This window comes from Ixodes scapularis, unplaced genomic scaffold (assembly GCF_016920785.2).
Source record: "Ixodes scapularis isolate PalLabHiFi unplaced genomic scaffold, ASM1692078v2 PGA_scaffold0__279_contigs__length_252992795, whole genome shotgun sequence".
Lineage (NCBI taxonomy): Eukaryota > Metazoa > Arthropoda > Arachnida > Ixodida > Ixodidae > Ixodes > Ixodes scapularis.
The window spans coordinates 26273107-26331722 of NW_024609835.1; the positions used below are offsets into that span (position 1 = coordinate 26273107).

The 58616-nt window shown below is 47.1% G+C and overlaps 1 protein-coding gene and 1 non-coding gene across 2 annotated transcripts; one reads left to right on the forward strand and one right to left on the reverse strand.

Annotated features, from left to right (window-relative positions):
* Positions 1-1502: 1502 nt before the first annotated feature.
* On the reverse strand, positions 1503-49942 carry LOC8029363 (adenylate cyclase type 10). Its single transcript, XM_042291548.1, has 31 exons — positions 49840-49942; positions 44988-45248; positions 43066-43164; positions 41796-41834; positions 41582-41728; positions 38648-38865; positions 36819-36870; positions 36670-36758; positions 34657-34804; positions 33712-33743; positions 33508-33620; positions 33376-33452; positions 32353-32548; positions 32081-32284; positions 31829-32018; positions 31665-31772; positions 26561-26847; positions 26316-26502; positions 25230-25293; positions 25042-25172; positions 22650-22972; positions 20660-20831; positions 20481-20594; positions 19785-19915; positions 17278-17425; positions 15661-15755; positions 15461-15588; positions 14538-14634; positions 13053-13168; positions 5862-6003; positions 1503-1749 (listed from the first exon to the last, which is right to left on the reverse strand). The coding sequence occupies exons 1-31, from the start codon at positions 49940-49942 to the stop codon at positions 1611-1613; spliced, it is 4350 nt and encodes a 1449-aa protein (XP_042147482.1). The 3' UTR covers positions 1503-1610.
* A 6303-nt stretch (positions 49943-56245) lies between these two features.
* Trnav-cac lies at positions 56246-56318 on the forward strand. The gene has a single exon. It is a non-coding gene; the product is annotated as a tRNA-Val (tRNA).
* Positions 56319-58616: the final 2298 nt, after the last annotated feature.

A 58616-nucleotide genomic window follows, 5' to 3' on the forward strand; every position in this document is an offset into this window, starting at 1 on the left:
CGCTTGGCCGTACGATGATTATTCAGATTAAAACAGACAGAGGTGGGGACTTAACCCAGGATCCCTAGAATCTACGAGCGTTACGATGATCGGTGATTGAGATTCACTAGCAGCACTGCAGTATTTAGATTTGGGCTACTCAGTGGTTAGAAATTGTTAACCGTTTTATCACTTAACTTTACTCGATTTACTAATCAATTAATGTCTCTAATGCTTGAGTTGAAACACTTGTTAGATCATGAGGGAGTTATGTTTGGTACGGTTTCATTTGGATTCAGAGACTGCGAAGTACTATTGTGAGCAATATGAAAGGGAACAGCGGAGCGCGTGCCAAATAGCCTCGAACCCTACCCGTGGCGATACGCTGCGGTAGCTCTTGGAAAAAAGCTGGAGAGAGTGGTGCGCTTTCGTCTGCTCCCGCCATGCTGGCTTTCCTCTCGCGCGGCACCTGATAACGATGAGCAGTGCGGGGAGCTTTTATACGTCTGGGAATGATTACAACGCTCCCCAATCACTCTCTATTTTTACTGGTTGTGTGTGAGAAATAGAACAAATAAGTGATCCAAACGTCAATAGTTATCATTGTCGCCAACCGCACTTTTGATCACGGTGGTATCAAGTGGTATCAACATGTTATCGCCGTTAGTAGTCGGCGATGAACTATACCGCGTGAAAAATAAGCTGCCAGTGGCGGGGGTGGCGGCAGCAGACGAAAGCGCACCGCTCTCTCCACCTTCTTTCCAAGAGCTACCGCAGCGTATCGCCACGGGTAGGGTTCGAGGCTATTTGGCACGCGCTCCGCTGTTCCCTCTCATATTGCTCACGACAGTACCTACCGTTTTTATTTATTTTTTTCTGATTTCCTTATATGTTGTCACGCACGCCACCATCAGACAGCCCTTTATATAAAAAGTTGGGACATGTTTAGTTAAAAAAAATAGAAAATTACGGCAGGGTTTTGAGGATTCTCGTTTGTGACTTCTCTGAATAACGGTCGATCACAAGGTCTGGGTGCAAATTCTGGATAATTTTCCAGTGTAAGATACGTATATTCTAGCCTGAGTGCCTTTTAAACTCGGTCCTGTATTTAGAGACTTGGCAACGTCTGTACCAATTGCCCGATTTTATTTCAAGTAGAGTACCCTATGCCAGGTAAGAGTCTGTTGCTGCTGAGTACGTGCCTCGGCACGTGCTCAGCAGTGGGTTCCCATGACGATTTCACCAGTTGCATTTCACGTCAAAACTGTTGTTTTTTTTTGCAAAAGACAAGTGCCCGTTTTGAGCATGTGTCGCTGATAACGCACTCAGGTATGCGTCCAGGTAATTAGTTTCCACAACGTGGGGTATTCTGCCATGCTGGTGGCTTAACCTGCCACTGGCATTGTTTTTAGCTTGGCGCTTTTACACTATAGAAGTACTTCGCAGCGAGCAAAAAGTAGGATAACGGCGGATGTGGCGCATAGCAAAAGAATCAAGCGGGAGTCGTTCAGCGATCAGTCACAATCCGAACTTTATTATATGAAATTATGCGTTGTTTCGTCTAGACGCTTGTAGCGTAGCGATTGTGGTTCTCAAGAACCATCGAACAGCGAGACCCCGACAGCCGTCCTTCATTTCCACTTGATCTCCGAAAGGTGGCGCTGTGCCCGGCGGCCCCAGTAAGACGACCGCCAGTAGAAGGACCGCTTGAGCATCTTAGCCCGATACAGCCATTCCTTGCAGCTCTGGTCCAGTCCGCAGGAAGACGTCCTGCAAGAGTGAAGGTCCCCGTCGACTCCGAGACACCTCCTTCCTCACCTGTCTCTGACTCTTGCTTTCTCACAGGAAGAATAGAGCTAGGGTCTTGGACGTGCTGGGTTAATACGTGGCTTGCACTGACGTCACATCCGCAGTCACTGTAATGACGTTGTTGCTGAACGCGTACATTCTGCCGCGAGTATTTCGCACCGCGGATATTGTTCTTTCTCGGCAAGAACAAGTAAGGGTGGCGCCACCGCAGTACGATGACGCAACGTGCAAGGCTAGTATACGCCGTTCTTATCTTTACAAAATCACGGCCCAGCGTTTGAAGATAACTGCCCAGCGCGTGCGTATTCATCGCTTCGGAAAGCGAGCAAATCACGCGTCATACGCAGGAATGCTGGAATGGCAGCGGCTAAAGTTATGGGATCCTGGGAAAGTAGCGCCAAGCTCCCCGTATGGCCACCATTTTGGTGGACGGAATTAGCAGTTTCTCCTTGACTTGACCCCCCCCCCCCCCCCCCCCCCCCCCTTCTTGGTAGGGCGATCCGGGCTTGCTTTATGGAGACATTTCTTGCGTACCAAGATAATGTTCTCCACACACCTGCGAAACAAGAACGCGCCTTCACACCGCCAACAGATGAGGTGTCGGTGCTTAACATCATTGCGAAATAATTTTCCTTTGTTGAAATACGCAACAAAAACAAAGTCATTATAAAAAAAATTTGTGGAGATTAACATGACTAACAAGTCGATTGACTACACAGTACCAATGACGCTGGTATTGGCGGTGAACATTTCAGGACGAGGACGCTCCATAGCAGGCTCGGCGCGGCTGGTTAAGAGCCTTTTGATGCTTCAAGATTTCGAAAGGACCGAAATGCTGATTGCCGTGGCAACAAATGCCGATCAGCGAAATTGCCTTGCGAAGTTTAGCGGTTTTTATTTTAGTTTACGTTTGTGTTCCGCTAGCAGACAGGGGAGGCAATGGTGCTACTTTTCAGGGGTCCGGTGACTTTAGCTTCGGCCAAAATCCCTTTTCAACTTTTTGTGGATTGTACGCCGCAAACTGCGGGCCAAACCGTGCCGCCGGCCCTGCGGGAATGTGCTCAATGCACGCTTAAAGTGGCAGCACAAGCTGCCACTTGCATCGTAAAGGGACCATGAAATGAAATTTGGGCTGGGATAAGTGATTTTAGATTGGGATCTTAGTAATCGCATATCATCTAGTGAACCAAAGGAAAGAGGGCAGCAAGCCAAAAGGTTGCTTTCCGGTACAAAAATTTGATAATACGGGACTATCTCTTACTTTCTTTCCTTCAAAAGCTCTCCGCCTTTTCACTGTGACGTATGAGCGGTGCCTAAGCATGTCAGCCGGTCCCAGCACACGCATTAGACACGAACAGTGTGTCACTCGGATGTATGCGCTCGCCAACAACCAACCCGTCGACGAATATTTGAATTCGCGTTCGTGGCCAATAATTGCCGCGACGGCACTTATCCTCTCTTGCGAATGACAAGTTCAATGGTGTGCTTGAGAAGCCCGTTGGAAGGTAAAAGTCATTGCTTCCGGTGCCCAAGGACGTCACGGCCACGTGATTTCTCATTTCGCTTTTGAGTTAAGGATTAAAGCTAAGGAAAAAGAAGACGAAAAATCATTTCATGGCCCCTTTAACACACTTGCTTCGGATCTACGAAAAGCCTTTATCTACGGAAAGTACCGGGAAATATCTCAACTCAGAGATGCTCAGCGCGTGCTGACGGCAAGCTGGCACAGTACATTTTTTACAATGTAGCGCAAAGACAAGACAGGAACACTGTTTCGCAATGAAAAAACAGTTTGATACAGTTTCTACCACAGTATACCTTTGGGACGTGGATTCCAGACCATCAAAATTGGCCGGTCTTGGAAGACCATAGATGTTATATCGTTCTGGGCATGCCCAATGAATAGCGCTTTCAAATATGACGTTTAGTGAATATTCCCTGTTATGGACGAGGTACAGAGTTTGCCGTAATTTCGGATAGACAAGCGCTGTGCACTTTTCCCTCACTCGGTTTTATCTCCGTGATTATCCGCAGCAATGAAGCCCCCGCGAAATCTTCAAGCGAGCAGTGCAAGTGTAAAGACACTGAACGCACGCAGCACCTCCGCTGAACCTGTCAATGGGCTCGACCGGGGTTCACAGTCGTGCTAGAGCTACTGTGTATGTGCCTCCCATATACAGAGTCGTGCCGGTGGTCCTCAAGCGGTATGAACGCCTGTGGCCGGTTGAGCCTACGTGACGAAAAACTGAGGAAGAGGAGGAGCCACGAGAGCGCTCAGAGACGTCAGAACGCAGAGCTCTGGTGGGAACGATTAGGGGGTAGACGGAAAGCTAGCTACGCTTTTTCCCCACTTACACGTCGAACGCGTTCGATTGCCAAACGCCAGCGTCCAGTGTTTCGCGTTCGCGTTCAAACGCGTTCGAAGAGGGAGTAGAGACAAGGACAGCTGGCTTTACGTCTACCCATTAATCATTCCACTCGGAGCTCGGCGTTCCGACGTCCCCACGAGCCAACGTTACTAAAACACTCAGTTGGGAAACTCCCATAGAGACAGCCCTAAAAATATGGCCCCAATCTGTCTCCGAGCACCGAGCTAATGACGAACACAACGCCACCATTTCTCCCGCAGCGGCCACTCGAGAAACTGCACGTGACTTCTATTTTTGGCTTCGACAGGGGTGAACCCCCGTCTCCCCGGCGGACGCGCCGCGTTGAACTTCTGAAGTTAAAATGCACCTAGGTCGGGACGCGCTACCTGAAAGGCCCGCTGAGGCATGGTTTTATAAAAACAATATTAATTGTTCCGCAAAACCTTGCGAACTAAAGATGATAAAAAACATCACGCGCCCATCATTTGGTACTCAACTCCAATACATTTCATACAAAAAGAGTCTTTTCCGTTTGTTTTTACGCAAAAAACAGGCTTTCAAAAAGCTCGAGGTGACCATAGTACAGACAAACGAAAAAGAGTGGCGCTGTTGTCGCATTTAGCTCGGTCTCGGTGGACGCCAGCGGCCCAGGTTTCGACGGCGAGTTTCCCAACTGAGTGTTTTAGTAACGTTGCCACGAGCTCTCGTCTCCTCCTCCCGCTCAGTTTGTCGGCGCAAAGGCAGTTACCAAGTTCGATTTACCTGAACCCCCGGCACTGGTGCAGAAAAGTGTAGAGCAGTGTGCTCGTGACATGCGTATTGAAATAGGACCGGAAGTGCACAGCACAACACTTTTCTGCACCAGTGCGGGACGTGCAGGTAAATCGAACGAGCCTAATGACAACGTGAGAGCGGCCGGGAGTCTCTTTTGAACACCCGGCCTCCAGCACGCGCTCGGTGCATGTCGCCATAGCCTCCTCTATATTCACAAAGCGTGGCAGTTCGACGACGGAGCCAAAGAATGCCCGGGCGCAGATTTGGAGCGCGAGGATCTGGTACAACAGAGGAGCAAGGAGCCATTTCTTGGGGAACCTGGACGTCAGCGCACAGCTTTTGCAGCGGCGAGGACCCGAAACACACTTGTTCGCTCGAGAGAACTGTGTTTCGGCGTCTCGCCGCAGCGGGGCGCTAGTCACGTGGCTCCTCTCATCCGTTGTCTGCCGCTTCACCTTTTCCATTTTGGCGGCCGCTTCTCGTGGCGATCTGCCAGGCTTTGTCAGTATATAGGAGGCTATGATTTCACCTTGGTTTGGCTACGCACGCGCGCTCGAGGCTCACGAAACACCGAAGCGTTGTCGAAGGTAGGAAGCTCGCGCTGGTGGCGAGAAATCTGAAGCTTCTCCCCGCCGTTTTCACCTGGTCAGTGAGTATATAGATGTTCCTATACACGTATGAAGGATGCAGACTTTGTTAAGGTGCCGACTGGGGTTAGGGAACAGCGGCGGCAGCGACGTCAGCAACCAGACAACCGGCTAGCTGGTTGTCTGGTTCCCGTCGTCACTCGTAGATGGCGGTAGCTGTCCGAAGTTTTGTCGACATTTGCTTGCCCGCGGACGCGATACTGGGGAAACTAGTCCTTAACAGCTCCGCTGTAAAAAAACTTTGTCTCGAGTCTCGTTCGTACATTATAAAAGCAACACCCACCACATGGCCATGGCCGCCGTAAGGTAGAATTCAATCTCGTTGTTGCGAGTGTAGGGAACTTTGCTGCTTTGGTTGATGGCGAATTCCAGGCAGGTCTTGTACAGCTCCTGAACGTTGTCCAGGGCCGGCACGTCGATGCCGACTGCGGAGATTTTTTAAAGTCTGGTTCAGACGTCTGCAACGAGCGCGTCAGCTACGACAGCCTCCGTTGTGACCGGAGCGAACGGAACGACCGCGATCAACCGCGCACACACAGCACTGCAGCCACCGCAACAAGCGCAGCAGGTAGTCTGCAAGGCGGCCGCTTCTCCGCCGCAGTCAGCTGTTTACGCGATGTCTCTAAAAATAAGGGGGCCGCGCTGGCACTCGCTGGTGTAACAGAAAATGGACAGACAGTTTTCTATATCCTTAAAGGAGCTGTGCAACGATATTCAATTGGAATGTTTTTCTCTCTACGCGAGCTTACTGGTACACCTGGGACTCAAGGATACTCACACGCAACGCCATTGGCCAAAAAACTCCTTTGTTGCGGTGTAATTTCAAGGACAAAAGCGATCATTTTCATTCAATCTCTCCTTTGCAAAATTTGATGACGTAACTCGGGGATCGCAGTACACCCAAGTGATGATATTTGAATGCCGTTCATAGATTGGACCCGAGCATTGCGTGGGCACTCGACTTGGACTCGTGACAATTGCTAGCTCGAGAAGCATTCGGGTTGTGACCCGTGTCCAATCGCTGCAACGACGACAACAGCCGAGCCATAACAATGACTGGAACTCAGCGCGTGTCCTGCGCTTTGCCAACCCCAGCGCGTGGCTATGATCAACACTGGCGGCATATAATCGGCTCCAGATCACGTGGCCGCTTGTTCTGGCTGTGAGTTGAGAGGGTGAACGCTGTTCGTTTTTCTTCAATTTTTTTCTGGGACTTCTGGGTCCCTATCATTTCGTCGAAACTCGTTTCGTGGAATTACGTTTCGTGGACAACTTTTCGTGGACACACGTTTCATGGACACACGTTTCGTCGACAGTGTGACGTTTCATCGACAATCGTTTCGTCGACAGCACCACCGTAAAACGTTTCGTCGACAAACTTTTTTTTTTTTTTTCGGTTCCGAAAGGAATGCCGGAAACTTAAGGTACATGTAAAATAATTTAATTAAGACTTTGTTCTTGAGTGAGAGCGATGAAAAGGGCATGCTGGATCGCGAAAGGAACGGGGCAGCAGAACAAAGAGAACGAAGTGCGCAACGATACAGCCTCAACGAATACCGAACGACGCAATACATACTGAGCGCCTCAACGGATCAGAACGTTTCTCAACAATGTAAATATTGTACATAAACCCTGTTATTCCTTCTCTTAACGCTATTTAACAGTACATGCACTTGTAACAGATGAAAAAGACGATGCCTAGCGCAGCTGCTCTCCAAGGTGAGCAACTGCGCTATCCTATCGCTCTCATCCGTGTCAAATGGAAAAGCAAGAGCGCGCAGGACTTCGCGCGCGGCCTATTCGGATATTTGCAAGTTCCGATGGCCGTTTATGGAACCGAAAGTTACTGGAAGAAGAAAAGCGGTGGAGAAAAATATGCGTAGGCACAAAGCAACACTTCGATCCAAAGGTGGGTTGCGGAAAAGGGCGTAAACACTGTTTTTTTCTTCTTCATATTGGTTATTTTAAAACAAAACTACAGCTTGCAGCCTTTTATTGCAACATTACAACGCTAGTACTTCAATTGAAATTAAGCGTGTTCATTACCCTAAATTATTCAAAACGAAAAGTGATGCAGTGTTTTACTGGCTACTGCGGCTTATACGCGAAAAAACTGTTTAGTCGCACTAGTTTCATCGTCATGCATCCTTGAGGCGGTAGTACCACTAGATGAAATCTGTCGGTAAGAGCCACACGCGACATTAAATTATTATTTTATCGATTCCAGCAGACAGATACCTGGGGCAAGTTCGTAACTCTTTTCATAAAAGAGCGGCTTCCAAATCTAATGTTCTTTGGTCACATATTGGCTTATCTGCATGCAAAATTCCAGTATAGGCATAACAAATGAAGAACTATTGTGTTATTCATTATCCAGAAGCTAAACATGCTAAAGACTAAATATCGTATACGGTCTGGTAAGTATACAGTAGGTTGAATACCGGTGTTTGGAGGAGAAAACAACCGTGTTCTATCACCGTAAAAGTAAACCACGCGTAGGAAAATGCTCAGTCTCCTTTAAAGTTTATTGCTAGCGGCTAAGACCAGATGCCAATTAGCTTGAAAACCGATTTTATGCCATTTTCAGCGGTAGGAAGGCTGTGTGCACCGCAAACAGGCCTCGTTTATTCTTTCAAATTTTCGTTAAGAGCTTCAGTGTTTTGACGTGTGGACTATCTATGCTATGTTCAGTTGGCTCTTGAGTGTTCTGCCTAAAGACGCGACGCGCGGAAAGATACGCTTGCTCTGGAAATGACCCAGCCACTTTTTCAAAACAGTCGGAGTGCCGGCGGCCAGCCCGCGAAGGGTTGCATTCGATGACGTCCAGGCACCTCGATCACGCATATTGCCGAAAACGTAGCCCTCAAGAGCTGCGCATATTGTTGAATGTTTTAAAAATCTAATTTGAGAAAGGACACTGGTCGATAACAAAACTTCCCGGCTTTGACAACGCTTCCCCAAAGGTTCGGGCAAAGACACGAGCGAAACCATTCAAATCGTAAGTTCCGAAATCAGTGCAATCGGCGAGCTCCCCCCCCCCCCCCCCCCCCCAAAAAAAAAAAAAAAAAAAAAAATAAATAATAAGCAAAAAAAAATTTTGATAGTTTAAAGTGGTGAGGCAAGATGGCTGCGCACTGGTTCGCCATACTTGGCCCAGTCGGCCATCTTTCATACATACATACATACATACATCCAACACAAGGCCGCGCGAGGAGGCACAGCTGGCGGAGCTTGCAGAGCGAGCTGTCGACGAAACGTCGCAACGTCTGTCGATGAAACGAGCACCCGCTCGTTTCCACGAAACGATCTGTCGATGAAACATCGCAGTGTCGACGAAACGATTTGTCCATGAAACGTCGTTCGACGAATTGATTGCCACCGATTTGCGCAAAGTACAAAAATTGTTGCATCGCTCCTTTAAATATTATAGATGCTTTCAGGCAGCTGCGCATGGGCGCCGCCATAGCCGACCTTCAGTTTTTGTTTCCTCTTATCCCGTTCGCTTCACTTCATCAGAGCCACGTCAGGAGAGACTTTTACCACTTTAGGTGCCACTGTGTCCTTGTGCCCAGCATAGACCTTTGTGGAGTTTCGCCAACGCCCGCTTCAGTGGCTCGGCATCTCGGTAAGACAAGAGAAGGTCGGCAATGGCGGCTCAATCTGACCCGTGCTGAAAGCGTCTATACATTTTTAGTTATTTCCAGCATAGTCTAGCAGGGTTGAACGGATTAGAAAAAAAAATGCAGCCTTGAATGTAACACACGACTTTGCCAGTAGTACGGATCTCGCCACACGCTTTTTCTACGATTACAGAAGAGCATGCAATTTTAGTAGAGCTACAGCAACGCAGGTATATGATTTCGTGATTACCTAGACGTTGCGAACGTTCAGGAATGCGAACACTATTCGCTTTTCTTGGGTGATGAAAACGCGGGAAAATTCGTGTATTGGCGTCCCTCATACGCGCCTTTAAATACAGTACGCGCCAGTAATACCCTGAACTCGTCACGCCCATGAAGTAGGCAAAATAAGAAGTCCGGCGGTGTTCGAGGACAGAAATAACTAAAAAAGGACCACTTTGGTCGAGATAAACAAACACGACGGCACGAGCGTTTCTGCTGCCTTGACGGTGCCGCCACTACATCGCCGCACGAGCAGATGGATCTTCTCTTCTAGGATGTGGTGGTTCATCATCACGACGCACAACGAGAATTCACAGTCAGGGCAGAGCCGTGTATATGGACTTTGGTCAATGGGAGGAGCGGGCAAAGCCAGGGCGTGCACCAGACGCAGAACGAGGGCTTGACGTACTCTCTTGGCCAACCAAAAGCCGAAAATAATCCCCTAGCGGAGGTAGCGAGAAATAGTTCTTATAAGTGCTGTTCGAGGCGGGGTTTAGGCCGCACGTCCGGAAGCTTCCTGGCTCGAGACGACGTCCATTCCCCGAAGTGAAGAACCCAGGGGTCCAGTGGAGGGGGGAGACTTGGTAACGTAACGAACGGTTTAATTACATGGTTGTGGTTGCGATACAGTCGTCAAATCCGAGAGAACAACGGAGCAGCCTCACGCTCCGCCTTATATAGGGTCCGTTTCTCCCTCACTCCCCGCCAGGGCAGGCAGTGCGATGCAGCAACCCGCCGTCAAGTGCGATGCAGCAAAGTCCGCCGCCCAGTGCGACGTAGCCAAAGTTCTCCGCAGTTAGGCCTTGCCTCTCTCCCTTTCCCGAGCGCACCAACCACCACGCACACACACACGTCCCGCTAACGTCACGGGCGCGTTGAGACTTGTTGCCGCAGGCCCCGTCACGCAGGCGACGGTCCCGGACTCGTCGGGACTCGTTTCGCGCAGGCCCCGACAAGCGGGCGACGGTCCCGGACTCGTCTTGACTCGTTTCCGCAGCGTTGAAACTCGGAAGAAGGTCGCCGAAGGTTCCATTCTTAACAGTGCGTAAGAGTTATATGTAGTAACTCTTCATGGTTGAAAATGGGAGGCACTCACTTGATCGAATGACGTTTTAGCGAACGCCCACGTTTCATCGAATGACACTTTAGCGAATAGTCGGACGCCGCGAAGCGGCGTTTTCGGGTGGGCCAAATGAGTTCATATTTTTGTAATGAGTTGCCGCAGACTGTCGCCGCGAAGCGGCGTAAAGCGCAGCGCGACGGATGGGTTAACGCGCGCCCCCGTTATTCGCTAAAACGACCATTCGCTCAAATGTCGCCGTTCGCTAAAATGTGATTCGCTCTTGTGATATGGACCCGTTGAAAATATGGTGCACGTGATGTTTCGGTTATGATCATGCAAAAAGATGTGAGAAACGAATGTTTTACTCGAACTTTGTTTTGCTCGGACAGGATCTGACCGCTCCGACGGGAAATTTCCGGCCTCGGCGCTTGGCGTATATGGATTACGCCGATCGTTCTGCAAGTCAAGTATGCTTTTTATATCTTCTATATTCTTGTATATCTTCCACCATGATTTTGCATGAACGTGATCGGAATATCAGGTGCACCATATTTTCAGTCATCAAGAGTTACTCCGATGCACTTATTGAGTTTGTTTCTCGCGACAACCGCCAGGGTATTATCCTTGACTTCTGGCTGACCACATTCGAATTTGTGAAGACACCCTGGAAACGCCCAGCCCGCTTTCGGCCAATGACGCTCCCTCCCTTGCATCCTATACTTTTTAATGAAAAACCAAACTCTCTCTATATACGGATCTGAGTTAACGATAACGCTATACGCGGAATGATGAGCTTCCACCACGCCGAGCGACGCCATGTTTTTCAGCAGATAGCAGAAACCACAACCGGCAAGCAACGCGCGCGGCCGAGCTCTCCTCAACTTATGATTTGTTTGTCGTTGTGGTCGCACCATTCGTTCCCCAACGTAGCTAAAAAAGTTCAACACGGCTCAAGCCATTGTTTTGAGAACGAACACAAACGAAACGGCCGTATGGCGCTTCTTTGCCACGACAACTTGTCAGTCCAACTGGTTGCATTCGTTCTCAGTCGCAGCGGTCGCTCTGAACGAGTGTGTGTGAACGGGCCTTTAATTCCTTTCGGGTCAATTTAGCAATAGTCTATCGAGACAACCACAGAAGACAACGGGCTACCTCGCGGTGTGTCGAATTGATATAGCTTGTGAAGTCGTATATGTTATATAAAAAGAGAGAAAAAAAAAAGAACGGTATATGAACCAAAACACTGAGTCTGTTTAACGTATGAAGGGTACAAAGCTGATTTCGTAACCTGTCGTCAAAGTGCGAGTTGAAAGGGCCTAGTTATCTGCGATTGCATATTTGCACAGGATCATAGCGTAAAAAAGTGCGGCTGCAGATACATTGGTCATATGATAAGAATCGGTCATATGTTGAGTACGTTTTTAGGTCTGTACATCTTAGTACTATCGTTTATGCACCTACGTTTATACCGGGAGGCACTCACTTGATCGAATGATGTTTTAGCGAACGCCCACGTTTCATCGAACGACACTTTAGCGAATAGTCGGACGCCGCGAAGCGGCATTTTCGGGTGGGCCAAGTTAGTTCATATTTTTGTAATGAGTTGCCGCAGACTGTCGCCGCGAAGCGGCGTAAAGCGCAGCGCGACGGATGGGTTAACGCGCGCCCCCGTTATTCACTAAAACGACCATTCGCTCAAATGTCGCCATTCGCTAAAATGTCATTCGCTCTTGTGATATGGACCCGTTTATACCGCACCTTCTGACGACACGCCATTGGTTGCCGCTATGGTCCCATTAACGCTTACGCCAGCTAATTGGAACGAGGCGCCACTCGCGAGGGAGCCCCAGCGCACGTTAGATTATTTTGTGGCCGAAATTGACGTTTCGCTCGAAAAAGCACCGGTTGCGAAGCAACCTCTGAGAGCTGCATGCATCCTCCGCGAATATACTTTTATTTCTCGATCACATCGCGCGATGCCATACAAAACGGATTATTTGGGAGTCCGTCTGAGGCACATCTCCAGGAAATAAAAATAAAATATGAGGTTATGAAAGAATATTGATTTATAAAATTTCCGTAATTCCAAAAAAATGCTGCGAAAGAAAAAAAACAAAAAAAAAAACAACAACACCATTAACACGTATTTGTGGGGCAGTGAAACAACCCACATAAGTTTCGGAGTCTAAAGTTACTGTCCTCCACGCCGATTCTCTGGTTTTGGTAGCCTTTACTTTTTTATATCTTTAGGAAATGCACCAACAATGTAATTCGGTAGGTTGTTGACATCATACGCTAGCGCGTTTTACACGCACGCAGGCGCGCACGGGCGCACGCACGCACGCACACTCACAGACACACACACAAGCACGCAGAATCAAAGACTTTCTGTATACATACTCGTCTGACAACAACGCTATTTCGTCATGCATGTTTTTTTGTAACGCTGGACTAAAAATTTAGGCGGCGAAGATGCCGCTCAATTACGAGACTGTCCGTCGCCACTCACACTGATGAACGAGCAGTTCAGCCAGGCCACCGTAGTAGAGCGCCATGCCTACCGTGTCTTCGGCCACCTCGGCCACGTGTCGTAGGTGACTCAGCACTTCTCGACACTTGCTGTGACTGCGAGGACACGGGACAAAAATCAATACGTATATTTCGCTCGCATCTTCGTTGGTATAATAGCCGATTCACACGACAGACCGAATCGCAATTTTCGTCCGCGGACCGTGTACCACGTGACCGTTATGCCACCGATTCCTGCGATCCCTTCCTCGTCCGCGGACGCCCGGACTAATAAAGGCAAGAACCTTTTCCTTTGCGGAATTTTAGCGGGGGATTGACTTGAAAAGCGTTTTGTCTAACAAGAGTATAATGTTTTCGTTTTTCTTCTTTTCGGGCGATAAAAAAAAAAGGCCTACCGTTGTGTTTTGTGCGTCCGCGGGCTCATTTTGTCACGTGATTCTTGGTTCCACGCGTAAACGAAACTGCATAAACTTTGTTCGGCTGCCGCGACGCAGGTTCCGGTACTCCTCCGGGTTCGTGTCAAGAAGCTCCCGTCATAACTCGTCTAGCACGCCCTTCCGCGAGCCCAGAACTTCGTCGCTTCTGCGTCGAAGCCTTCTCATGCAGGACCATGCCTGTGTCACTGATATGCCTTAGGTTAGTAAAGCTATACTCCGTTCACTCTTAAGCTGAGGCTAGAAGCTCCTCCTTCAGCGCGAGCTCACGGGCTTCCGCACTACTTTGTTTTCGCGTACCTGCACGTTCACACTTGTGTTAGTAAGGGCAGAAAGCTCGCGCTGAAGGCAGAGCTTAATTTCAGCTTAAGGGTGAACGGAATATAGTGGCGCTTCGCGCGAAGCCTATCACGGTGCTCTGTCTCAATCTGTACGTAACAGCGGCGTACGATTCTTTATCGTGGTACCAAACATAGACTTCTCTCTTGGACAATGGTGCCACGGTGCGATGTTGGAGTTTCGCGGCACTGGGGCGGCGAACAGGTTCGGTCCGTCCTCGCTGGCGTCTGCTCGTCGTCTGCCCTGTGTGGATATGCTTGGGAGACGGGCGAATCGCGGACATATCGTCACGTGATCAATCCGTTCGCGGATCAGCCCGTCGTGGGAATCGGCCATATAAAGGCCTCACCGCATTTAGAGCTACGAACAACGGATTATTTTTTTTCCCTTTCCGGACGCTGCAGTGCCTAAAGGGAATATGGTTGTGAGCAAACTGTTTCTCAGTGGAAGCTCGGTCTGGAAGTCAAAAGCTGATCTTACATTTTTTGTGGCAAAGAGTAACAGGTATCTGGTTTCTGGTCATTAGGCGTAGAGCATATACATCAAGAATTACTAGAAAATCGACAGTTCATGGCTGTTCTTGGTGTGGACGTGTTGCTGAAATACGGTGAGGCTTTGGTGGAATTGTGGGCTCAGTCACACACCACCCCTCATACACCAATATAATATCCCGTATCCCTCTTCGTACATACTTCTTGCTGTAAAGTAGTGTCTGCGCCAGGTAAGGCAAGATCTTGAGCAGCATCGAAGTGTAGTGAACGTTGAGGGCGATGCGGAAGGCCTCGTAGCCTGCGCAAGACAGACTGCATGTATCATTTTCAGAAATCATTGTTACGGTAGTTTTGGGTATGAGAATTGTGGGCCTTCCTACATGTGGCCTCTAAAGAGGCTACTTGCAGGAAGGCCCGCATCGAAAGAGCGTTCTCGAGATGGAAGCACATATCGCCGTCAATGGCTTTCAGACAGGCGATTCAAAATATTATGAAGCTTTAAAAAAAAATTCGCCGACGCACTTAAAAAAAATTGCTTCTTTTTTTTTTTTTGAAGGGTTCTGTTTTTTTTTATTGTCATGACGGTTCTTTTACTGGCAACTCCAGTGTACTGATTTGATATGTGCCATTACATTTTTTTGTAGATTAATGGGGAAAAATAACAATATTTTAAAAGAGCTGGGGCAACATTGTGAAGACACTGAACCTATCACAGTTTTTAGTACAAACAATCTAAAAACTACAGCTTTTACGGAAAGAAGTAATGCATCTTGAGACATATTTGTACTGTGCCAATTCAGCGGAACTCATTTAATTCCCCAAAATGTTTCAAATCCGATGACGTTTCTCCACAAGTACCACGCACATAGTTTTCTTTCCTATGCTACTTGGACAAACATCTTTGGTAGCTTACCATCAAGGCCGTGATATGTACAAATGTCTGGAAACTTCATCTCAAATACCATAATGCAGGTAATGCTTTTGAAAATAAATTTCTTTTTCGACACAAGCAGTCGCATAATTTAAATAAGCGCACTAATACGATCTGGCTGGTATCTTTTATTGTCGTAACTACAAATATCTTAGAACTTTATCCAATCTGAGATGGACGTGCTGGCGCTCACCGACATCAACAGCTGAGGTGATCTCGGTACGCAGGAAGCGCACTTCGACGATCTTGATGAGCGTGTTGAGCACGGCCACCAGATCGCTGACTCGTGGATGCTTTTCCACCTCGAGTGAGTGAATGCAACTGCGTTGAATGCAGAGAAGAAAGTAGTTTAAGGAAAACGATTTTAGATGCTTACTCGCTCTCTCATCTCACTCTTTGATTGCCGTGTCTTCCAGCTTTCTTTGCTTCTTGTAGGCGATATGCACGTAGTGGCTGCTCTCGATCACCAGGGCAATCGCAGGCATCTTCTGCGAAAAAAAAAAAAAAGAAAAAGACAGGTAGGTGAGACAGTGTTTGGGAAAACATTGCCACGAATGAAACTACACCTTCAGAATTTCAAATTGCGACTCGCACGGAGCACCAATAATTGCTCTTTTTATGGGGAAGGTCGCTAAATCCATTTTGCCAACGGCTGCGTATTACTGCGAAATAAAGAGCCGATCGCTCTCTTCTCGCTGAACCGCTGCCTCAACTGCTTCACCAGCGTAGTTGTAGTGTAAGCATCTGTCTTCGATTTTAAAGGGGCGTTAATTGCGTGAGAAGCGAAAAAACTATGAAATTGTTTCAGATCAGACGTACAATTTCTAACTACACAGTTTAATCGATCCGCCAAAAACACCGCGAGTTTGTAAATGTTCTCAGATGGAAAACTGCCTTTGACGCTTAACCTAACCTAACCTAACCAAAGTTTATTACCAGTTGATTGAAGTGCTAACTTTTTTGCACGTTACGGCTGATTTCTGAACTGCTGTTGAGTGATGAGGGCCGCAGCGTAAAAGAAACGTAGCGCTTCACTCTACAGCACACATGATGAACGTAAGTGAGCTTTCTATTTTTACTTTATGACAACCTTTTGTTGTATTTCAGAAGTAGTGAAGTACGCGTGCAGCTTCGATGAACGCTCGAGCAAGCGCGCGTTGATTCGACCCGTCTTGATTGCCACACAAGGTAAGGAAGGCAAGCACCATATCACGGAGCGGATGGGCAGTTGAGTGGCTTAACAACGAGATGGCGCCAGGGGTCGCACGCACCTCGAACGGTCGATTTATTTGAGATTCAGATCAGCGTGGTGGCGGACTTTAGTGGGGACTAACCTGAAATGCGAGTCGGATAGACTGAACTGAAGATAAACAACATACATAGGCAATAAAGTTGCGGTTGATGGTCACTGTGCTTGCCCAGTTAGTTTATCTATAAAGCGCTGTTTGTCCATCGTGTGGTACCCTTGTTCTCAATAGACAAGACAACAGTTATCGGTTGATTCAGCGCATGTGTTTATTTAAATTCGTGCCTTCATCTGTATTTGTTTCTACGACTAGATAACACGCTAAAGCGTGAATATGCCTTGGAAAATGGCGGCCGTTCATGTAAGCAGGAAGTTTGTTGTGTCCCACTTGGTTCTCTCTGGGAAACGTCAAACGCCGATATTTTACCCTTAGAAGTCTCTTAGCGGATTCTGCAACGGGCTGCTTTCGGAACACTAACCACTGTCGTTCCTTTAATGAACCTAACTAATGAGAATGGCAATAACTACCATACTCCACCGGCAATAAGAGGCCGAAAGGCATCTACCTCTTTTTCTCACTGTCACCGAATGTATTGTTGGATTAGGATACTGAGCGCCCCTTTTCATTGGTTCAAAAAAAAGAAGCTCGATGATTCGTACATTGTCATGCCGTTTGCAGTCGATGACTTCCGAGCCACTGTGGTGCAGTCTGCACTCGATGCGTTCCGAAAGCGTTGGCTCCGGCCTCCACGACCATTGCCTACCTTGTACAACGGTGCATTGCGGCAAGTGACCAGCTCCCAGAAGTGGCTGGACACGTCCAAGGCCACCCGAGGATCACGCCGATTCAGGAACACCCGGGCGGCGGTGCACAGGCAGAATTCCTCTTCTTCGATCTCGTCCACGCGGCAGCTGCAAAGAGAGCTTCTCCGTCAGCGTCGGCTAGCACCTTCTGTAAAACCGCACTGGCAGAAGTTCCTGCATGCACACTAACACTATAGTCTGACAGTTTAGGAGAAGCATGGCGTGGCGAGCCCCGAGGTTCTTGTTAACATCATCATCATCATCATCATCATCATCATCATCGTCACCACCACCAACACCACCACCACCTCCACCATCATCATCATCATGTCTTTATTTGTGTCATTAAACAACCCATGGTCTGTAATGTGCCACAGCTTATCACTCTTCAGCTAATGGGATTGCGGTATTCGCCGATAATTACTTCGAAGAATAGATCACGAAGCAAAGAAGCGTGAGGACAATAAGCGACGCGTTCCGTTTCTTAACTTGACTATAGACATTTTCGAAGCCGCCATCTTGAATTGCGGAACTTCCGGTACGCGGCAGAACATCGTTTGGCTCTCGTCACACCACTGGAAGTAGCTCACGCGTTAATCGCGACTGTCTGTCATTCTTCTTGTGCTTTCTCTATAGTCGGTTTCTGGTTAAGGGCAGAGCCATATATTTAGGGTGACCATATTCCTCAAAGTAGAAAACGGGACATCCCAGCCCACGGGGGGTAGGGGGGGGGGGGGGGGGGGTCGTACTAAAGTTTGAGCTTGGGAAAACATTTAATGAAATTCTACATTCGTGCAATGTCCACATGATTCTACATCCGTATTATATCCAGTAACTAAAAATAAAAGAAAATATATTTCTACACACACGCCTTCGCGAGAGAAAAAGTGTTTGTGGGCACGAACAGTTCTAAATTTTACTCATTAGGTAAATATTTTAAAGCACCTACGGTTATTTTTGTAAAGTATACTTGTAATGAATAGGCATAGTTTCGGTTTGCTTCTACTTGCTTGGTGCCAATTTCGAAACTATATATCGACTCCTGCCAAAACGGGGCATGATTCTATATTGGGGTAAAAAGACGGGACGGCAGAAGTGGACCTCAAAAACGGGGCTGCCCGGCCAAAACGGGACGTGTGGTCACCCTACGTACATTTTGATAGTCTGGCCAGTGGGTGTGGCGACGAAGGCGCTGGAGAGGATAGCGCCGGAGGAGCGAGAGAGAGAGACGGAAGCAAAGAGGAGACGACCGCCATTTTGACGCAACGCTGTCGGCGCCGAGCCCTGTCGAGGCTTTGCGTCGTCTGCTACGGGCTGATTTCTTTTTCGCCTGAATGATAGTTTTGCTTTCAAACGTGGAGAAACTTCATTCGTTAACTTTTTAGGTCACCGAGGAATAACACTATATCATATTCTTGCCAAGGCCTGCCAAATAAAGAGAGAGAACCGAAATTCGGATGTCTACCCCATGCATTCCGCTATGAATCCCGCCGGGCGAATGAATGTAAATGGCGGCCCTCCCCGCTCACCTGGGAGCAGCCGGGAGTTCACGCGCATGCGCTCACGCCTCTCGCTCTGCGCCGCTGGCTGATTGGCTCACTCGGGAGCCCCCCTCCCGAGTTAGGCGGTGAGATCATAGACTGGCCAAACTCTCTCCATATACAGCTATGGTTAAGGAAAAAGGGGAAGCTGCTCGCAACTCTTTCCACTTTACCAGAGCGAACGCTGCAGAAGAGGCGACCTCCTGCCAAGCGTTCGTTCTGCTAAAGTGAAAAGAGAAGGGAGTATTTATTATTTTACTTGTTCCAAATTGTAAGGCCTTGTTTCTTTTTTCATCTCGCATATTGGGCTTGCCTACTGCGCAACTGGGGACGACGGTAAACGAAAAAAAAAGGCATATAATCCGCGATCCACTCAGAACACCAATCATTGACCTTCGTTTTATAAGCTCAGCCAATGAGATGAGTGATCACCGCGACACACATTAAGAACGCATATTTTCCGACAAAGCAATTGGGAGAGCCAATCGCTGAGATCTGCGGAGGCAGCTCGGCGAACGACGATACGTATATATATATAGTGAACAGAGGTTTACACCTCAAAAACAGTGTGCGCGGTGGCAGTGAGCATCACCATGCTCACTGCAGCCACAGCGCAGGTTATTGTTTGACGTCTAAACATATCAGCGGGAGCAATCGTTGAGCCCTCTCCACATATTCCAGCAATCGGCTATACCGAGTGCTTGGACTGAAAATAGACGCTTGAGATTTTTCAGAGTGCAGAGTGCATGCAGTAGTGCAGTTTTAGTGTCAAAACGGCGTCCAGTCCTCTTAGCTGCCGCTGATCTTTCTTTGGAACATCATTAAAGGAAGAACCATGGAATGCTGCGCTGGGTGGATCGTCGTGCTGTATACACTCGGGGACTACTGAGAGTGCATGCCAGAAGTGTTCTTCTTTTCTGACATACCACTGGACGACGCGCACGGCGTAATTTGAGGCGTTCTTGCGGTAGTCCTTGGGGATGTTGCGGCCCAACCACTGGAAGGCCAGCTTGATCTCCTGTAGCGAAGCTTCGATGTTTCCATAGAACATCTGAATCTGCAGTAAGACGGGCACTTCGATGGTGTCAAGAGCGAGTGCGCTTGAACAAAGCGATTCAATTAAGATCTAACTCATGAAATAGCTTAAACTCTTCATAATGCCAAGACATCCAAGAAACCTGGAGCTTCTACTTTCCCCCAAAGCACTCGGGAAAGCCATTCTCTGCAATCAACACATGGGTGTGGCGAACGGCTGGGCTGCAACATTAAATACCCTTCTTAATAAAAATAGTATCCTCTAGCTGAAGCTGAGCATGGCGTAAGCACGTGAAACGTCATGATCATTGTCGCAGCGCAGACTCTTTCCTTAGGCCTGAATGTATTTTCAGCCTCGTTATTATCGAGTTGTAGATTGCAGCGACCCCTAGTGTTTTGGGAGGAAGTAGCCGCACTGGAATATTTATAGTCTACATTGAAAAGGGGAGAAGGATTTTAGGTGTGATGTACTTGGTTAGAGGCAGCGCAACCATTGGACCACAAACGCTATTACAATAAATAATGAAACAAATGTTAATGTCGTGAAACATTATTTTTTTCGTTTTTACTTTGTGCGGTACACTCACATTAGCCCTCATGCGACTGATGGCGATGCGTTTGAGTTTCAAGTAGCGCTCGTCGACGTTCTCCCACGTGGAAGCTTTGAACACCGACTCGCTGCTTTCCAGGTATTCTTCTGCCTGGAACACGAGAGATGGGAAATACAACGTGTAGGGAGGGAACTCTCACGCCTTGAAGTACGCACTTGCTTAATGTCGTCCACTTCGAGGGAGCAGTGGGCAGCAGCGAGGAACGATTCCAGCGCCCTGCCCCTCATGCCGGACTGGAAGTAATGGTTTCCGATTTGCCCGAACGCGTTCGCCTTCATCTTTTGGCACTTGCAGACTCGCAAGTCGGCTTTGTCCGGGGGTGATTGCCTGAAGCGAAAATAAATAATTGAGTATGTGATGCTGCTGATTTAAACAGGCACATGTTTTTTTACTGTCGCTTCCTGGCTCTGACTTGAGCAGTAATCTGTACGCGCTTCACGAGTTCTAACACTTCGCATTCTCTCTAGCTGCTGCCAAAAAAAAAAACAAAAAAAAAACAACATGTAATACAATAGCATTTGATATCCTTTGCACCTCTTCAAACGTCTGTCAAGCTCGATGCTTACTATCTGCGCCAGCGCGCCCCCGTTTTCGCGTTCATTCTTCCTAAACGAATTGATGTATAATTATACGCCAATTCAAGTTTTCCCGCTAAATTTAGCGGGGAAACGATTTCCCTAAACGTGGTGTGGAAATTCAATGTATGTTTAACTGCACGCCAATTTCGCACTTCCCACTAAATTTAGCGAGGGAATTGAGTTGATGCGTTATTATACAGCAATTAGAGTTTTCCCGTTAGATTTAGCTACGAACGGATGCATAAGACCTCTCGGTTCGGTGGCCCTATTAACCCACACCGTATCAACCTGCGCGTCCGGCTCCTGGATAAAAAAAAAAAAAAAAGAAAAAAAAGAAATGCGGTTTAAGGTTTTGCATTGAGTGAAGGGCGACGAGTGAAAGGGACGGAGTTTGAATACAAGCGGAGCCGCTATAGATGCTTTAAACCAGCTGTGCACGGGCGCCGCCATTACCAACCTTCAGTTTTTGTTTCCTCTTATTCCGTTTACTTCACTTCATGATTACCATAGCAGGCCAGGTTATAGCCATTTTAGATCCTACTGCGTCCTTCTCCTCAGCATTGGCCTTTGTGGAGGCTCGTCAACGCCCACTTCACTGGCTCGGTATCTCGGTGAGACAAAAGAACGTGGGCAATGGCGGCTTTAATCGGGCGCGTGTTTAAAGCGTCTATAAAGTGACTCTAGGCTCAGGCAGAAAGGAGGGGTAAATTACTTGGGATCGGTGTCGGAGTTGACCATAATCTTTTACTTTTCGCTCGGTCGACACGTAATCAACGGCAACCATTCCGGCCTCAAGGGGAGAGGGAAGTCACCTCAAGGTGTTAGAGGAGAATGAACGAAGCCGGTTGGGCGTCGTGCTGCCGCCGGGGTGTGGCGCTCTCCGCCGAGTGGGTGAGCCATAAACTTTTAAATCGTCAGTCTTGTACAGGAGGAGGACGCGTATGCCGACAAAGGCTGGTTTCAAACATTTGCGTTTGGGCGTGAGCGACTGCGCTGCAACAGCTTGCACTCAACTCACGATGAGGAACCACACTGGTATTCACTGGCGCCATCCACGCCGTTGCACTGGAGCACTCCTGACCTGCGCATAACTAGGCCGAAGGCTTTTGGCGGTATTTTTGAGATAGAATATAAACTTATTTTCTACGATAAATTGTCCTATTTTACATTGTCGGAATTATTTCAAGCCTGTGGTGTAAGAATTATGCGGATGTACGCAGATCTGAAGTCGTCCGGGACTAACACCGGATAAACGGCGCCAGTGTATTCTCTCATCGCAAGCAGCGACAAGCGGTTGCAAAGCAGTGGATCGCACTCACTAAAATCTGAAAGTACGAAAGACCACTGGTATAACGAGACAGGAGACGCGCCTTTCTGTCGTGTTCTATTACTTGTCCTTGTCGATTTTAGATTTTCGCGATGTGTAACCAACTAGCCCATCAGTTAACTGCGCAAATGTGAAAACCAGCATTGACTTGAGGCCGCTTCAAGATTTCGTGACGTGGGCCGTTACAACCATAAAGAAAAAAAGACGAGGCTAAGACAGAAGTGCCCCTTTGGCCGTTACATGAGGAACTCGTCGGTGGCCGTAGAGTACACTTCCACGCTCAGGTACTCCTTGCAGAAGCGGCACTGAAGAGCGTGCTCTTCGAGGCAGGTGGCGATGTCCTGGTGGATTTCGCTCTTGCTGTCGTAGGTCAGCGTTGCGTATATGGTCTTGTGCACGGCCGCCGAGTGGAAACGCATCAGCGAACCAATCTGGCCGCACTGCGGGCACTCGGGTGAGTCTGGCACTTTGCCCTCCAGCAGGTAGACGAAACTCGAGACCGTGTTGCTAGCCGCGCAGGTGATGAAGTGCTGCTCTATCAGCTTTTTGAGGGCGACGTTGATCTGGAGTAGGGCGAGGGAACGAGACGAGAGATAGAGGCACCAAAAATGAGGGTGTACTGCTGCACATTCCCTGAAGCTCCTGCGCGCATGCTGCTCCGCAATGGACTCGGAAAACGGAATAACTTGTCTATCATCAGATTTGGCAAATGAGAAGGGCGGTTGGTATCATGTGCTACTGGTCTAGTCTAAATAAGAAATTAAATGAACGGCTGTTTTGTGGGGTTGTACTTCGATAAAAAGTTTTTAAACGATTAATTTGTGACATTTATTTTCATAAAAAAACGAGACTGGGACTTATAAAGCGTCTCGGGTTTATGATTATGAAGTTAGCTCTTCAACTTGCCTGCGTTTCTTCCCTTTCATTAATATGTATTTTGTTCACTCTAAATAAACGCAATACAATCTCAGAGCTGAGATTGTATTACACAAAACCAATGGTGCGAACAAATCGCGGATTACAAATCTTAGCACATTGGATGCCTACATGCTTAAACAGCCATATGGAGACTGAAGAAATTATAATAAAGGCTGTATCTGTTTATTGTCTAATAAAAAGCGTATTTATTGTCGGGCCCCATTTATTGACCTGTGGCTATTATTGCAAACCTGCTTTTTGTAGTGTTTGTTTTGCACAAATATTGTGTAAAGATCTATACTTCTACGATCATTGAAGCGTGACTGTATGCATTGTTATCCAGCTTTTTCTTAAAATTTTTATCACAACATTGCTGGCGTCGATATGTCGGCCAATGTTTTGTAAATGTGGTTAGCTGTAATTGGGATTAGCCTTTATGGTCCTGCCCCCCTCCCCTCCTTTTCTCCCTCGCTTTGATGAACGCTGTGTACGACTGTTGGAGTGTCGTCAGGCAACTTTAGTGTGCCTTTCAGAGCGCAGCTCTTAGGCGCCCGTTTCCGGCTTGAGCGGCGACGCCGTCGGCGTAGTTACGCGGTGCATTAGGGGAAATGTCTTATAATGCACCGCGCGGGGAGGAGAGGAGGGGGAGGAGGGGAGATAGATGAAGGGGGAGGGGAGGAGGAAGAGGGCAGGAGGAGAGGTTAGGGGTATACCCTTCCCTATGTACCCTTCCCTCCTTCTTCTCAAGAGCTGCGCTCCAATTCGGCATTACAGGGAGTTCTTAACGTCTTTCATTTTTTCTATCAGTGGAGACCAAAAGTATGAATAAAGTCTTATTGTAGCAATGCACAGTATAATCTTAGACATGATTCTTATAGAATACATTGGCCAAGCACAAACTACTAAACTCACCAGTTGGCACATGTAATGCCTGATTTCTTAAGCAAAGATCGAGCCAGTCTAGAAATTATTGAGGACGGTGGCCCAACGCACAGCCTTAAAAAAGAAACAGCATACAACTATACCTTCTATGGTACCCCGTGCACGGAATAAACACTTTACCATATTGTTTATATTGTCTGCTAGTGTTCAAAAGTTGTATTCCCGTGCTTCAATTATTCTACTGCGTTCTACAGCCCCTTAATTTATTAAATATTGAATAACTTTCTGTGAAACCTTTGTGGAAAATACGGTGTTTTATTCATGATATGTATCGCTGGGCTCTTGTATTTTTTGTACTTAATGTTGAGTTCTGTTTGTATATGCGGAGTGCAAGTTGGTCAGCTTTATTAGCAGGGGTTGTGGTGATGTCAGAACGCCGAGCTCCGATTTGCTCTGATTGTAGGATAGTGGGTAGACATCAAAGCAAGCTGTCTTGAGGTTTACCCAGTATCCTTTAATCATAACCAATCAAATAACGGCGTTCGGACGTCACCGCACCACCTGCGCAAGAAGCAAACGAACCTGGGCTCCGCATAACTTTTTTTCTTTCTTTTGCCTTTGTTGTTTGCTGCGCCGTATAAATGGTGACAGTGCCACGCCTTGCAGAGCACATCGCCCTTTTCGTCTTGTTACCTCAAACCTTGTGCCCGAATAAATCAAATCGAACCGGAAGGAACACCACTTTTGATTTTCAAGGTAATGGCGGGGCAGTATACGCACGGAAGTTTCAAAAGAGTTCCCACTGCAGTGGCAGTTTATCTACGTATATCACCTCAGCCGTCGACAGCGCAGAGCTGAGCAGTTTCAGTAGAGACACCTCAAAGACTTTTCCGCATACGGAGGCCTTTTTCAGGAGTACGATCTCCTGCTCGTTCAGCATCTCCATTCGCACCACCGTGAGTGCTGCGCAAGACACGTTGAGAACTCATGCGAACTTTAAGCCCTTGAAAAAAAGCTTACCCTGAAGTGAATCTGGCACTTGAACGTCGTCCATGAGACCCTCTCCGACCACGTCGCAGATGGGCTGTGTCATTAAAGTGCGTAAAAGGTGAAATAAAGAAGTGTTTTCGATTACGTTATTTTAAGTCTATGGCAATCTATGTGGTTCACGAAGTTTAAAACCACCGATAATTCGCGTGTATATGTCACATACATATGTCGTGATCTATATTTTATGTGCTTTCCTTGTTCTGCGCCGAGAAAAGGAAAGGCACTAAAGCAGTTACACGACGCCCAGTGGCCTTCCGTCCATCAAGGTTTAAGACCAATTACTGAACACATGAAAATGAGCGAGAAGATTAGAGTCGAAGTTGGACACTAATATTTGACTTCCCGAACCGCAACGGGAGTGTTCCGGTTGTGGATGCTGTCGTGCTGTTGTGTGTGGTTGGTTGTGTGTGCGGGGTGGGGTCCTCACTATGCCATGGAATTAATGATGGTATGTTGACTTTGCGTACCTAAAGTGCTTCGAGAGATTGCTTTGTGTTATTTTACAGACGGTTTGTTGTCCTCATCCGTGCCTACAAGTACGCTCCCTTTGCTGGGAGCAGTGTTTTCGTGTATGTGTGTTCGTATCGCTCGTGCTATACAAACCAGTGCTGTGCACCTCTATATCGCCGAACCTACAGATTAGTAACGAAGCTGCACCTGTTTAAGGCTTCCTTAAACGAAAGGTGGTACAAGGTATCTTACAGGTGAAGAAAATTCCCCAACGTTTCAAAGATTAACCTCCTGAACCCCGGTGTCAGGTCTTAGCCGGCTTACGTCTGCTACTGATGGAGGGCGACAATATTTATGTTTTTCAAAAATTTTCCAGAAATTGCATTTAACTTTTGATCCTGGTAACGTATTGGGTTGAAATTACCGCCTCCCGCCTTCGCGTCTGGAGGCATTTATTCTTTTGAAGATTTCATTGTACTGCGACGCACACTTAGTTGGTGCGCTGTGAAAAACTTCTCAGCTCTGTTTTTTTGATGTTCTCAGACAGACCCGTTAAGGGCTTTGAGTACCAGAGAAAACCCGCAGGCGAAACCCTTTTGCACTTACGTATCCCTCTCCAGGACGTTGCTCGCGCAACTCGTGGTCATCTTCACGCGCGAGCGTGAACTCCCGTTTGAGGCGCAACTCCGAGGTAGTGTTTGAGTTCACCGTCTGGATGAGGTTTTTCTGCTTGAGTACCTGGAGGATCTCCACCATCGCTGCCGGATTTCCCTTGGTGTACTCCTTGAGCAACCTGGCCATTTTCGAGAGCCATCAGCGGGACGCCCGTGCGAAAGAGTGGCTCAACTCACCTAAGAATCTGGTTGTGGATGCCTTTCACGCTGAGCCTCTGGAAGCAGAAGTCTGGAAGGAACTCCTTACTCAGGGGCTGAATGTCCACAACCGTCACCGACTTGGCCATGATTTTTTGAATATGAATAGGGGGCAGCACTCGTTCAGAGTGCGGGATGCTCGTCATGGCCACTACGCACGGATGCTGGCTGGTGAGCTGGCCGAACTTATCCAGCAGCTCCCAGGACAAGGTGTCCATGTAGTTGGCGTCATCCACGGCAAGTATACATGGTGCCTTGGAGCATAACTGCAACACCGTGTTTATAAACAGGACCTATATTAACAATAGCTCTTTCAACCTGGGTTAAGACGCACCAAACATTTGTTCGCAGTCTGCTCAATACACATGGTAAAAACGTTCTTTTTTTGTGCTCTGGAGCGTTGCCTTTTGCCTGCAAGGTATACGGGGAGTTTCACCGAACATCGGCCAAACCTTCCGCGTAAAAACTTGCTCAGATATAAAATCGCCACTATTGATCGCTGAACAAACAAAATGTAAGATTCTTACGTTTTTAATAAATTTTCATAGTTACTTTTTCATTGGTGCAAACAAGCACATAGTTTCAATTGAAAGCTTGATGAACATAATTGAAAATGACTAAATCAGTCATTTTGGAGAGAAGTTGAAATAAGTCCTGGATCCCACAAATGTATCCAACTTTGGCGCGCTCGCGTTGTGTTTTCCGTTTCTTATCGTCAGTATCTTCGCTCCGCCAGCCTTGGGCCTGTAGCTCAAGCTAAAGGTTTTGTGCACCACCACACTTGCCACACAGTGGAAATATTTCTAAAATTGACTGAGTTAGTGGTTTTCGATTACACTACGCAAGTTTCTAATTGAAACGTATAGTGTATTTTTTCTAACAAAAAATTAGATTTTAAAAACCAACTAAGAACTTAATTATCGGAAACGCTATGTACTTCACTAAACTGGCCCCCCGGCGGCAACCAATACGGTAGCAATTGTTTTTCCTTGCGATGCGTAGTTACCACGGGAAAAGTTTAGGCGATGTTCTGTGACTCATCCGGTAGATGCTAGTGAAAGTGCGCTCTAGGGAACACTGCCGGCTTCGCAACAAAACTACTTTGTAGCTGTATTGTCCGCCTATGCTGTAATTAATAAAACATCTGCATTGTCGAGAAAGGCACAGGCGCGACCGAGCGACTTTGGAAAGCGCCCGTGTATTGGCCTACACTACGCGGAGTGAAACGGAAGGATAGGAGGAGGCGTGGTGCGGCGAGAGAAAGGGACCACGTGTGCGACAAAGCTCCGCCCCTGCAGCTGCTCCTTTGTCCGGAGCAGAGGACGTCTTGCACTTGGGTTTCTTGTTCGTTGGAACGTATCTGGTAGTTGTTAGTCGCCAAAAACAACGTACCCTTCCATGTTTTTCCTCTCCGTTTTCCCAGAGGCAAAGTCATCGCTCGTGAAGGACCGGTGGATTTCCGAAAGCCGTATAAAAGGTAAGACGACCATAGCTACGACTGCAGACGACGCCGGCGTTCGGCTTTATGTGTTTGAACGCTAAGGCCTGCCCGAAGAGCAGAGTACGCTCTCGCTCACGCTGATTGGAGGGAGACAGTAGATAGAGAGAAAAGCAGCTAGCCTCCGCGTCGCCCTGCTATCCTTCCAATCAGACCTCAATGCTTTGACTTTACCACACGCTCTTATCTCCTCCTCTCCCTCAGTTTCTCCCCGTACACATATAGTCGGGGAGAAGTTATGATGTTCCTTCTAGATCTCAAGTTTTCTGCCTTTGATAGCACTTTGCCGCACGTGCAGCCAAAGACCAGAGGAAGGCAAAGATGGTGTGCTGGAGGAGAAGCTTCTGTTGAATTCTTGGTCTGTCACCGACTATGTGGAGCGCAAGTTCGTCTGCTTCTTTTGTAGGAATTGTGGTGACGCCAGAACGCCGAGCTATGATTGGCTTTGACTGAAGGATAGCTGGTAGACCTCAAAGCAAGCTGCCTTGAGGTTGTGGTATTCTCGCTCACCGCTTGTCCGGAGAAAGGGGCCAAGTCATGATGGAGACATGTTTATTCTTCGAGCCCGGTGTTCGGTGGCTTGCGCCGCCATGGCTCAACTGTCCTGTCGCCCCGTCACGCGCCTCGCGCCCCGTGCTTTGGCCCCGCGCTCGTTTCTCCCGCGCCGTCCGCATCGTCGCCGAAGTTCTCAGTGTCCAAAATCCCCACATCTTCCCCCCCTTCTGGATTGCTCATGTATCACAAAATCAGCAGGCAGTTCATTACTACAGACGTTTGCACCAACCCTACTTCGCGGGGCAGAACACCTCACAAATATGATTAACTTCATGTAGCCAATAACCGGGTCCACATCTTAAAATTAAGAAAAAGGGAGAATAACAAAGTATCGGTCAGCTTTCCTGCCGGTCTCTCCCCAAACGAGCATCGTCAATAGCGCCGCTCAACTTTAAAAAGTCTTCCAGCTCACACCCCGACTAGCTCGCGTGAAGAGAAAGAGCGTATGTCAAAGCAGTCACTTTCGCTTTCCAATAAACAATGATATAAAATTAAGGGGAAAAGAGAGAATAACAAACGGTTTGCCTGTTTTCTGACCAGTCTCCCTCCCCCCAACCGAGCATCATCACTAGCGCGGCTTAACTTAAAAAGTCTTCCAGCTTGCACTACGACTAGATCGGGGGAAAAGGGAGAACTAACGCAAACGCCAGCACTGTCGCTTTAAAATAAATTAAAATCCAGCGATAAGCCCTGCATTTTATAGCCTTTCCAACCTCCTTGACTGATGTACCAAAAGCAATACAGGAAGAGCAAAGCGTGAGAACCGGACAGCTTAATCTCAAAGCGGATAATTGACGCCTCCCGTGATCGTCTCAATGTCTTCCTACTGGTTCTTGCCTCTCTCGAAGGCTCTCCTTGACGTCTCTGATCTATTCAGTGTTGTTGTTAAGAGTGCTCCACCGAGATGGCGAAGCACAGCAGAAATTGAACGTCCGCCGGGGCATAATTTTGGAGATCGCGGCGCTCGCAGTCAGGGGTCCCTCGCGTAGCCGCCCGTGGACAGCTCGAAGATATTCGCTGCTCCTCTTGCGAAGTCTGGGAGGGCGTTCGACGGGCTGTACAACGGCTGCTGCTCGCAGCAGCCCGAGTACCTGGAGTCGGCCTTTCCAGCAGGGTCCCCCAGGACTTGCCTTGGCCTGGCAGCGGCATCCAAGCAGGCGTCCATCGCGGATGATGTTAATCTCGTCCATCGTGGTTTTCTTTTACCCGGCCCCAGACAAGCAGCGAGTCCCACGTTGGTGCGCCATTTGTGGTATTCTCGCTCACCGCTTGTCCGGAGGAAGGGGCCAAGTCATGATGGAGACATGTTTATTCTTCGAGCCCGGTGTTCGGTGGCTTGCGCCGCCATGGCTCAACTGTCCTGTCGCCCCGTCACGCGCCTCGCGCCCCGTGCTTTGGCCCCGCGCTCGTTTCTCCCGCGCCGTCCGCATCGTCGCCGAAGTTCTCAGTGTCCAAAATCCCCACAAGGTCTAGCCACTATTCTCCAATCAGAGCCAATAAGAGCTCGGCGTCGTGACGTCACCACAACCCCTGCAAAAGAAGCAGACGAACTTGCTTTCCGCATAGACATTTGGCAGATGAAGTATGCATAGCTTGAATTGACGTCTAATCAGCTGCTATTGTGATGGTCTTGCTGCTCAGTGAGTACAAGTGGAAGTGAGAACAAATAGGATTCATCACCCGCTTGGTGCGATGGCCCTTGTGCGATCCCCTATGGTCCCACTTGGGTTATTCAAACACGACCTATCATCACCGGCCAACCTGAAGCACGTGCGGATTGACACGAATGTGCTCTTGTCAGGCCTGGGATCTCTCGGTGCTTATGAACTCGATTGAACGGGCCGTACAATGATATTCGGTTGAAAAGTTTCTCACCTCACACCTTACTGGCATTAGTGGGACCGGTATACGCTCGCATGAGACGCCACTAATCGAGATGCTTCTTGGTTGCGTCTGATCTCAAGGATAAAAACAAACTACATCTTTCAGTCTCTCCTTCCCAAACGTAATGACGTAGTCGTGAGTTTCATTGTTGACGTAGGGCACCGTTGGTGACGACATTCAAGTACAGCCCCTACACGATCACTGCGTGAACACTCAGCTGGGCCGGTGACATAATGCATGTCTCGATGCGTATTCGGACGGTGGCTTGAGCCCAAAGGCTGCAATGACAGGAATAGCCGAACTCTTACAATGTGTGGAAGTCAACGCGTGCCATATGCTTTGCCGAACCTCTACCAGTTGCTATGATGAACATTTGTGGTATATAATCGGGACCAGAGAGCCTGTCCGCTTGTTCTGACTCTGGGCTGAAAAGTTGACCGCTGCTTGTTTTTCTCCAAGTTTTTTTGCGGCTCTAATTGCGTAACGAAAAAAAATAAGCACGTGTTCTGTAGGTTATGATTGTCAAGGACTAGCCCTGGGCGGCATTTAAGAAACGCAGAAAATCGTTGTACCGCTGCAAGACAGGTGATTGAAAGCCTGTCAAAGATACCTTCGCATACATGCTGCACGTGCTTCAGGTTGGTAGGTGCACGTCCGGACTAGATTCGCGCACTTCTTTTTTATACGGCTTTTTCCGTTCCAGGAAAAAGCATGCGCATTGTTCTACTACGGGGGGAAGGGGGGCTCCGACCCAACTATTCTCACTGTTCCACTCTGCTGCTCAACGTGCCCTGTTTCGCTTGGCTCATTGGTTTGCTGTTCTGTCCCGAATCGAAGTCGACATTGTAGGAGACTTATGGCGAGCATTTCCACCAGCTGCCCAGCACTGCATCGTTAAGAGCACCGCGTGAAGAAGAAAATACCGAAGAAGTGCCTTGTTGTTAACATTAGATCTCCACCTACGACTGTGTACAGCAGGCAGACACTTTGGACATAGCAGCTCTAACGAATATATTTAGAAAACGTTGTTCTTACACGAGTGAAAGGGAGGTCGAAGCAGCTCGCGTAGTATTGTATTCCAGCGTGCCTGCGTCTTCGACAGCTCTACTCGCGATACTTAAGAGATCGAGAGCATGAAGCACTTACTCGCTCCATAATCATAGTCAAATGGTCTTTGGCTTGTGTCACGCTTTTGACTTGCCACGGAACGTCTACAAGGCTTCCAGCACTGGCCAACTTGAGTGTCGGAGCATTCTGCAATATAGATCATGGTCGTAGAGGTAGTTTACACGGATGAACTTGACCTTTACCTTCAGGCGAATGATTCCCTTGTTGATGACCAAGGGCGTTGACGAGTCCGGTCCCAGCATATCATCTAGAATTGTGTTGTTTTCAGAGTTTGGCTTGAGTCCATGACTATCAAGCAGGCGGCTCAACAAAAAGCAAACGGAACTGAAGGGGTGCCGCATGGTACGAACCCCGGCGTGGCATGAGGCAGATCTAGTGGAAAACAGAAACATGTATTGAACTCAGTGGGTAGGAGACAACAAAATAAATAATACTTGTAGCCCTTTTTTTCAGCGCTCTTCATGGTCCAGAAGAGCAGGTGACTTTTCCCGCAGCCCGTCTCCCCGCGTAGAAGCAGCATGTGCTTGGCGAGTCGGCGTTTGACGACAAAGTCCACGAGGAAGGAGTCGATCACGTCTTTCTCATGGACCATGCCCATCACCGTGCCTGGATAGACTGCGACCTCGTCCATCACTTCTCTGCAAAAAACGACATGCCGCGGTGTCCATTCCACGTTGCGGCCGAATAGCACCGAAGGTGCACTCACTCTTCGGTTGATAGTTGGACCTGAAACACGCGCCCCATGTGTTCGATGCCCTTGAGCTTGCGCCACTCCAGCTCCTTGAAATTGTTCGGTCCCAAGACCAGCACCGACCGTTGGTAGGTGTCCTCGTCGCAGACCACGCGGACGTCTGAGTACTTGCTCATGAGTCGAGCGGCGAGGTTGACTTTTCGACCAATCACTGCGCATCATCATCTCTGGCCTTTGTATTTATTTAGCTTCGTTAGGTAACCTCAAGTCGTCAAAAGCATTCAGAGAGAAAGTTTTAAAGCGAATGTCCAAGATATCAAGAATAAATAATAAATCTGGTATACCAATATTCGGTTGCACAGATCGTTGATGCATTTCATAAAAATCTAGTTACAGCAATAAACGTGTAAAATATCAGTGAGTGTGCAGGCGAACTGGTGATAATCGAAATATGACAGCTGAAACTGTAGTGCGTAATTATTTAAAGTTTCTATATTTTTTGCACCACTATAACAATGTTAGGTTATGATTTAGGATAAAAAATAGTTAATTCTTTACAATCAAGTTACATCTCATTTATGCGAGTCGAAGCTGGTAGGAATAACTTGACCAAGAGCCTTCTGGATTTCTGAGAGAGGCCGAAAAGTCACCTGAGACTGTCGTGCGAAAACACGAAAAGTTTCTAAAACATTTTGCACCACAGTCTTAATGTTACATTAGGATATATTATAAAATAGTGAATTATTTTACAATTTAGATTCATGTCATATATCCGAGTCGAAGCTAGTAGGAATAACTTGAAGAGGAACCTTCTGCAGCTCTCAGAATGTCCCATGGCCAGTCTGAGGCATCTAAGAAGGCTTTCTTCATGATGCTACAAATATTGGGGACAATGCGGTGCTAACACCTGAGGTGACGAAACACAAAAGTAACCTGTGTGATAGGCCTATTGTGGATCGCATCTTTGCTGTAATACACTATGCGAAATGAGATTGTGAATGAGAGACCCCACGTGACATTGTCAGTTTTGTTTCTTACCCGTGTACTCCTGTCGTAATGGATGGCCAATGATACCGCAGAAGGTCATACCAGAAGTGATTCCAGCCGTCACTTTTCTGCAAGTAAAACGCCGAAATTCGAGGCATACCCGGCAATAAGAATACGACTCACATGTTCATGGCGCTGACTTCGTGCACTAGTTTGTTGGAGCACATGAGAGCGTTGCACGTCTCATTCTTTCCCTTGTAGCCCGGAAGGCCGAACACGGCAAGAAAAGAGCAGCCCTTAGGAAACCAAACAAATTGTTGGCTGTTTAATCTTTCGACGTATTCGCGAGAAAATTTAACATTTCTATTACTCCGATGTGTCACAAACCTTGTCGAAGGTGATCACCTTGTTGAGAACACCTGTGTAAGGACAAGTACAAATAATTACCGTTCGGACACATGCTTGTCTACAGGTTGGAGTTTCTAATTTATAAAATGTATTTTAAAATAATAATAACACTAAACAGTTTGTGGAACTTTTGGGGAAATTCGTTTAGATAAAAAGCTTCAAGATTATTTTTTCGCGTTTTTTTCAGCTGATTTTTTTTTAAAACTTGGTTTTAAATCGACTATGAACAGATACGCACGGTGGACTTTCAAAGATAATCAAATTGTAACGGTTAATCAAAAGGTTTCAGCACCCCAACGACCAAATTACAAAAAAAAAGTCCAGAACAGCATTTAGGAGAAATTCCAGCTTAATATATGAAATCTTACATAAAGACGTATTTTTGGATAGCACCTGTAACAAATGTTAAACTGATGATCATTGAAGCCCATAATTTTCTTCAAACGCGTGCTCTTTATTTCTTTAAAAATTATTTTCGCTATTTCCACTATTTACATCAAACCCTCAAATACTTTTTTAATAGTGGCGTTAAAACTAGAGGTATTGCTGGACGTCCCTGTTTAGCCTTGACACAGAAAAGCCTTCCTGGGTGACCTGACTTTACCATTTGTGCTCACTTTAACAACCTCGTATATGCATACTGCCCCGTGATAAACTCGCAACACAAATCATTTTCTCTCAGACGCTTTCAATCCAGAGACAAGTAATAATTTAATGAATTTACCTAATTAGAGGTATCGCGCCCAAAACGCCGTATACAGTCGAGGGGCAAAAATTGCGCTCAATCCCTTTGCCACTCTTATTACATGGTCACTAGAGCAATATGTTTTCGGCCCTTTTCATCGGTAGAACTGATTAAACGCAGACCTATCATTGCCTTTGCGAGGATATTGCGACGCAGTAGGCAAACAGGCGTATTCTTACCGTCCGTTTCCTTTAGAGCGGAGCTCACGATTCGGTAGAGCGCAGAAAGCGTGGCCAGGTCGATGTCGATGAAGTCGGGCATGCAGACGAAGACGATGGTCACGTGCCTCATTTCGGACAAGAAGATGAGTTCTTCTTGGGTCTTAATCTGCAATGCCGTTCGAAGCTGTGGTTCACGACATATCCTATAAGTCTTGAGCCGCGGGTCAGTCAATGCTCCGCGTGGCTGTTCAACACCACCTAAAAGATTAAGCCTGCCCCCCCCCCCCCCCTTAAAAGGTTATTATTAATAAACTCACGCAGCACCCCCTGGCTAGCATCAGCGTCGCCACCTCCGCATCTTGCAGCGTCTTACTACGCGCGCATCGACGCCAAACGCACGCGTCCGCCGCTTTACAGCGTACTTGCTTCGAGGTTCAGCGTGTTTGCTGCTTGGGGTAAGTCGGGGAACCACTAGCAATGATGTCATGCGCAGGCCTTGACTTCTAGGTGGTATATGTTGGTTCGGTCAAGCAGACGGCGGCCTCGTACCTCGTGACTCTGCACTTCCCGAGCATGTAACTCATCGCTGCAGAATATCTTCTGCAGCGATGAGTAGGGTTTCTCGTTGAATACTTATTTGTGATGGGTAAAATAAAATTTAGGCGCCTAAAACCAAGACCACCTCGGATAGTCAAAGCCTGTGGGCTAGTATCTTGACGTCATCACCGTCTGGTGGAGCGAAGACATGGATTGGATGCGAGTGCTACGTCAGCGTTCGGCAGAATCTCGTGTCCAATCAACGCGTCGAAGAACGATCGGCATCGGGCTCGGGTCCAATTGCTGAGTTGGCGCCATCCGAGTGTGGTGATGTTTCAGAGAGAAAGAGGAGGACGTTTGCGGGCCTCGAATGATCCAGTTGGATTTGGTGAAACCCCACGAGTTTCTTGGCATCTGTTGTTTGTAGAAACGTTTATACACTGTTCACCCTTGAGCTGAAAATGCGGAGGTAGCTACGGTGTTCGCGGTCGTTGTTATACATCCATCTTTCTCCCCGTGATTTCATTCCCGAACGTAGACACGCGCAGAAAGCGGGGTCGGGTGCTGAAAGAGAGGCTGTTGATTGGGCCGGCGAGCGTGTGTCTCCCACCGCACTGCCAGCTTAGAGGTGAAAGGAGTGTAGATTGGCTCCACACTCCAAACAACGGTCTTTGAGTTCATTTTCCCTCAGAACGCGAAACAGCGAATTACGGCAAACAGTGGAAGAATCCCATCGATTGACGAAGAAAAGAATTCGATTGTACCGAAAAAAAAGTGAAACATGCGGGGTGACAAAGAACGTGAAGCTGACTGTCTCATTGCCCCCGTCCACATATCAGTTAGCATATCTAATAAACCCTTTCCGGAATTCAGTGCCGTCTGGTGACTCAAATGGAAGTTTAACTTTTGCCGTACTAATGGCGGCAATGAAACTGTGGTCTGCAGTATTTTATGGGGCACCGTGAAATTCGCAAGTCAACGGTAGACGAGAATGTGCCCTTCACTGTACAGTTCTTTTTTAATTCCTTTCAGTGTCGATGGCGGAAAAGATGCAACCAGTCATAACGAAGCGCCAACCCACATAGATGCCTTGATAGAGTTCTACACATGAAGGGGCTTTGAAGCCGAGTGTGTTCTACTAACATATTGACTGAGACCGAGTTAAAAATGAATGCTTACGCAGCTCTTGCATCCAATTCCTGCTTCACGTCGCGCTAACGTCTAGAATGTGTAGGCCTCGAATCATTTCCTTAGGAGCATCTTCAGCTTCTTTTATCAGTGAACAGAAGACGTCATTAGCATAGCAGATATGCCACTTTTCAGACGATGATAACAGTGATCAAAGTGACCAGACTGAATTCCGGAAAGGGTCTATTGTATTTTAGCTTCTTTATTAGATGGTATTCTTTTATTGTTCACCGGGATTGACTGTCTCCCGCGGGAACATGAACTCACAGACGCTTTCTTAGAGTGTATACGGGATGGACGACTCACATTCACCACAACCGGCGAGATGAACCTCTTGAGCAGAGGCGCATCCTCGAAGTTGAGGGCGTAGAGCGCCGGCCGCACACCGGAGAAACCTGCGAAAGAGAGTCGCCCGTATACAGACAGTCACTGAAAGAGATGGTCGCGGCTCTGACCTGTAAACGATACCCTCTCTTCTTCCGATACGGAGGGATCGAAGCCAAGAACCTGCAAAGATCGATCTACGATCAGTACACACGGGCCTCTGATTGCATACTGAACAGCAAAGCACGCGCAAGAGAAATTCTTGATCTTCTTTAGGTCATTTCAGTCACCGTATCCGGTATATTCTGGTGCGCAGACGTATTGTCACACCGGTAAAGATTGCGTAACCGGTGAGGCGCGAAACCATTCGCTTTTTTATTTGGCTACAATGATTAAAGAGAGACCGCGGTAATTGGTGTTAGGAGTGCATGGTGGGAAAGTTTGCACGCACAAGCATCTAATATTGTACTTGCAAACAGTCTCAGTGGCTTGTAAGGAACGTTATGCGCAGTTACCACTGTATACATTTGCCCATCAAAAACTTGAAAGGCGTTTACAAATCCCTGCAATGCGAATTTAGAGCGCAGCTCTTGAGGACGAGGAGAGGAGGGTATACCCGTCCTCCTTCTCCATACCCTCCCCTCCTTCTTTCCTCCTTCCCTGCTCCTCTCTCCTCCCCTTTTCTCACAGTTTCCCCGCTAAATTTAGCCGGAAAATTGAGGACACGTGACCTCAATGCTAACTCAGCTTCCAACACCAATTCAGATTGGTGTTGAGGTCACGTGATGTCAGTTTTCCCACTAAATCTAGTGGAGAAACTGAATTTGTTCATGCGTGACGTGACACAAAGTCAAGTGAAATCGTTTTCCCCGCTAAATTTAACAGGGAAACTGAATTGCTGTTGAGGTCTCGTGGCGTCAATTTTCCCGCAAAATCTAGCGGAGAAACTGAATTTGTTCATGGGTGACGTGGCAGAAAGTGCTTTGACATCATTTTCCCCGCTAAATTTAGCGGGAAAATTGACGTCACGTTACCTCAACACCAATTCAATTTCACGCTAAATTTAGCGGGGCGGTTACGCCATCGGCGAAGCCGCGAAATGCGGAAACAGGCGCCTAAGAGCTGCGCTCCAAAAAGTGTGACATCGAGAAACACGCCGCCGAAGCAGTGATGTAACGAAACCAGCACAAGAGCCGACGATAGCCCACACCACTTCGTCTGTCCACATGTGCGGCTTCCCATCTGGGCACGGCCATTCACTCCTCCATTCCATGGTCGCTGACAGCCTAAGAAACGCCGATGGGTGACTTATTCTTTTGACGCTTCTCGTTTCGTGAATTGTTCTTCGATGCTGTTATCGGCCAATGGCTCTACATCATCAGCTGCTGAGCGATGATGATGTGCCAGCAACTCTCCATGCCTGCGTTTATGAAGTCGCCAGGAACATAGAGTAAGCTACCGCACTGTCATTATCTCCAAAGCAATTTTTTCCTTACGTCTGCATCGACGGTTTTAGTTGCTCGGCACCGCGGTGAGACAAGAGGGACTTTATTGTCGACTCGAGTCGGGTGCGTGCTACAATCGCGAATACACTCTGAGAAGTCTGTAGCGTCTACTGCTGGCTCCGAAAAAAAAAAACAAGAAAAAAAAAAAACAATCGCGGCAGTCAATGAAAGGAGATCGGCGGATGACTAGACTGAAAATGTGTTTCGATATAAATTGAATGCCCTGTGGCTCTGAGCGTTGTGAAAGGCCATGTCTTAGCTCACTGTTTTTAGATCAAAACGTATTTTCAGTATCATTATTCGCTGAGCTTCCTCCGTGGATGGCAGAAATTGCCTCCCACAGGTGCTTTGCGGAAAAGTAGACTGAAGATGTCTTAAAGTACAGTGCGTGGAATACGCCTTTCGCTGAATTTCCCAAGCAGAAAGAGGCAGCGACAACATTCCGCACGGCGGACCTTGACCATGTCCTCGGGAAGAGTGCCGAAGATGTAGCGGTTCTGGATGCCCTTGCTCTCCAGGTAGCCCCATGCCTCGGTGGTGAGGATGATGTCGCCGGCGGTGCAGAGCATCTCGGCGTTGCGTACGTACTCCACCACCGAGCCGCTCGCCGAGTAGTGGACCGAGTCGAACTCGTCGTTGAAGAAGTGGTACTCCAGGTAGCCCGTTGCAATGCCTGCAACGGTAATCATTGCGCATTAACGAGCAGATAACTGGTACTCTCCAACGAGGTACAGGGGGTTTCTGAGCGCTTTTCGGGCGTGAAAACATTTGGATTAATAGACTAAGGAACGCTGTGTATTAACACTCTTTGTGAGGGTATCTTCAGGGTGGTGCATTTATCATGCTCAACTTTGACGAGTGTGAGTTTCGGAAAAAAATATAAAAAAGCCTTTTCTTTTTTCTTACGCACCGGGAGGAAAACTGCAAAAACCATCTGGTTTACGCTGGTACTCACTAGAAGTATATACTACACACGCTCGTATCTGCTTGTTCTTTATACTACTCTAACATATTTGAGTAGCAACGTCTACCAGACGTTGTTACCGTTTTCCGCCCTTCGCATTAAGAACAGAAAACTAGAAACAGGATTTTTTTATGCTTAAATATTTCCTAAGTTCTACGTTTATGAAATTTTAGTATATTAAATGAAAAGTGAAAAAAAAAAAAAACTTTTCATTGCATTCGGTTCATTAGCTCATTTATAGACAGGTATTTTTTTTTTTCTTATTTTTTTTTTAAGCTTCAATAGTGCTCGGGAACACCCTGCCGCTTCGGCGATTTCGAGCGAGATCTTTTCATGGAACGTCGCGACAGGCGTTTCAAGGAAGCGGACTCGCGGTTGCGCCTCCCTGGGGAAGCTGGCATGCTGACATTTGTACTTAAAATGCAAAAAATTAGTCAAAGTTATTGCCAGTCTGGATGATGTCCAAATTATGTCGTCACCAACACACTAAAGTCTCGGTCATTGCTCGTACGTGATACAAAAAAAAAAGACAAAAAAAAAACATGTTCGCAGTAGACATGACGATAAAATTATTGGCGGGCACGCCTCCCGCATATCTAAGCATGTTTTCTTCATGCGTTTGTATGCGTGGAACATGCCTACATAAAGCTTTTGTATTTTCAACGTGACGGGAGTGTCATACAGAGAAGACACACGCTTCAGACAGTCTCTGCAGACTGCCTTTTGTTTAATGTATTTGTGGCCGGAGCTTAAGGTTGCACTCCTTTACAGAAGAGAAAAGATTAAGCGGGCCGAAGGGGGGGACGCTGAGAACGCAGAAGGTCCTGTAGGACGATGCATTCATGCGCGGCAGACTGATTGCCCTGTGCGAAACCTGCTTCCCCTTCGAATTCTGTTTTTATCTCACATACGGCATAATTAGGATTGGTCCTTGTATCACATTTCTAATTTTCCTTCTGAAAATCTCAAGACTGTGAGGCTATAGTTGCGCTCTGGGATTTATCGTCCCCTTTCCCGTTTACACAATTCTCATATCGGCAGGGGAGTTTAAGTTGAGAAACTCCAGTCTTTGTTGTCGCTGGAAAATGCAAATATTATTAAAGAGCTTATTAAAAAAAAAAAAGAACTGTTTCACGCCAGTACTTGAAGTTAAGCGTGTGTCTGAAGTACACTGCGCAAAATGCTTAGCGCGAACAGAACTTCGGCGCTTTTTTTTATTTTACTTTGAAAGGGTACTGGTGGGAAGTGAAATGTACAATCTATAGGTTAGTTCCCCAACTGAGCACTTTCCACCCCTGTAGTAGTATTGATGGCAGTCCTTCAATACTGAGAGGAAGCAGAGAAATCCGGCAATGGCTCGTTTGCGCTAACAGTGTAGAGTCGCGCTGTGTACGTACACTCGAGATGGTATGTCGGGAAGCTCAGCACCGTAAGCTGGATCGGAAAAGAGTTCTTTAGTTCTCTGTTGTACGTTTTACTAACTACGTTCGGTTAAAGAAACAGGTAACAGTTGTTCCGGAATCCTAATAAAAGTTTACACATAATAAATTCCTCGTTAAAATGAGATGATCAATATTAATCCTACCGTCGAAAAGGAACAAGTGTGTTAGTGTGTCTAAGAAAGATACAGTTAATATCATTTAGGACATAAAAATGCGACTTCATCAAATATCCTAATATATCAAATAAGAAAAAAAAAACGAGAGAAGTGTTAACTGGGAATTTCGTTGCAGGAAATTTGTTTGCCGGACAAATCAAACAGTCAAAATGTAAATCTTTGCTTAATTCCTTAATAAATGTTTCCTCCATTTCTCTGACGCTCTAAATGCGGAGCGCAAGTTTGTCTGCTTCTTTTGCATTGGGCTGCGGTGACGTCAGAACGCCGAACTTTGATTGGCTCTGATTGAAGGATAGTGGGTAGACCTCAAGGCAGCTTGCTTTGAGGTGCTCCCCCTAATCTTCAATCAAAGCCAACCAGACTCGGCGTTCTGACGTCATCACAATTCCTCCGAAAGAAGCAGACGAACTTGCTTTCCGAATAGTAGGACATGGCGGGTCTTGAGCAAATTATTTTCGCTCCTCAACTAATGGGGTTGCAGTAATAGCCGATAAGAACGACGAAGAACGAATCACGAAGCAAGAAACATTACAAATATCTCGGCGGACATTACCAACATGTTGGATGACATAGAGAGAAGCCTTTTAATGGAAGAGACGCAGATAACCCCGGATCGCGAGAAATGACAGTTAACTGATATGGTTTCAAGGAAAGAGATATGGCTGATCGTTTGCAGACATGTAATGGCCTCCAGACTGAGACACTGTCCATGCATCCAGACTTTGTGGCCGTGGTAGACCATTGTAATTTCCAGGGAACATAAAAATGCGCGAGTCGAGGAATCTTTATTCGTAATAGGAAGCTTACCAATCTTGACTCGCAGGGTAACCTCGATGCAGGTTGGCCATTCGCCGTAGTTCTTCTGGATGTTCAGGCTGCAGTCCACCACCGTTTGGATTGTCTCGGCCAGGGTGCTCTCGTCCTCGACTTTCCAGATGCAGAAGATGGCGTCACCTGTGCATCGTGTGCACACTGTCCCGTAAAATCCGAAAGCTCTCCTCTTTTTTCCCGTACGCCTTACCAGCAAACTTGAAGATGTCTCCTCCAGCTGTGAATATATCTGCAGAGAACGGGACTTAGTTAAGTGGACACTAAGAATAATTTCTGTCGTTTTCGATCATTTACGTATCTTAAAGATTTGAGAAGAAACACCAAAAAAAGAAAAAAAACAACAACTCTTATATCATTTTGAATGCTTTTTTTAGAGTACAAAAACAGAAAAAAAGTTATTTGCGTATTGTTCTTCTCTTCACAAGTGATTTTATAACAACCGCACAATCGAGTGATTGCGGCAGTATAATATTATCAAGCCGCAGAAATCGCGAGCCGGCATGGGCTTCCACAGCGGCTAAGGTGTGGCGAAATCACATCTCATTGCTACAGGCTTCTGAATGTTTTTTTTTATGGCTAGAATAAACTTTTTTCAAAAGCCAGTTTACCGATTTTGTGCAGAGCCAAACCAGCTGCTCTAATAGCGAAATTAGAAAGCTTCTATATATACTACTTGGGCTGTATTCATAGTAGCGAATATCTACGAGAGCACGTCAACTTTGATTTACGAAGTCGAGGGTGCTTAAAGTTAGGTAATCTTGCTTACCTATCATCATTATTAGTTCGGAAATATTGGAAATGTTCTAAGCTTAGGGAACACCCAAGTGTTATCAAGAACTAAAACTAAAAAAACTCGCAATGCTAAAAAAAAAAAAAACTTAAATCCTTTTGCCGTTTTTAAGGCCGGTTTACATATACAGCGCCGCGCCAAATCGGCACAGGAAAAGGGAGCACACGCAGCTCTCACTTGCACGTGACTTATAGCCGACGGACTGTTCCACAGAGGTGAGCGGAGATAGAGCGCTATGCATCGCTGCTAAACCGACAGCTCGGCACAGCATCAGCGCCGCATCGGCGTCTTTTTCAGCTTCGATTCGGCGCTGTTCTGTATGTGTGAACAGCCCCTTATCATGCCAGAGAGTGTGTTAACTTTGATTGGGGGGAGGGGGGGGGGGGTCGTCACTAGAGGTATGCTATACATATTGGGCCTGTTTTATTAATTTAAAACTCTGGTGCTTTATTTAATTTAAAACTCTGGTAATTTAAAACTCTGGTTATTAATTTAAAACTCTGTAATGCATAAATGTATACGAGCAGCCAATTCTTCAATATACTAGCAGTTCTGAGAAGATATGAACAAATATTCATCACCGACTGGAAAACTGACAATTTACTTTGGTATTTTCTTTATTAGAAATTTTCCACTCCTGCTCGAAGTAAAAAAAAAAAAAATTGCTCACGCTGGATGATGTGACCGAAGAAGTGGTTGAGGGTCCTGGTCAGGGCTTCGATTCCCAGCGCTCCAGTCATGGAGTAAGTCTCCGTGAGTGCCGTGAACCCTGCGGGGCACCACAAAAATGGCTTCACTAGTTTTTTTCCCCAATTTAAGTGTCCACAAAACATCACAGTCCGTCGTGTAAAAACGCACGGCTCGCATTGACAAGAAAAGCCTCCCTAGTGTTTAACAGTGACGAGCAATAAATTGACGACAAGAGGACACCTCTTTTAGTCCACATTTTAGATGAACGTAGGTAGGCATCTACGCAGGATTTACTGTACTCCAATGAATGCATTAGCATGACTGTAGTAGGCTTTCAACATCTTAAGCTCTAGTTACACTAACATACTAACTGCAGTTACGCGCAACCACAGTTACCGCACTTTACTCTTTTCGGAGAACGTTTTGTGGCTATGCAGTCAGAGCTATGGGCACACGTGCGCTTGTGAATCAAGAGCACCCATCAAAGCTGTGCACGCGCACTCTTCGCTTATATTAAAAAAAAGATTATCGGAAGGTATAGTGAGCTAACTGTGGTAAAACGTAACTACACTTAAGGGTGACTTAATTGCGGTTAAGGAGGTCCCTGTAACTAGGGTTTTTACTTGCAAGAAGAAATACATCTGGTACCAAGGAAAACTAATCCAGAATGAACTTTCTGGGCCAGCCTGCTAGAGCAAAATCTCAGCTGAGACTGCGTGAAAGAAGGCACTGCAAAGAATGGGGCACGTGAACGTCTTGAGACGCGGTACGATTACAAGTGCCGCCAACCATGGTTGTGGAAACGCGCAAGACACGTTCCACGAGCGAGTGCTCCACTGCCATTCGCTTCCAAGGGCCATTCATTTCAGTGCTGCGCCTCCATTTACTTACAAGGGCCGCTCCAGACACGGGCCTCGTGGGCTGGTGCATTTGACGCTACTCGCAAAACAAACGCAAACATATCGAGGCGATTTACCCTCAATAACTGACAAGTGCCACCATTTATCGTGGAAACGCTCAAGGTACGTGCCTCGCGCCACTTTTAGGAAGAACATGGCGTCTGAAATCTAGTTCAGTGCTGCGCTGTGCCACCATGATCTTCCCAACGGCTGCACGTTGCACGTGCCTCTTTCATCGACGCACCTTGCGCTACTTTTAAAAAATGAAGGGGCTAAGGTTTTACTCCTCGTCAGCTCCTGCGCTGGATTTTGCAGTGCTTTCTTTCACCGTCTTTCTAGCAAGCCGGACCTGTTTCCGTCGGGGTTATGATAGTGTGCAGTCCCGAAGACTGGAATATCAAGTAGCGCGAGCTTGTGTTGCAGGCAGGACTGCATACAAGGTCGGTTGGAAGTGCTCACGCAGCTATGGTATTAGAAACTGATGTGCGTAATAACATTAAATCCACATTAGTGGTATACGACATTTGTCGCTCTCTTGATCTGCTCATCTGCCGGAAATACGATAGCTGTCAAAATCTAGAGCTCATTCAGATGACTGCTCTAACAAATGGACCAGTGCGCCAGCTTCAAAAATTCCCGGTTCAAGAGGTTTTTGGTGTGAGAATGGCATTGATCGATTGATCGAGCTTGAGCACTGCCTTAGAAAAAACGACCTCATAAAAGGAATGCTCGCTGCATGCAAGCACGTTACCCTACCAATCTCTCTCTGAGTGGCAGCGCGAAAAATTGGTAGGTTGATCTACTGGAGTCTGAAGTCACTTTTTGCGTGTAGGATATGCGTGTTCCAATTCATTTGGGTGCTATACACACCGGTCACATTCTTCCTTTTGAAATGTGCATCGTCACACCAGCAGCGCCCTAAAGAATGTCTCTTCTTGTAAGAATCAAGAAGTACCGAACCGTTGATCCTGGAACTTTAGTAAGCAATCCAGCGTAGGCTTACCTGAAATGTCCGCGAAGAGGACAACGGTCATGGCCACCTTCGCGAAGGGCAGTTTAGAGAATGCTTTCTCGTGGACCACCTCGAGGCAAATGTCCGGCAGGAAGGTGCCGTTGAGCAGGGTGCCGGACACCGTTTCGGACACCACGGGCGTCAAGTTGAGCAGGCACCGGCTAGCCGTCTTGTGGTCACATGCCACCACCGGTTCTGAGAAGTGAACGAATGAACAAACGTAATAACACTCACAGCTACGCCGGGCGTGGCATATGTTCGCACTTCGACGTTCTCGTCGGCCGCAATTTCATTGGCTGTAGAGCGTTATTGAGATGCTCATGGCTGCTGAGTCATGAGCATTCGCGGAATTGCGGACAACGGTGGAAACGTATATATACTGTATATTTGGTAAAGTGGTGCTAAAAACTCAACGCCGAGTGTGGCTTGTCTGCATGCTTGTTTTGACACATTTTATATTTTTCTCTAGTGTGAACCGCCTGTGAATGAACCGCTCCGAGAGCGATTGCTACAGAGCATTCCCTTTCGAGTGGTTTGCTCAGAATTTGCAAGGTGGCGACCACATTTTAGAAAGTGCGAGAGTGCTGTATTGCGCAGTTCCAGCGCAAAGGTTACCTCCTTCCTTTTTTTCGTCTTTCCGGAGGTTCTTCATCCATTCTGCACGAAAAGATGAACAAAAATAAATAAGTAAACTTGGTACGATTACAAATCGACGCATTCTGCACGAAAACATGAATAAAAAATAAATTAGTAAACTTGGTACAATTACAAATCGACGAATAATACCTGAAGGCAACTCTTTCTCAAAGGACTTTTCTCAAAGTGTTCGTATTCAAGACCTGTTTTTGTTTGTTTTCTTGCTCATATTTTGTTTTCGCCAAGCTGTTTTAAAATGAATTATTACGGCAGTAAGGGACAGCGACGGCGAAAGGAAGAAGGAAAATAAAAGCTATAGCTATTCAAGAATCGAGGATGTTTTCTGTCTGATAGGTTATTTGTGGGAAAACGAATATTTACTATAATAATAATAAAAAAATCGAAGAATCGCTCAAATAATTGCTCTGTGTACAAACGAGCAGCAAAAAAAAATTGCCTCATTTGCTAAATGCAAATGAGGCAATTTTGGGAGATGGCAATTGGGAGATGGCGACACAACGTCTAACCATCGCTAACTCGGTCGTGGCGAACGCGTGCGCCGTTCATCATGACGAGTTTGTTGGTCTCACATTTTACAGGAAAAGAGCTATACGCCTTCAACGTTTACCACATCAAATGCCCTACCTAGACGCACAGCGGTGAGAGTTTCAGCATTTTATGTGGGGGCAAACAAGCTTTCTGAGTACTTTTACAGCGCTAAGATTCATTATTTTGCTCTGTGGCACTCCAAGTACAACCGAAGCTACGACGCGATGGATTCAATTAAGCATCGTTAAACGTGCATCGTCACATTACACGTGCTGTCTTTGTTCTTCTGCTATAAGCTGCCAAACCAATAACGCATAAGATTGTAGCGTCGGTTGTGGCAGTGCTTGAAGTGAAACTGACGGCCAAATTCATAAACGCTACTCGATTCGAAACTTCACTTAAACTCCAAGTGAAGACGGTCTTTATCTTCTTAATTCAAACAAGACTCAAAACTTAACTCCCCCCCCCCCCCCCCCCCCCCCCCCCCCCCGAGCCAAGAAATACCCAACAATTTCCTCCGAGATCCATGGTGTAGCGTTGGAGGTATATAACCCGAAATGTTCCTCGAGAATCGAGTTGATTTTTGGATGTCGTGGTGGCCAACACATTGTTCATCAAGTTCGAGGATTTTCTCCTCAGAACAGACGAACTCCTGCATCAGGGCGAAGACGATAGCCTTCCAGTGTGACGGCGTCGTGTCAGGAACGGGCTAAACGCGATGGGAGCTGTCCGACGACTGCGAATTTCTTTCACGCCACTGCTTTACGAAAGTGACGATGACCAGCCACCTGAAGTCCCTATAGCTGGACGACTGCGAGAACGGTCGTGGTATGCCGGTGCCTCCGATGCTCCAGCTGTTGATTGAGCTGCAGTTCTTCAGCGCTGGGACATTCAGGGGCACGATAACCGGCAACCTGGTAAACATGTCGCGATCCACAGTGTGTCCGGTCGTTTGTCAATCATACGCTTAAAATGCAGGCCGTTCATCCTTGTTGGTGTCAGACTGGTGGCAGTTGATAAGACCACTTTGCTCGACTGACTCCTTCTTAGCACAGTTGGGAGAGCGCTCCACTGGAAACGGAGAGGTCCCTGGTTCGATGCCTGAACCAGGCGGATTTTTTTTTTTTGTTGCGCTCCAGTCACCTAGCTGTGTTTGGAGATTTGTGTTTGTCTTTTGTCCCCTTTGTTCCCGTTCTCCAGGGATTCTTATTTTCATTCTTGTCCAGGTCGTTTGTATATTTGCATCAATTGCATTATAACAAAAAAAAAAAAACAAAAAAAACAGGCAGTAGCATTTGACCGCTTGACTTCCTCGGCAACAATGACGGCTATACCAGTCGTGCATTAATGCACGCAATTTAAATCAAGGCTATGAGGGCTTCATTCGAGTTATGATCGCGAGACACCGGAACATCTGTGCATCGGGCATGACAATCAATTAAAGGAGTAGATTTGCGGGCAACACACGAGGCATGGATGACCTAGCGACGAGCGGTCCTATGTTAAACAAAAAAAGTAGTCTAACATTACTGTGTGCTAGACTTATCTTTTTCAAGCGGTGTTGTCTGAATGAAGCAATAAAAACGTTCTGAACAGTTTAATGAATTCATCTCCAGCAGGTAGTCTACAAGTGTGAATACAGGTTCCGAGCCCACACGTGCTAAGCGCCGAAATTAAATTTACAGCTCCCGCAGAAATAATCATGTTAAGTATGTGTGTTCCACAGACACTGGCACATTCATTGTTCTCTTAGTGCCAAATAATTATGGTTTCCCGCCAAAACAAGTACTACAAATTATGTGAGCCGTCGTCAATTGGGCACAATCATTCACTATGTTGTTTTTTTATGTCGCGGCTGCATTTCGGAGGATGCCACTGATGAGAAATGGACTAGTTATCAACGTATACAATTCAAATAACACCGTGTAAAACATATCTCTTCTAAGAGACTAGGAGCAAAAAGGTTTGGGCAAAGAAGGACTGGCCCGCCGTTATTTTGCCCGCTGTTGAAAGACAGGAAAACGCTTGTGCTTTTTTAAACGATAAAACTAAAACTTGCATGCTGGCTACAGAAAAGATTAAAATGCACAAATTCAGTGTTTGTAAAGCTAATTCTATTAAAAATAACGAAAACACACACACGCATATATATATATATATATATATATATATATATATATATATATATATATATATCTTTTTTTCCCACGAAATTATGTTATAGACAAAACATGTTGGTATTCTCCACATTCGGTGCGAATTGCCATTACGAGGGCGCCACCGCATTTGGTGCCCCAGTACACTTTCGGTAGTGCATTTATTTCTTCTTCAGCAACACAGAGCGATCGGGTAAGACGATGTTCTTTTAGAGAAGTACTTGTAATACGTTCGCAACAACCTGCGCGCTTTGTAGAACGTGGTGCAAGTAACAAAGGAATGCGAGACAAAAAAAAAAAAAAAAAGAAAATTGGAAGCGCGCAGGGGTTCGCCGACAGCGGGCGGCAGCGAGCTTGTTTGCAAACAAACATCGGTGAATAATTTAGTCTCCAGGCGTAACCGGGGTCATTTGAATGGGGTACGAAATCTCGAGGAATTCCTCCGTAGAGAAATCGCCCAGAAGCGTCTGTGAAGCCAAATGCCTCTCGAATGGAGGAGTAGATTTTTGTCTCCACTCCACCGAGTTGAGTTGGAGTTTGAGCCGAACATCGAGGGGTTTAAGAATGGGGGTATTTACCGGACGCCATATTTGAATGTGCTGTTCAGAGCGCATGCTCACAACGAGTTCACAAATCAACTGCGGAAGCTCGCCTTCAGCACGCGCTTAGCAGCCGCGCACACAAGTATGGCCGCCACCGAATACTCCCTATATGGCCCAGGGGCGGATACGGAACTTTGATTGGGGGGGGGAGGGCGAAAAATTTGTAAGGTACTTTTCTCCCATTCTTTCGTGTGCACCGTGGGGTCCACCCATGTAAAACTGCCCTCTGAGAAGGGGGGAGGGGAAAGGTAGACTTCGTTCGGGGGGGGGGGGGGGGGGGTGGCCACCCCCGTCGCTCCCCCCTTCCCCCCCCTTGGATCCGCCCCTGATACGGCCGCAAGTATAAGACGCCCAAGCATATAAGTGTACTGCCGCGCGATGCACACATAGCAGCAGCTATTGTCCTTCTTTGAGCAGCTTAGACTTCGAGAAGTGCAATGGTCGTGCCTCTCAATGACAGAAAGGGCGTCCACCTTTTCCTTCTTTGGCACTGCAGCCGCACTTTATCAGTGGAGCACGTCACTGTGACGAGGCAATTTTGGCGCTGGTTGATTTGCCTTATCGGGTAGTAGCTCTCACTGCGGTGGGACTTAAAGTACAACGGAGTAGAGACCTTTGCATCGCTTATCAAACGGGCGAAAAATGCTGAGTCACTGAGCTGTAAACGCATGTGCAACGTCTGATATACCGCAAGACAGAGCAACAGCGCATGCTCAGAATGCATTTCAAAGCCCAGCAAACAAGGATGGCACCGCTTTGCAAAGGTCTACATAGAGACCTCTGCAAAGGTCTCTATGTAGACGAGGAAGCTCCTGAGAGCGTGTAAATCAGCGTGTAGACCAGCGTGTGTAGACAAGCGTGTAGACCCGAAAGCGTGTAGACAAGCGGGCCCCGACTTACTGCCTCCCTGCTTGCCCTTCTCCTCGGACTCTTCCCCGGCCGACGGCGCTCTGGCGTGGCCGGCCGGATCGGTGCGGCCCGCTTTCTTGTACGCGTTCCACATCGCGTCCGCCGAATTCCTCCCGCTCCTTCTTCTTTGCTCGGCAGCTGCTCTTTGACTTCTTCGTCCGCGCCACAATACATTTGATGGCGCGTGACCCGTTGCGGAAATCGGCCAAGGGTTAAGGGTAGACTCTTTCTAAATTCAGTCTCGTGCAAAACGTATTTTTATATTGAACTATTCCATCATTCACAATTACGTTGTTTGGGCTTTCTTAGTTCCAGGACTCAATGTATTTATAAACAAAACATACCCTTCTGAGAAAAACTTTCTTTGGAATTTCAGAAGTGAAGAGTGCACATGTACAGATATAGCGTTATACCGCTCGTGCGCTATAACGCTCCGTGCGGGAACTATAGGGGGCGCTTTGAAAGACGCGCGTAGCGCCGCTAGCGGAGGGGCTGGCGTTCGACAGTGAGGCGCGTTCAGCAGCTTGCGGCGCCTTTTCGCGTGCGAAGCTGTGGCGGCGGAAACGCGCATGGACGAAACTTTTGCTTTTTGAGCCGACACGTTGAGGGTGACGTTGCATGAGTGCTGGGGCAGACCTAAGAAGGGCATCTAGCTGTTTTCCACTTTTTATATATTGAGTTTGAGTCGTTATTAGGGGTGATTTCTTTAGTTGCGGTCGAAAAAGGGGTTTGAGCAATTTTCCGAAAAGCAAGACGGCCACCACCATAATTGCTCTGAGTGAGAAATTTGTTTCGCTCGTCGCTGTAAACAGGACTGCTGGAACGATGATATTTGGAGGCGAGAGAGATGTTCACTAAGGTTTTGCACGAAGTGTGCCAAGGTTCATTAAGACAGCAGGCGCGAAAGTTATGTTTCTAACGAATAAAGAAATAAAGCTGTACAGGATATCCAATATTGAACCCAAAATTTTGTGTTATAACCGGGCTGTGCGAAGTGCAGATTTGGGCACACAGGTGCTTGGACTTGACAGTAACATGATACAGCACTTATTATACCAAAAAGAGATGGCATAGGGAAACCAGGTGGAAATTTGGTTTGGGCGGCGTAACTCAATGGCTAACCGGTTTTGACAATGAAAGGGTTGTCAAGAGGATACCACTCGTCGTGGGAGTTAGAAACTTGACCGGCAGGAAGGGACTAGTGGACTGTACTCCCAATTGAAACAACTTTACGAAAGATGGTTCCAAAGCCGAGAAAACAAAGCTGTCGGCCAAGGCACGGTTTGGCCGCCAAAGGCTTTTGCGGTTAGCTGTTGTGTAATAACCTGTCGCGCGAGGTGCTGATTTTCGGCACACAGGTACTTTGACATGACCGTAACTTGACACACCACTTATTATACCAAAAAGAGGTGGCAGAGTGAAACCAAGTGGAAAATTAGTTTTGGCTGCGTAACTAAATGGGAACCAGTTTTGACCATCAAAGGCTGTCAAGATAATACCACTCATCGTGGGAGGTGCACACTTTACAGGTAGGAAGGGACCAATAGACGGTACTTCCAGTTCTAACAACTTTGTCATAGATAGCTCTAAAACCGAGAAAAATATTGTTGGCCAGAACTCGGGGTGTCAGCGTTTCCACATCCAAAAGGAGGCTGACCAAAAAAGAAAGCACACCACATAAACTTCCCTACTCAATCGTCAATTCTCCAGTGATTCCGAGTTTCATTGTAGTTTTCCTTAAATTCATATTTGTCACTTTTTTTTACCGTTCGAATCTTTCTGCATGAGGTACGGATTGCTTGCCATACTTGTCCGGAAATATCATCGACACGTACCATGGGGACGAAACATCTTTGGAGGGCATTCCTCCAACGAAATTGGCACTGCATACCCGCGAATATGGGATGGCATTTCAGTTCGTTCCATCGGCGCTAACACATGTAGGCGTCACTGGTACGAAAACAAACGCAGAGCGCAAAGTGGCAGTGTAGAATATGTCAGCAGTGCCAACACAGTGGCAGTTATGATCGGGAGACTAAATTTCTCGCGTATTGCGGCACGGGTCCATCGTTGTCGCTGTCCCACAAAACATCGGCGAGGTGAAAAACTGTGAAATTTTGTCCCCACGAAATACGACGCATGACTATTGAAGTACTTAACGACGCAGCACCCGCAGCACATCAAGCTGTGAACCCAGCGCAACCGCACCGCTCCAACTTCAATGCGTACCAACGTACGTGGCGTGGTTTCGGTTTCGTTTTCTCTGGGGTTCTCACTGCCTACCTTCGGTAAGGGCCGCGTGGCGGCGCGCCAGTCGCGTCGCACGGAGCGTATAGCTATGACTGTATAGCCACAGAAAGTTACACATGAGTAGTACGTAGATGACTTTCGTTTTCTTTATATCACACTGCTACTTGGCCAATCCCCTTCTTCGGTTTGCGTCATCAACTTAAGGAAAACAACCACAACGACAACAAGAGCAGTCTGACCACGCCGATAACTATTTTTGTCTGAATGTTAGGTTAGGGTGTATGGCATCTATCGCGTACAAAGGGTGGACTTCTGTTGACTGGTGCGGCGGATAGCGGATGGCTGAGTGAAAAGAACGAATTAGATATAAGCATCGCGTCAGCGTTCATTTCCGATTCGCGTCCCATCAATCAGTTGACTCAGGCTCAATCTACAAGCCCATTGGCGTGAAGTCCCTTGATATCTATTTACAAGTAATGCCAACCAATACAAATGGCAAGGCACATTCCGCTGGAACAAAACAGCCGCATTCATTTCATACCTCTGCTATGCGCCGACATTCGCTTTCTAAAACCTGCACCGTCACGCCGTCGGCGCTTCAAAGAATGTCGCTACTTTTAGGAAGCTCTAATCTCGGGACTTTACCTTGACGTGGCCAATTTAATCCAGGGTTTTACTCGGGCCAGTGCTTCCTGCAGATGAGACACTTTTGTTTGTCACCATTGAAACTAAAACAAATCGAGGAAGGATTGTACGACGCAGAACATGTTCGCTCCAGCCACTGACGCACGAAAGTCTTGGTACCCATTAAATACAACAGTTTTTCTTTCATTAAACAACTCCAAAATATTTTTGTGTGAAATGGTGAATGCCCATGTGCACTTCATATAATGTAATCGACTCCCTTCCTCGCACTACGTCTTAGGGTCAATGTGTATATTTGATTGTTGAAGGCCCAGTCAGTGGGACATTTTATCGTTTCATCTTCCTAAAAGAAGAATGCCTTACGTCAGCAATGTGAAGGTGGAGTTTAGCTGGCACAGCGGAACCACTAACATGGAGTGTTTAAAAGGGTACAAAAACGAATTGTTTGCACTTGTGCGAACAAGTGCAAACATCATAGACCACATCTTTGTTTAGATGTTGTCTATTCTGCCGGCAGCCAAAAAACAGTAGTCTAAACTAGTGCCTCTGGGCAGCCGGCAGGGAAGTCAAGAAAACTAATTTTGAAACGAATGAACAGATTTCAGTCTTGCGTCTGGTGGCGGTCTGTGAAGCTCTGTTCGAAGGCAGCTGAAACGTGATGAGTTCCTAAGAAGCCGCACCGGTTTGCGGCAGTACGCCTCGCTAGTGGAATTACTTAGTCCTGAACGTGACTCGGCGGAGAACGCTAACCCGTTTACTACTTTGTTTATGTTAAAGCTTCCACAGTGCCTCGGCAACGTGCATTCCACACCACCATGCTCGCCATTCTTCGCAGACATTAGGTATAGGAGCTTGATCTGAGGATGCGGGGACTTCTGCCAAGCCAACCACATCACACCACTCTCCCCTCCCCGGGTGTGCTGAAGGCGTACAGTTCTCGGATATTACTACTAGGCGAGGCTGTCACGCGTCGACGCCGCCAAGCGGCAAGGCTCGCAACTACAGTAATCTTGGCCATGCTTGAACTATGGACGTTACGAGCGCGATACGCACTGCGCTTCTCGCTGGACGACATTAAAGCGAGGGGTTGAGAGCTCGCGATTACGTCATTTCGTTTGCGTACCACTTTAAATTAACGCCCACTATTAGGATCGAATTTTACTAAGTGAGCATCGCGTAGTGGGACACGTGAGAACTAGCACATGATGGTCATGTGAATTTAAAGCAGGGGTCACACTTCTCATACATCATACAAAATACCGTCTACATGCAGGTTCGAACACGATTGAGTCACCGCTAGATCCGTGTTTTGAATGCCGCATGACAATGAGTTCAATGAGAGAACTTTTCACGCGACACTCGAACCACGGACATTGCGGCGTCTCGTGTTCGCAAGCTGCCTTTTGCATGAGTATGATGTATGATCAGTGTGACCCCGGCTTAAATGGCCCCCCAACTGCACTCTCCACAGTTTCCATCTACAGAGTGTAAGAGTGTTCTCACCACACACTGTATGTACTAATATTTCATATCGTTGCGCTCCTTCCAGTTTGAAGTCTGTAGATCTAATGGGCCTGTTACTCAAATTCTCGGTACGCTCTATCGCTAATCCGGGAAGCGTCTAAATGGTCTTCTGAAACATTTATTCGGTGATCACGCCCGCGTTTCTCACTCCAGAAAGCAGAACGAAAATGCTGCGTGTTGCAGCGGTCATTCAGGGCTAACCCCAGCCCCGCACACTTCGGCAATGCCGAAGCGAGCAAAAAACAACAAAATGGCGAACGGCCGTGTATGCTACCGCTGCTCATGCGCGTATAGGCAACCCCGGGAAAGGCCCATTTCGTTTCGGAAACTTCCGAAAGTTCTGCAAAGTGCCTCTTCGCGATCCGGTTGCGTGGTGTCCGGAACTATCGATCATGCCCTCATCAGTCCTGTTATGCAGTCACGTTCCGCGATGTCCCAAGCCGCGGTCGCACCGCTAATACATTGTACAAAAGACAGTTTGCAAACACTGTCTGGGGCGTGTTTCTTCCTCGTATGAAGGACATGTCACATCGGGCAGACGAAAACTGTCTGCAGTCGTGTTCTAGGCATACGTTATGCACGAAGCAAACATGCTTCCATTATGCTTGAAGGGCGTCCGCAGATAGTAGGGAGTTTTAGCATTTAGGGAACCGTTTTGCACATCCGATACGCTGCGAGGGGCCCCTCGGTACGAAGTGTGCATATGCGAGTCTTCTATCGTGGCGCATGCGCAGTTCGTGCAGGAGAGCCCATCGTACCGTATCGGATGTGCGAAAGCGGTTCCCTAAAACTCTCTAATGCAGTCCTCGTGTCTGCAGGGAACGTCGAGACTCCCGGTACACCGCAAGAGAGCGTCCCATCTAATATTGGGGACTTTTAGCAAACCGTTGCAGTGTTTCGCGTACCGCACTACCGGAGCCTTTGAAGCATGCTTCTCAGCGCGCGCCCCGCGGTCACGGTATCCTCAAAGCACGCTCTTAAAAGCATGCTTTAAAGGCTTTGGCAGTGCGGCACGCAGAACTCGGTAACGGTTTGCTAAAAGTCCCGATTAGGGAGTCTTAAGCATGCTTTCCTTTAAAGCGCACGCCCGGGTGATACTCTGGCCGCGGGGCACGCGCTTAAAAGCACGTCTCAAAGGCTCCGACAGTGCGGCCGGTACTCGGGACGCGGCAGCGATTTGCTAAAGGTCCCCAATATCATGACGGTGGGCTCGCTTTCTCTACGGACACGATGCATGTACTTGCCCTCCGAAGAGCATAAACCCAAATCAGCACCACATTGCGTTTCTGAACTTTCTCGGCGCACGCTCAGACACAAAAGGTATATATTCTGATACCCCCTTTGTCCCATATAAGACATCCCGAATTTCCAGGTCGACGTACGGCGCATTGACGTCGAACCAACGGTACACACCTTCGCGAGCCGCTTAATAGCCGAGTGGTACAACTTGTTAAAATAGCTAATGTATAATTTACTGAACTGAAAAAAAAAAAAAAAAAAATCCGGGTCTTGATGGCCATGCTGCAAAACATCAATGTTTTTTTTAAATATTTTTTTATGTAGTCTTTTATAAATACGTTAGCTGTTTAATAACACCTTTCTAAACGTTAGGGCTGTCTGTTCGAGGGCATTGCGGTGTAATTCACATGTCAAACTGAAGTTTTGGGGTGAATTATATGGGACAAATGGATGTCCTTTTTTTCAGATGTAGCACGTGATTGTGCAAGATTATTGCAAGAATTGTCGTGGATGGAAAAATAATGACTCACCTTTTGCCGAAAATATCCGAGCAACGTAATTTTATGCAATGAAGAAGTAAAAATACAAAAAAACTGGTTTCAATGTTGCATAGTGATTATCATGTCGACCTCTCACGTGCAACGTCTGCGATTGAATCTCGGCCGGAAAAATTTGCCGCAAACAGCAAATTGTTTTTGCAAATATTTTAAAACTTTACGCAAAATGCTTGTTCACGTCTGTTTCCGTGGTGTAGCGGTTATCACGTGCGCCTCACACGCGCAAGGTCCCCGGTTCGATCCCGGGCGGAAACAGTTTTTTTGTTTTTATTATTTTCTTTTTTTATGCAACAGGCAAGACCTTGTTCAAACAGCTTCGGAAGACTCGGTGGCGTGCCTCCCTCTTTTCTCACCTTTTCTGTGGTCACAGGTTCTACTTCCGGCAAGCACAGTTTTGCGATGTCCACTTCCGGCGCCCAACGAGCACGGACACCGGAAAGCGCGGAGCGCTTTTTATTCTAAATTCTGAGTTTTTACCAACTTTCGTTCATCGTCCATAAAATTCGCAATCTTACGGATTTTTTGTGCCATATTTATTTAAACAAACGTTTCATAGACAGAGCAAAAGCAGCTCAGAATTCTACGATATTAACGACTTCGTCGGAAATAAGCGTTTACAGACAATTAACTGCTCTCATCTTGTTTGGGACGAGGTCTCTTCGCCTGATGATGCGCAGATTGGAATGCTGGTATTCAGCAGTGAGGAAGGCGCCTTTTCTCTTCACCGTTCTAACTTGCCAGCGGCAGAACGTACAGGCCACAAAGATTGCGACGACTGTAAGAAGAGAGATATGTGCAAGGCATCCAAGTGAAACGGATTCTTTGACTTAAAGGTGCTCTGTGGAGGTTTCTGAGATCTCCTAAATAAGGTGAAAGCTCACCCTGCGGGCTCTAAGTATCCTAGAAATGCAAAAATCCTAACGATACGTGGCCAATTTCTCCATTAAAAAAGGCAATCAAAATCCTCCCCCCAGTCTCGGGGCTTTGTCCAAAATGTTAAACCTTCACCAGCTTGTTCGCGCCCTAACGTTTTGTTCGTTTACACCGAGTTCATCTCCGACGATGGGAGACATTGTTCCGGCAGCCAGGACGACATGTGAGCAATGAAATTGCGACATTTCGTTGAGATTGCAAACGATGTTGTACAAAATGTGAATGCTTTTTTTGTAGATGGTAAAAGCAAATAAGAGTAGTCGAAGAATATTAACTTTTCGCGGAGAGGGAACACAATACTGCAATAACCGCCTCAAGAACAACGCCCTAAGTATTTTTCTTTTGTACATTGTTTTTCGCGCGAGTGATGTGCTTAGGTCGTCAGCTCTCGAGCGCGCTCGCTGGGTTGAATCGTGGTCCGGGCTGTAGGGGCAACGAGCCGTGCGCACTCGAGATATGACTCCGTGGTTCCACCGGTCGGTAGGCGTGGGGGATCATTTGCTTGCATTGGCTGACAGTGGTCCTAAATTCGAAACATGCTCTTTCTATTGACGGAGACGGAGTTGCGATCTTTGGTCGCCTTTTTAACAGGGTAATCGGCCGCGTATCGTCATTATTTAGTGATTTCTAAGATGCTTAGAGCCAGCAAAGTGAATTATTTCCATATTTAGGCGATCTAAGAAACCTCCTCAGGGCACATTTAGTCATCTGGGAGCGTTTGTTTTTTGCTATTTGCCCGAAGGTATTGAGAGAGCCTGTGTGAATATGAATTCCCTGGCGGTCAACGTAAATGGGTCAAGGTACCGTGCGCATACATTAATATTCAACATAAGAAAGCCCAGGGAAAAGATGAAGGTCCGAAGCTGCGCGACTAGGCAGGCCAAACGCGTTCGACTATTGTCACAATGCGGTTACCCTTTTTCGTAATTAGGGTGCAAAAATTTCCCTTTCGGACTTGAATAAACAAACATTTAAAAAAATCAATAGTAAAAATTGGTGCACTGTACAAAATTCCCGTAAAGTGGGGCTCTTCCTATGTTGGCCAGACTACTAGGTGTATTAATGACCTACTCTGTGAACACAAGACAGCTCTTAAAAATAGCAACGAGGCTTCCGCGTTGGCCAAGCACATGTCCCAGTGCGTTGATAGTTGTGCTGTGTGGCAAGATACTGAGACTTTGTGTAAGGAAAGAGACCTCTCTAAACGTGTTTTAAAGGAGTCATTGGTGATTTCAATGAATAGTGGTTGTTTTAGCAATATGTCCGTTGCTCTTTCCAACCCTATTAAAACGTTTCTTAACACTTTATATTTTTTTTAAAAAGTTTTTAGTTTGGCTGTTGGTCTGGCCGATTGGGGGGGGGGGGGGGGGGGGGTGTTGATGTGCTTATCTTGCTGGTTCTTTTTTGTTTGTGGCTTGCCTTTAGGGAGTGCGCGGGTTTTTCCGGGCTCTCCAGTGTCCCTACAAAATAGTGTCCTCTTGTCAGTCGTCGGGGTCCTTTGTTCTCTTGTGTTGGTTCTTACCTGCCACGGATGTGTGACCTTGAGCAGCGTGTGTCTCCTTGTGAGTTTCTGGATTTATTTAAGGAGGTGTGCTGAAAAATAAATCTTTCGCTGAGTTT

What these genes read in the sequence shown, in the direction of transcription:
- LOC8029363 (XM_042291548.1), bottom strand. Translation starts at nt 49,942, where the DNA reads ATGTGGAACGCGTACAAGAAAGCGGGCCGCACCGATCCGGCCGGCCAC. An exon ending in TTCCCGAGGACATGGTCAAG is followed by an intron (nt 36,871 to 38,647) that starts GTCCGCCGTGCG and finishes CGATCTTTGCAG; the next exon opens with GTTCTTGGCTTCGATCCCTC. An exon ending in TCAGTCGCATGAGGGCTAAT is followed by an intron (nt 19,916 to 20,480) that starts GTGAGTGTACCG and finishes GTCTTACTGCAG; the next exon opens with ATTCAGATGTTCTATGGAAA.